General features: G+C 38.7%; 1 pseudogene across 1 annotated transcript; it reads left to right on the forward strand.

Annotated features, from left to right (window-relative positions):
• The first annotated feature begins 1,325 nt into the window (after positions 1–1,325).
• LOC307105726 (proliferating cell nuclear antigen-like) lies at positions 1,326–41,206 on the forward strand (annotated as a pseudogene). The gene is made up of 4 exons: positions 1,326–1,417; positions 2,160–2,304; positions 8,628–8,745; positions 40,492–41,206. The product of its transcript is annotated as a proliferating cell nuclear antigen-like (transcript).
• Positions 41,207–72,089: the final 30,883 nt, after the last annotated feature.

A 72,089-nucleotide genomic window follows, 5' to 3' on the forward strand; every position in this document is an offset into this window, starting at 1 on the left:
TTTGGGCTCACCTGAAATCTAACATGATCTCCTCTCGAGACCTTTAATTTAATTACATCAACAAAGATCCTTTTTACAAATAAAATCATAATCACAGGTTCCAGGAGTCAGGACGTAAACCCATCTCTGGAGGAAGGGCGCATGGTTTAACCACAGCAAGGCGCCAGAGTAGGATTCTCACATGGGCTGAATCTCTGTTCGACCTGACCTGGTGCGCTTTAAAGGATCGCTTTGTCCAAGGTGTAGAGTAGCCTGGCAGGGACAAGGTGAAAGTATGGAGAGGACATACACTTTCCCATGGGTCCCACAGCTTTCCATTTGCCCTTTTGTCTTAAGGTAGCAAGGGATCAGGGACGTTTAATTGCAGTATTAAAGCAAGAAGAAAGAACATATATCCTCTTGTATGTGAAAAAGAAAGTGACCCTCCTGTCATTAATGCTCTAAAATAACAGTCTAAATAGTAAATCCACCAAAGGTTCAGTTACAAAAGGTCCAGGTTAATCACCTACATAGCATACTGTTCATGCGCTCATGTAAAACACTATCTTTACAACTACCAATAAGAATGACTATTTATGAAGTGCTTACTAAGTGCCACAGACTGATGTAATTAACCATACATATATAATATCTCACTGAATTTTTGCAATATTAGATTTCATTAGTTCTCTTTTGTTACTAAGGTTATATAATTTAAAGTATTCAAATATAGAGTCATCATAAGCTATAGCCTGGGTTCTAACACACTAATTTTTATCATGATTATTAATGATTCCTTTAAAAATTTTGAATTTAGTCTCATTGAATGAAATGTTTCAAATATTGGATTTCACCTGACTCTGTTCAGCTCAAAATCCAACTCGCTTATCTAAACAGTGTAATGTAGATGCCACTGTTTACTACCGCTACAGTACGGGACCTGAGGGGAAAGTATTGCCCACTCTGCTTCCCAATGGTCCGCCTTATTTAAGATGTGAGTGATGCTCTCCAACATGGGAGGGTGCTTGGTGTGCCATGTATACATTTGGCTTAAAGCCCAGAACTAACCTGAGAATCCATTCTTCCTAAATCGTACCAAGTTCTGCCTTCTTTTAACATTGCTTCTCCTTTGGTGAATATGGGTTAATGAGAATTCTCTGCTATATTTTTTTTATTTAAAAATATCTATAATATCATACTTAGCAACACCAAGTGAATTGATAATCATTAATAGCTGATAATATCCCCAAAATGATGCAACCAGGCTATGTATCTCCTCATGGAAATACACCACATCACACATGAAGTAGTGTTGTTCTCCCACTTCCCCAAAAATCACGTCTAAAATGATCAAGATTTTAGATCTAACTATCAATGCACAGGAAATACAAGACATGGTCAACAACATCAAGGGGGTACAATCAGCAAGTTCCAAAAGGTGGGAAACTACAAGGACAATTGATTGGATTTTATTTAAAATATAAAAAATAAAGAAGGAATTTATAGATAAAAAGAGATTGAAGAAAAATATCAACTAACCCCAATGTATGGCAAGCAAACAAACCTCTAATGAAATGTATTACATAATACTAAATTTACAGAAAATACAAGAGATAGAAGACATGGCCAACAGCAGCATAACTGGATATAAATGAAAATAAAAAATGTATTGTTAATCATTTCAGGTGTGACAATAGCATCGGGATCAGTCATTTTTAGTGCTTATCTTTTAGAAATATGCATATATAGAAATATAGATAAAACAATAAGACACTATTGTTTCAAAATAATCTAAAGGCAGAGGTATTCCTGAAATAAGGTGAGCTATAAACTTATGGAGGTAAATAATGGGTACATCAGTATCATAATACTGTTCTATTTTTATGCATGTTGAATATTTCCAACATTAAAGTTAAAAAAGCTGAAGAAGTCCAAAGCTAACATAAAATATAAAATAAATGCTATACATACTCATTGTAGAAATTCTGGAAAGCACAGACAAATATTAAAATAACTTTACATAATTACTCCTAATGCTGCCCCGTTAGATTAACTGCAAAGTTCTCTGGAGGCCAGCTGCATGCTCTTCAGGGCTGTGTTCTAATCTCAGTGCCCCAAATAGACAGGAGAGTTTCTGTGAAGTTTGAAGAAGTTAATCTTTGAAAACCTTTTTTCCTTAGGTCCCTGCATGTGTCCACATCTCCAGGTCAAAACAGAAGCGCTACGCAAGAAATACATTCTCCTTGTGTATTAGTGAACTTCAGTAGGGAGCTGCAGAGGAGGAAATCTGGGACGAGGTTTGCAAAGCAAATGTTTCAGTGCAAGGTGAGCTTCCAAATAAACACCCAGATTGAAGCTCTAATGCTTTCACTGCAGGGTCCCTGCTTCACTTGGATTTTGTCCCCTCCATCTCTGTTCCCTCCTACCAGATACACTAATGCCATAATGAAGAGTCTCTTTTAGTGACTTAGAGTTTACTCCCTTCTGGAGAAGATACCAAGCAAACAACACATTGAGACAGGTTCAGAGGGCTTTACCATAGTCACTGCCACTTAGGATTGTGATCCCAAATGGGCTGGGGACTCAGCTACAGCGATTGGGAGCTCTGCCCAGTTTCCACCCTGAGTGCCCTCTCCCTCCCCAGTTAAATCCTGTCATAATGAGCTCACAGTGCATGCTGGGTTCCTTCCTGTGGCCCTTGTCTTTCTGGCCGCTGCTTCTGCATCAAACAGCTGTGGCACTTGTCACTTGGATTGTTGAGACGATTTCCCCATTCTAACAAGATTTTACTCTTGAGTAAAATAATTTTTCTCAGTATAGCTTTAGATTTTTCTTTTTTACACCCTCAATCAGTTTTCAATGAAGGGGGAATTTCCCTTTATTTTATTTTTATTTTTTGCACATTCGGAAGTGATTTATATTAGGCATTAAAGACAAACATGGACATTTTATATTTATTTATTTATTTATTTATTTATTTATTTATTTATTTATGTGAGCAAGCAAGAGAAATTCAACAACTTGGAGTAGATTTACAGTTGTTTTTTTCCATCCTTTCTCTTGCCCTGGAGCCTGATGGGACTTCAGTGTCCTTGGAGGAATGGCAGAGGGAAATGCTAGGGGCCAATTGCTGATTTTATCATTCAAACACAAAATTTGTTACACCACTTTATCGGTCACAGGGAAAGCAATTATATTGTGGTTCAATTTTCCACTCAATGGCTGTACTGGGGATCAAAGTCTGTTTTTATGATGGAAAAAATGCTTTGCTATTTTATTTGTTACTTAAAATAAAGAAGTACCGTTATTATAATGCTTTTTGAGGTTTTGCTACCCCCAACCCCTACTCCTTCACCAGATACAGTGAATTATGTTGGCCTTCTTCGTCCCTTTGATTAAATAATCACTTTTCTTCCCATCCTCTAAAGCGTATTTTACTGTAGAAATGAAATTGGCATGGTTTAAGGCAACACAGCATTAGGACTCTAATCATCGCCACGAAGGGCAAAACCTGCCCTTCACTATTTATTCTTTTCTAGACTGGTACTTTTTCAAAAGAAGCAAGCAAGCCTTGTAATGGCTTCTGTGAGCATGTCTGTATTATTATGTGTTGTTGTGATCCATGCTTACTCTCACCCATCTTCCAGGTGAAATAATTAACACGTTTCACCTGCATTGATAAGTCCTTTTTTGCTATAGAAAAGAAATAGTTAAGTGACATTAGGTGTAGAGAAAGATTCATACAGAATTTTAAATAGAAGTCATATGTTTGAATTCAAAATAAGATTATAATCCTTTTCTCTTATTGCCTATCTGCTTTTCATGGAGAGAATTAAAATAAGTAAAAGAGTAAAACTAACAACAATTTTAAAACTTATTATTATTATCCTAAAGATCCACATTCAGGACTAGCTGATGACTTACACTTTTTGTTTAAAAAGTTCCAATTTTAAACCCAGAAATCCAGTGATGGGAGCCTCAAACAATTGTGCTATGGGGCTACACAGTTTGTAAGAGGACTGAATAGCTGAGTGAAAAGTAATACTTTTTATTGCACACTTTTTCATATTTGCTAAGAAAACAGAGATAAGTGAGAGTGATTTTTCTCTTTCAAACTATATCAAGTGTACCTTTACATTTCTGGTTAGTTTCAGCTTTTACAATTTGATTGCGATCATCCTCATTTTTTCTGGTCTCCTGCTAATTGCCTCCAGGCTCAGAGTCTTGCAACATAGCCCCTGAGTCCAGGAGCGAGAATTCTGGAATCTGCTGGAGGTGAATAATTACGGCAGTAGCTGAGTGATGGTCTAGCTACCACGGGACACTTTTGTCCTCACCGAGAAGCTTCAGGCGATGGCAGGAGAGATGAGTGTGAGGCCCCATAAAGGTTTGCACGGGGAGGCGGGCAAGTGTGCCCTGAGGGGAGCAGCTCCCCAGGCTGGCTGGTGTCTGCCTCCCTCTCTCCATCTCTGTCCATCCTCAGTGCTTGTGTCTGGATTTTTATGAGGATTAGGTAAGGCAACTGCTAGCTTTGAGAGTAGGAGAGTCTCCCTCTAAGCGGTTCCCATATAGGCTTTGCCCTCTCATATGAGTATAAAGTGGTTTTTATATAACATTGAGTTTTATGATTTGGGACAAGACATGAGTCCTCTGAAAAAAAGCACATATGTGCACTAAGAAACATATTTCTGATAATTCCAGCTACTTTTTATTGAGAGTTTATTATGTGCTAGATTCTGTTTATACTTTATACATTATATCCTTGGAGCAATCCTAATTTTTTAAGATGAGAAAGCTTAGACCCTGAAACCTATTTAAACTACTCTTTAAGGCGTCTCCCAAACTACCTTTAGAACAGTTACTTACTATATGGTAAAGGACATATAGATAATATTAATCAGCCCAAATATAATAATATACCTCTTCTAATCTTTAACAGCATATTCCAAAGCTTTAAGATTATTTTTTATCTTTACATACTCCAAATGCTCTTAATTACAAAGACCTCTGATTAAATAATTTAACTAAAAATTTAACTTACTTTGGCAAAGCAGACTAATGCAAGTTTCACTTTTCTAAAAAAGTCTGCTGCTTAGTGTTCTGAAAATGTGAAAGTATCGCCTTTGCTATCTACATATCTAAAGCTATATGTAGATATAGTTTTATTCTAGCAAACATAATACAAGTTTTTCAGTTTAGTGACTGGTGTAATGACTAAATACTATTCATTAAAATACCATTTTAATTTAGATGCTGAGATGTCAATAACTAGACCAACTGTTTTTTCCTTTCCATTCTTTTTAATGAACTTAATGCTGAGTCCTATTCATCTTGTGATAATCAAGTCAATCAATTAATAATTTACCTACAAATGGTCAGCTCCAGCCAGAGGCAAAACAACCTGATTTTGCTTGGGACATTGCAAAAAAGTAATTGGAGTGGGATTAGGTGTCTTAACCATCTAGCCTTTAAAAACAGGATTATCTAAATGGAATATAGTGAAAATAATCCTGAACTTTCCCCCATGCTCCCAATGGGTTGTCTCTACATATAGATCAGTTGGTTGTCATGACACCACATTCTTCATTTGATGCAATATGAAACTACAAATGAGACTAATGCTCTGTACTACGGTTCTATGCTGCATTTTAGGTAACATTTTAAAACTTTCTCTGAATTGGAAACAAAATTTATGTGGTCTATTTCAGATGTTCCTCCCATTTCACGTAAGTTTACATTAACTTTGATGTATAAAAGCTCCAGTTCTAATAAGAATACAAAACTAAATACCTTGTAAATCATGTAATTACCCTTCCCCTTTAAGAAGATCTAATATGTAAATATCCAAATTTAGAAAGTAGACAGGGGACTATTTCTTTGGAATTTTTTTCCTTTACCTACTGGATAATGGATTTTTTTAAATTCCAAGTTGTCCTTGCTCATTTGTTTTAGTACTTATTACATTTGCATTTTTATTATCTGTTTACCTGTTTTCATTCCTTACTATGCAATGCCCTTCTGAAGGGCAGGATCCCTGACTTTTTCATTGTTTCTTACTCCAATACTTAAAACTTATAAGAAACTCAAATATTATTGTATTAATGAAGCAATGAATAAAATCAATATGATTTGAAACCTAACTTTAAAGAAATATGTGTATTTTTTTTCTTTTTTCTTAATCCCTACACCTCTCAGATGCACCAAGCTCTGTTTATAAATTAGTTCTAACCTTTTCTAAAGGGTTTTTTCAGTTCTTATAGGAAACATATAGACTCTTTTTTTTTTTTTACAAAGAAATACTATGGAGTTAGATTCTTCCCCTCTGAGAAAATTCCCACAGATTTTCAGAAAGAATGAACTGAGCCAAACACTTTCTTCTGCAGTTTTCAGAGAAAATACTTTTTTTCTGCCCTTTTTCCTTTGGTAGCACAAAGAAGTAAATGAAAATAAATAAGTAAATAAACTGTTTCACCCCCAATGCTTCAAGTCCTACAATCTGAAACTTCTATTTACAAACACTGGATTTCAAATAGCGTCATCGGTAAATAAGGCTGCCATTTCCAGCTTAAAAGCGTAGCTGATGAGAGACACGATGATTGCCTAAAATATCCTAAGGGTATGAAAACTAAAGTGGAGAAAGAATTATTTAAGCATAACTAAAGCATAACTAAAGGGAGATACAACTGGATGGAGAAATACTGTTAAGATTTTTTTTTTTAAAGAATAATTTCAGGGAGAGTCAGTATATATATATAAAAAAAATCCCTTGAACTTTCTTCATAGTCTATTGGGCTGTGGAATTGGTTCTAATAGAAAGTAGGAGGAAAAAGCCACCCGTGCTTAAAACTAGACCAAAAACTAACCAAGGACGAAAGAAAGATGAGGACGGCCTCACACAGGTAAGAGGTGTGTATAAGCGATGAAATACAGTCCTATTTTTGAGCATCTTGATTTCAACAAATGAAATCCTGATGTTTTCCTAATTTGATTTTCCAAGAAAATATGCTAAGCAGAGTACCTCTGAATAATTTCTAACAGCCCTTCAAGTAAAATTCTTCTTTTCATTCCCCAAAGTTAGTGATTGTACACACACACACACACCCTTCTAAAATTGATATCTATTTTATCTTGAAAATAACTAAATAAGTAAAAGTGATGGTCTTTGGATATTCTGTCCCCCAAATTTATAGAACCCTACTTAGAGTAGCAGAAAAATAAAGACCCATTGTTTTTCCTCCCCAGCTACAAAAGCACTCTGATTTTTCAGCCTGAAATGAGTTTAAATGAGTTGAAGACATCTCCCATGGGGGAATCTGTAGTGCTGGATCCTGGTCAGAGACACGTTTTTCAGTAAACCTGCACCTAGGGTGAGAAATCGAAATCTCCCTGACTTTCCCTTTTTCTTTATCTTTTCTTTCAATTGCAGAATGAATAAGCAAGAATATTCCTTTCTCTCTTTTTCCTCTCCATTTTCAAGAGACAGTGATGTCAGTCAAAACCAAGGCGATTTGATATGGTCCAGAAATTTCTGAATATAAGCAAAGAATTGTTATTCTTCAATATGCCAACCAGGTTGCTCCCTGATTGTAATCAGGACCAATTACGATCAGAAGGCCTAGGGAGTGTGCTCCATGAAATAGTTAGATTAATGCTGGGCCTCGTTCTTCCCAGAGTTCAGTCCTCTTTACTTGGATGATGGTGGGTGCGGGCTATTTTGCCACTCTTTGACCCTCTGCTATTTGGGTTTTTACTGCCCTGCCAGTACTTCCTAGTTTCATTACATTTTTACCCCTGCTCCGTTCCTTAATGAACAACAATGGATTTCAACTGCAGTAAATAATTCAAAATAAAGGTTGGGGTGTGTCTTGGGCCAAAATTGGCTTATTTGTTTTGACTGATCTGATTAATTTACGAATTCGATAGAGTAGTTGACTAAATCAATTAGTATTCAGTCAAAGCTATGATATGAATGGGGTATGAAGATCTGAAGCTCAAGAGTGTTGGGTGGCATGTAAACTCCTCAAAAAATTCTAGGCTTAAAATTAAGTCTAAATTGGGAATTTTCAAAATTAATGTTGCCTACACAATTATTATCTATGTGACCTTGGGCCAATTATTTAGCCTTACTAATCAATCCTCAATTTCTTCATCCATAGGGTACCTGTGTGTGGCGAGAGTATGCATTCAAATGAGTAAGGAAGCCTAAGAATAAGTATTTGCTTATATTATACTAGAGGCCCGATGCACAAAATTCGTGCAAGGGACTCAACCCTCCCAACCCTGGCTGCCTCAGCCGGCCCTTGCAGCCCCGGCTTCATCTGGAAGGTCATCCAGATGGTTGTCCAGAAGGTCGTCCAGATGGTCGTTCTGCTGTTCAGTCTAATTAGCATATTAGCTCTTTATTATATAGGATTTGCTTAAGGAATGACATTATGCTTTATATACTGTATATTCAGTGGAATTTGTCAATTTACTATATTAAAAACTTTTTAATGAAACATTTACTATCTGCTGAACCGTGATTCTCCAAGTGCTATCCAGGGACCCTTAGGTGTCCCAAAGACCATTTTAGAGTATTGGCAGTGCCAAACTTATTTTCTTAATAATGTTAGTTGTTTATTTCCTCTTATTCTCTCACACCCATATAGTGGCGTTTTCCAGATTTCACACAGCAATTAAATGCAAAAGCAGGCATGAGAAGCGATGTGCAAGATTGCAAAGGGGCCCTGAGAGAACACAACTTTGAGAACGTCTGTGCTGAACTATGTTAGTTGACTTTAGGTAGGTGTGTCCTCAGATGAACCTGGGCATGGTGGTTAGAGCTACTCAGCTGCATACCTCAGCTGTGTACTTCACAGAGGTGAAGCCACAGCCTTTAGTTCATGCTCTTCAGTGACTTTGAGCTAGAGTCAGGGAATTGAAGATTTCATTATACTGGATGCTGTTATTAGTCTAAAAAGTGTAACCTGGGGAAGGATCTGTATCATGGTTATATCGATGACTAATCTACAAAACTGTGAGTTTAGCATCTTTATTTTCAGCAATTGCTTAGCATCTATACTGTACCAAGTACTGCGATGGAATCAGCACAACGGTCCCTTATTTAATCCTCAAAACCCTGTGAGGTTACTGTGATGATCACTCTGCTTTTGGTGTATATGACCTACTGGAAAAGCAGCAGAATGTAGTAGGGAAGGTATGAATTACGGAGCTCCACCACCTGCATACAAATCCCAGCTCTGTCATTCACTATCTGTGTGACAATAAGCAGGGAACTTAACTTCTCTGTGCTTCATTTTCCTCATCTATAAAATTGGTATAATAATAGCCCCTACATCATGAGGTTGTTAAAAGTGTTAAACAAGTCAAAATATGCAGTGCTAAGAAAAATGCCCAAAGTTAGTAATCACCATATAACTGCCATTATTATATATATTATCAACCCAAATAATATTCTTGATTATAGAGTTAAATCTACATTTAACACACTCATGGTTATCATCATACCCATGAGCCAATTGGAAGATGTTATTAAGTATATAATGAGGCCAGAGTCATCATGGACTCAAACCCTGTGTAGCCCAACCATCTTTCTCATTCATTCCTTGTTCTGGCAAATCCATTCAGAAATGCCTACCTTTGATATAGAAGAAGACCAAGTAACAGAGCTGAATTTATTCCAATAATATTTTGGGCATGGGTGGTCCTGTAAGGAAACTCTCAAGGATATCCAGAGTTAGAGCTTAGAGTGTGAGGAGAAGTAAGAAGACAGTCTCATTCACCAAGCTAAAGGGCTTGAATTCGTTTTGAAGACAAACAAGAATCACTTGTGTTTGGGGCTGCAGAATTACATGGTCAGGCCTAGACTTTAAACTTATTTTGGCTGTAAGCATGCAAGATGGATTGTAGGGGACCAAAGTGGAGGCGGGGGTGGGGGGGAGGGGATGTTAATAAGGAGATTATTAACATATTTAAAGTGAGAGGTTATGAGGGCTTGAACTTAGAAGTAACAATGCAAATAAAGAAGATAGTGTATTTATGAGAAATGTGTGTGCAACGTATGTGTGTGTGTTGCATGTTTATGTTGCAGTGGGAAACACTGAGTTGTTGAATTATAAACTACATTATAAATCATCTAATCCCATCGTCAACTTTATACATTGAAAAACTTTTAAGAAATGTCTTAAAAAGCCTCAAAGGTACAGAAAGGGTTTAATAGATGCTGAAAAAGAAAGTTTAATCACTTGACCTGGTTTCTAATTCAACCTCTCTCCCTCACCTCTTTAAGATTCAGCTACTTATGTTCTGAATGTAAATGAAACTACCCTGTCCTACCTGCCTCCCAGAATTGTTGAAGCAATCTACCTACTGAGAAGTGTGTTTGTAAGCACTGGTAACCTGTAAAACATGCAATACCTATAAATTATTATAAATTCTAGGTCATCTGATGCATCTTCCATTCCTTGCATTGTGAAAAGAGGAAACAGCATTAGTGCTGCCAGGAGAGAGGGGAATTCCATTCTCTGATGACCAGATCTCTCACCCTGCCAGAGAAATGGAGCAGGGCTAGTCTCCAGAACCTGGGAAATGAGCTTCCCACTGCGTGGAAATTGAGAGACAATGTCTCCCTTTGTCTGTTCATGGACCAAGGGTGAAGAGACATAGATAGATAAAGGTAGATAAAAATGAGTGACAGTCCTGGCTGGGTGGCTCAGTTGGTTGGAGCATCACCCCATACACCAAAAAGGTCACAAACCTAGTTGCAGGTTCACTTGAGTGTGGGAGGCAACCAATTGATGTTTCTCTCTTACATCAAGGAATCTCTCTCTCTCTCTCTCTCTCTCTCTCTCTCTCTCTCTCTCTCTCCCTCGCTCCCTTCATCTTTCTCTAAAAATCAATAAAAAACATATCCTCAGGTTAGGATTAAACAAATTATTATCATGAAATATTTATTTTATTTTTAAATATTTATTATTGAAAGTATTATACATATGTCCCCTTTTTTCTCCCATTGATCCGTTTTAACCCACCATTCCCTGCCCCCCAACCCTGCAACCAGGTCTCCACCACCCTATTGTCTGTGTCCATGGGTTATGCATAGATGCATACAAGTTCTTTGGTTGATCTCTTCCCACCCATCCACCTCTGCAAACGAGTGATAAAAATGAGTGTCCCCCAGTACATGTATATGTAACAAAGCTTGCTAACAAACACCTAGAACTATTTATATGTATCACACAGAGAAGCAATTCACATTAAAACTGGTACATTGGTCCCAGATTACTAGAAAGATGAGTAGTCAAAAAAATTTTATGTTATATTATACTAGAGGCCTGGTGCACAAAATTTGTGCACAGGGAGGGGGTGTCCCTCAGCCCAGCCTGCACCCTCTCCAATCTGGGACATCCCTCTCACAATCCAGGACTGCTGGCTCCTAACTGCTCACCTGCCTGCCTTCCTGATTGCCCCTAACTGCTTCTGCCTGCCAGCCTGATCACCCCCTAACCACTCCCCTGCCAGCCTGATTGATGTCTAACTGCTCCCCTGCCAGCCTGTTTGCCCCCAACTTCCTTCCTCTGCCGGCCTGGTCACCCCTAACTGCTCTCCCCTGCAGGCGTGATCTCCCCCAACTGCCCTCCCTTGAAGGCCTGGTCCTTCCCAACTGCCCTCCCCTGCTGGCCTAATCACCCACAACTGCCTCCCTTGCAGGCCTGGTCCCTCCCAACTGCCCTCCCCTGCTGGCCATCTTGTGGCGGCCATCTTGTGTCCACATGGGGCCAGGATCTTTGACCACATGGGGGCAGCCATCTTGTGTGTTGGAGTGATGGTCAATTTGCATATTGCTCTTTTATTAGCTAGGATAGAGGCCTGGTGCATGGGTGGGGGCTTGCTGCTTTGCCCTGAAGGGTGTCCCGGATCAGGGTGGGGGTTCCTTTGGGGCCTTGGGCGGCCTGGGTGAGGGGCCTGTGGTGGTTTGCAGGCCGGCCACACCCCCTGGCGACCCAAGTGGAGGCCCTGGTATCTGGGGTTTATTTATCTTCTACAATTGAAACTGTGTAGCCTGGAGTGGAACCAAGCCTTCTGCTTGCTCCCTGGAGGCAGCCATTTCTGTTGGGACTTAAGTATCTTCTATAATTGAAACTTTGTAACCTTAAGTGGAGGCCTGGGCCGGCCAGGGTGTACGGAAAGCTTGGCTTCCTCCATTGCCAGGGAAACCCAAGCCTCCCTCCTGCTCTCAGTGGCCGCAGCCATCTTGGTTGGGGTTAATTTGCATACTCGCTTCTGATTGGCTAGTGGGTGTGGCTGGTGGGTATAGCGGAGTGATAGTTAATTTGCATATTACTCTTTTATTAGATAAGATTTTAAACACCTTTGCTTATCTGTATCTTTCTGTCTCATTGTGTAGAATGTTATATGGCAAAGCATTACCATTTGAGTTAATACATTGAGCCCTGGGTTAATTTAATGACAATAACCTTGAAGATTTATAAAATAAAATTCTCTGAGTGCTCCAATCTGAGAAAATAAATTCCTTGGCAAGAGGCAAAACAAAAATAGTGTTCTCATATTTATTTAATATTTTAAAGTTAAGATTGACTATACCTCTTTGCTCCATAAAATTTCCCTGGATCAACTACAGGCTCCTGTAGAAAAATACAGCACTTTGTAAAAGCATGCATGAAAAGTACAGCTGACTATAGGAAAAAATGAGATTGGGGTAGATTATTCAAAGCTATAGAACTCTTTTAATAGAGTCCAAACAACAACAATAACAATCTGAATAAAAATACTAGCACAAGAAAATCATAAAATAATAATCCATAGATCCTGAAGATTTTGACAAGATTCATTTTATATATATATATATATATATATATATATATATATATATATATATATATATCCAGAGATCACATTCCTAAAGCTAGCAGCTAGTATCTTAATTAATGGGAAATATTATAGTCATTTCCATTGAAATTATGAACAAGGCAAGGATGCCCACCATCTTTACTACTGTTTAATGTGCAGAAGGCATTTTTCAATGCATTTAGACAACAGACTCAACTAGAGACATACAAAGGGAGGGGGGAGAGTGTTGCTTTTTTGAGGATGATATTATAGTAACTGGAAAAACCTAGAGCAGCAATTTTCAACCCTTGTGCTACAACACAATGGTGTGCTGCAAGAATTTTTAAAACATGCAATATCTATTTAGTCAGGGGCACTGACCCCTTTTCCCTTAGATGGTCAAATAAAAAAATGACAACAGCCAACACAATAGCCGTTGGATGTGAATGCCTTGACCTAAACAAACAATATATAGGTCACATAGGGAGCTGCATCTTATTGGTCAAGTTGCATAATAAGATTGCATCTGATTGGTTTATTCTTGGTACCAGAAATCTTTCTATAAAGTATAGGCAACTGATTCTTTAAAAAGTTACTTTGTAGCACTCTGATCAGGTGGCTCAGTTGGTTGAAGCATCCTCCCATACACCAAATATTGAGATATATATATAGTATATGACATATATATTATATATATATATATATATATACATATATATGTATATATATACATATATATATGTGTGTGTATATATATATATATATATATATATATATATATATATATATATATATATTATATATGTCATATACTAGTGGCCTGGTGCACAAAATTCATGCGGGGGGGGGGGGCGGTGTCCCTCAGCCCAGCCTGCACCCTCTCCAATCTGGGATCCCTTGGGGGATGTCTGACTGCCGGATGTCCTAACCGGCAGTCGGACATCCCTCTCGCAATTCAGGACTGTTGGCTCCTAACCGCTCACCTGCCTACCTACCTGATCTGCCCTAACCACTCTGCCTGCTGGCCTTCTCGCCCCCAACTTCCCCCCCCCCCACTGGTCTGCTTGCCCCCAACTGCCTCCCTGACAGCCTGCTTGCCCCAACTGCCCCCCTGCCAGCCTGCTTTCCCCCAACTGCCCCTCTTGTGAGCCTGCTAGCCCCCAATGGCCCCCTGCCATCCTGACCACCCCCAACTGCCCTCCCCTCCTGGCCTAATTGCCCCTAACAACCTCTGCCTCGGCCCTGACACTATGGCTTTGTCCAGAAGGTCTCCTGGTCTAATTAGCATATTACACTTTTATTAGTATAGATGTGTATATCATATGTATGTATATATATATATATATCCCATATGTTTGTGTGTGTATCTCTATCTATATCAATATCTATTTGTGTAATGTTAAAAACTGAGAGAACAAATGATAGGCAAAAGACATCTATACTAATAAGAGAGAAATATGGTAACTGACCATCACTCCATGACACCCACAGCCAATCAGGAGAGAATATGTAAATTAACAGGACAAAGATGGCAGCAGCCACGGAGCCAGCTGGAGCGGGCGGGAGGCTTGGGTTGCCCCCGGCAATGGAGGAAGCAGGGATTGGGCCTAAACTGGCAGTCGGACATCCCCCGAGGGGTCCCAGATTGGAGATAGTGTAGGCCGGGCTGAGGGACCGGGCCACAAGTTGATGAATAATTCACCAAAAAATTATATCTTAAACATATGAAAAATATGTTCAACTACATTTTTGGTAAGGTAAATGCAACATAAAGCTACTTTGAGTTACTATTTATCACCATTAGACTAGCAAAATTTTTAAAAACATGACAGCACATTCTATTGACAGTTTAGGGAATAAGGCACAGTTATACATGGGGATAAGTAAAAATGCAACTTAGTACAGCACTGTGGAGAAGAAATTGGTAGGTCTAACAAAACTAGGATATTACACTAATGATACTCTTAAAAATAAAATAATATGTCATGGTTATTCGTGTCATCATTTTAAATGACATGATAGGAATACAAGCAACTATAATACATTCATACAATGGAGCACTATACAACTGATATTTTAAAAATGAACTGATATGTTATTTCAAAAATATATGGTAAAGTGAAAAAATCAAGTACAAAAGCGTATCTACAGTATGCTATCTTTTATTTCAGATGGTTTAACTTAGTAAAAACTGAAGTTGTTCTCGAACCCACTATGCCAGACACCTGTTGCACTCAAGGAAGGCACATTTGCAGGATTTTTATTTCATTTTTTCTCAAGTCTTAAATAGCTAATGCTTTCTCTTTAAACGTTTAAATATATTTTTTATTGATTTCAGAGAAAAAAGGGAGAGGTAGAGAGAGAGAGAAACATCAATGATGAGAATCACTGATCAGCTGCCTCCTGCATACCTCCCACTGGGGATCGAGCCCTTAAATGGGGTTCAATGCCCTGACCAGGAATTGAACCATGACCTCCAGGTTGTCCTAACCACTAAGCAACACCAACTGGGCTTTAATTTTTCAATCCTCACCCAAGGACATTATTTTATTGATTTTTAGAAAAAGAGGAAGGGATTGAGAGAGAGAGAGAGAGAGAAAGAGAGAGAGAGAGAGCGAGCGAGAGAGAGAGAGATTTCAATGTGAGAGTGAAACATTGGAAACATTGATAGGTTGCCTCCCTCATGAGCCCCAATTGGGTATGTACCCTGACTGGGAATTGAACCCGCGATCTTTAGGTGTACAGGATGATGCTCCAACCAACTGAGCCACATTATCCAGGGCAATGTTTTCTCTTTAATTATGAGAAAGCTTGCCCCTAATTGCTACAAACAGTGAACATATTGGGGAAAATTATGTAAGAACCAACATGATATAGTCAGTATATTGATATTGTTCCCTTATACCAAGATCATATAACAAAAGAGGAAAAACCTGCAGTTCAGCAGAACAGACTTGATTGCTAATAATTTACACTATTTTGAGGAAATGGGTTCCCCTAAGCCAATAAAGTAAATTAGAAAGCCATCTTTGTTACTTGCTAGTTGTGCAGCCATGAACTCAAAACAGAATTTTTTCAAGCCTCAACTTTTAAATCTGCAAAACCAAGATATTAATAATGCTTACTTCATATGGCCGTTGTGAGGATTAATTATGCATGCAAATGCCTATCCCACACTCAATAAATGTACCTATTATTGCTCTTTGGTGGCATTGTGCCCTTTCCTTGACTCTGCCATAGACAGAGCTCTGTGTATATGTCACACAGACACACACACACACACATGAACAGAGGCACAAATAAATATGCCCAAATGCTGTCCAGTCTTCTATTTCATGGCTGCTTCTTCCTTTTTTAAGCTTGATAATCTTAATATATTTTTGACAATACATTTTTATCCTGATCTTAGGAACTTTACTCATAACATTCCTTCCACCTTGAATGTCCTGCTCCCCATGTTTCAAGTCCTAGCTCGAATCCCTAAACATCCCTTCAGCCCTCACCTCACCACTCATAACCCACAGAGCTTTCATAGTTCATTGGTCTATAGCAGGCTTGAGTATATTGACTTGTAAGGTTCTTCAGTTATTTTCTGTGTTTACATCGTCACAGCAACAAGCTTTTTAAAGGTCTTTGAGAGTGGGAGCCATCTTTCATTCCTCTAACGTAGCCACTGCAGCATCAAGCGGAGTGTGCCATGTATTGTCAATTACTTACAAACCCTTAATCAAACTGAATTGACTGGAAATGCATCTCACTATGTTTTGTAAATATGTTTCAAGTATAAAGGACCAGGTATCACATAGTAGTGCAGCAAAACTGGCTACATATTTATAAAATCCCACCCCTGAGACTTTATGAGGAGGAATTTATGAATTATATTACACAAATTATGCCATCATATAATTTTGTCTATTAACCTCAAGGGGATGTTATATTGTGGGATTTTTTTGACAGGTTGTCATATTTCAATCCAAGTTATAACAGATTCTGACACTCTAAAAATCTTGACTTAATATACCAGAAATAGACAGTGACTGTCACTGATGGTCTTGTCTGTTCAAAAGTAAATTCATTCCTCAGGGTCTTAGCATCACATCTCAGCAATGAGATTTCAACACTGGTTTTGATCCAGGTCAATGAATAAGATATCATGCATTCAGGCTTTCCATAGAAATAATAAATGCATCGATCAGGGTTTTCTCCTCTGGCTACCGGGTTCTTTTTCACTTCCAGCTCCCAATAGTTTGAGGGAAAAAACAACAGTAAAATTCTAAGTAGAATTAGGATGGAATTGTTTCTTAATCAAAATCAAATTCTGGAAGTCAGATTTAAGACAGGTGTAAAACAAAACAATAACAATGTCATAAATTGTGTTGCGTGTTTTGGGTTATATTAATATAAAATGAAGAACAAGTGGTAATTTAGAATATTTCTATATATTTTATGTGGTAAGCAATAAAATGCCCAACGCCCCCCCCCCCCAAAAAAAAAAAAATTCCACCTCCTAAGCCCCAGACCTGTGAATTAACAGATATAAACTTAAGGTCCTTGAGATGGCAAGTCTCCTGGGTTGGCCATGTGCTCTCAATGTACTTACAAAAAGTGGAAGAGGGAGGCAGAAGAATCAAGGAGAGATGTGACTGTGGAAGATGGTCACAGAGATGCTACTTTTGAAGACAGATAAAGGAGGCCATGAGCCAAGGAATGCAGAAGGCTTTCTAACATGAAGAACTGTAAGATGATGCATTTATATTGTTTCAAGCAACAAAGTTTGTGGTAATATGTTATGGCAGCAAAAGACAACTAGTATACTTTACCTGAAAAATCATGTAATCTCTAAGAGAGCGTGACCTTTGATCTGTATGCTGAGCATTTCCAACGCCTAGAATAATGCAGAAGTGTGTGGTCCACAATACACACTTAGTACACAACCTCTGAATAAAATATCCTTTTCTATTTTACCAAAACAGTCCCTATATATTATCTACACTCACAACACTTTTGTTCCTTATATTGAAATGGCATAAGCATCTCTTGACTTTTATAGGTAGAGAAATATTTGATAACTTCCTCAAGATGATCTGGCTCTTTAGAGGTGTGGTGAAAGCTTGAGACAAGTTCATCTGACTTTTAATCCAGTGACCTTTTCACTGCATGATAATATGACTACCCAATTGCAGTTTCTAAAAGAAAGAAAATGGATTGACTGATAAAACCCTGATTTTAGCACAATATGTTTCAAGGAATGTGTCTATAAGACAATCTAACACTCAAATTCCATTTGACATTGAAGATCATTCAAATTAGGAATAAAATGACAACATCAGAACTTAAACAAAATGTGTTGCCATTCTACTTAGAATTCTCATCAAAGGGAGTAAAACCCCAGGTTCTTTCTCCAGAGCACAAGCATTATTTATTGTGGTGGCTCCTAGAACCAGGCACTAGGGGAAAAGCAGCCACAGCTCTGCTGAAGAACTACCACAGAAGCTAGAAGTCCACAGCAGAGGGAGACAGGCTTATTGTCCCAGAATCATGCCTCCACAGGCACTTTATGCACAGGAATCCTACTTGGGTCTTCTTTGATTCTACTGTAAGCTGCTTTTGTGGCTGCTTTAGTCTACTGCAGCATAACAATGTCCAAAAACAGTGATTTCAAACAATAATCCGTATTGCTCATTATTTCTGTAGGTCATTAATTTATAAAGGGCATGGCTTGTTTCTGTTCCACAATATCTGGAAACTCAGCTGGACAATTCAAAAGACTGTGGGCTGCAGTCATCTGAAGGCTTGACTGGGGCTACAGGATCTTCTAACATGGTTCACTCACATGGCTAGAAAGTTGGTGCTAGATATTGACAGAAGACCTCAGTTCCTTTCCATATGGGCCTCTCCTTGGATTGCTTACTATCTTCATGGATGACATCGGCTTCTTCCAGAGTGAGTAATCAAAGAAACCAGAATATAAGCTGAAATATATTTTATTTCCTGAAGCCACATGCCATCATTTCCACAATATTACATTGGTCACAAAAATTGCCCTAAATCAACTCAAAGAAGACTTCACAGATGCATGAACACGAGGAAGCAAATATTATTGGGGGCCATTTTGGAAGCTGGCTATCACATTGATAGAATCAGGCCACTTTGCTCTTAAGAAACATCTTAAGTCTTAGAGCCAACATGATTGTCTGCTCTGCTAAAATAGAGTGACGAAAATTGTTTGCCTTGTGAAACTTAGGTTTCTAAGGGAAACAGTCCTTTCCCATTTCCCATCTTTATTGCTCATGCACTCCATAGGAAGTACTTGCCCTCCTATGAGGAGAATATTAATTAGTAAAGGTAGGCTAGAAAGGAAAAGGATTGACCATAACAAATAAAACTCCAGATTTCAGTGGCTTAATGATAAAAGTTTTTCTTCTTTTAATTAATTTGTGTGGAGCAAGGTTGGTAGTTCTGCTGGGCATCACTTAAGTGATAAATCAAGGATCCAACTTCTGTAAATGACCACATTGTCATGTAAAAAAAGGTAACAAGAATGTGGAGGCTTGTCCAGGGTGATTTATAGTCAGACCTTGGATAAGTGTATATAATTTTTACTGGAGCTCAGTCATGTGGACCCAACATAACTGCAAGGAAAGTTGGGAAATGTAGTCCTTCATAGCACCCAGGATAAGTAAATGTGATTAGTGGGAATCTAGACAGTCCACTAATGTTTCTATGCTGATCTACCTAAGTCAACCCATGACCTTGATATCAGAGAGATATTTTTAAAATGTCTTAGTTGATCATGTTAATTCTCTGTTTTCCAACTATTACTCAGAGTAAAGACTAAACTCCATATCAAGGCTTTCAGTTTTCTAATGCCTTTAAGCAAGTGCTTTAACCTCTCTAAGCCTCCAGTTCATCATTTATAAAATGATGAATAATATTCACCTCACAGTTATGTAAAGCACAACACCTGGAGCATAGAAGTGACTCAATAAATTCTGGTTGTTTAGTTAATGATTTTCTTTTCCATTTTTGTTATGGGATGAGACCAATGTGCTTGAAGAATAATACTATATCACATTAATTGTTATTATTAATACACATTTCCTATTTGGAGAAGAAGTTTGACAGAGTGCTTGAAACTTGGATTTATGTTCAGTCATACTTAGATCTAATCCCAGGCTTTCCCACTTTCTTGCTTTGTGAGTTTGGAAAAGTTATTTAGCCTTTTGGAATCTTAGTTTCCAGACCTGTTAAATCTTTTAAGGAAAAGATAATTATACTCATTTCATAGTATTTTTGTGAGGATCAATTGAAATTATAAATGTAAAATATTTTTTGGTTTCTGGCTTATAGTATATTGCTTAGTAAATAGTAGCCATTATTATTTTCACTACCACATTTAATAAATTCCTATCATTTAGCATAGTATTATGCTAAATGCTTTAACCTTAAAATAGTCTCTTTTTTTCAATGAAAATAAGAATGTGAACTACCAAAAGTTAAGTAACTTTCTCAAGATCATACCACTATTACATTGGAGACATAAAGAGTCTGACCCTGGTATCTGTGAATTTTCCATTATATCACTCTGTCTCCCAAATTCAATGCACATTTCTCCAAAAGTAGGTGTCCTCAGTGGGGTATTGAAACATAACGAAGGCATACATCCCTGCTATGACTTTAACATAACTGGAGCCTTGATTTCCACAATTAGAGTGAGTACAAAATCTAGAGTCCAAACACACTCCACTGTAGTATAACTTCCAAGGGACCCACCCTGACATATCCGTGGAGACACTGTCCCTGGATGCCAGGCCAGCTTTCTAGAAGAGGTATCATGGGCCCTTTCCAGTTTGGTTGGTATTAGAACTGCTTTAAGAAGTAATCCAAGTTTCTTCTAAACGTGCTATTCAAGGAAACTGAACTTGTCCTGCCATGAGCTTTGTTTTGTCAGGACCTGTCCACTGAAGCATTTCAAGTAAGGCCTATAGTACTTTCAGCATTCTCATGTGCAATCTTAATCACTAGTAGTTCAAGCCCTTGAAAGAGTATGTATTTAAGGCATTAGGTGTTTCTGAGTATTCGTTTTACTTTGTTTTGTTCACCTGCATGTTTTGGCCTGAACTGGTCAAAAAAGATGCTAAGATGTAAAACACTTAAAAAGGTAGTCTATGGCATACCTAAGGATTTATCATTCCAACAATGATCCATGACTTCAGATTATTGATCTCTTGTTGGAGGTAAATTGATAGGTAAAAGGTTACCTATTCATCCTTCCATCCAACTTCAAGTATAACTCCCTCCTTAAGGTCTCCTCTGGGAATCCCAAGTGCACAGTGAATGCCTGTGGGCGAGCAATGCTTATTCCACACTTAGTTCCATAGTGGCTTTTGATATTATTCATTCAATCAATATTTATTGAACACTTATTCTATTCTAGGCAGTATACTAGATGTTAAAGATATATCAATAAATAAGACAACATCCCCTACCTTTCTGGAACTTAGATTCTAGTAAATGATGCAGACACTAATTACATAGATATGTATAAGTGCCAGTAAAAAAAAAAAAAAAAAACTGGGTAAAGGCAAATAGATTTATGGAGGAAGGAAGGGAGTGAGGGAGAGGGAGAGGGAGAGGGAGAGAGAGAGAATGAATCACCATTTTAGTAGAGAATTATCAGGAAAGCCTCTATAATGAAGCATCATTTGAGCCAAGACCAAAATAGAGTTAAGCTGTGAGAGTACGTGGGTGCAGAATGTTCAAAGCAGTGAGAAGAGCCCTTTGTTTGCATGCACAGTGTGCTCAAGAGACATAAAAGAAGTGAGTGTGGCTGAGACCAGTGAATGATGGGAAGATGAGTAGAAGATAAAGTCAGAAAAAGGAGCAAAGGTGAAAGCAGGTACAAGTGTTGGATGTTATTCTATAACTAGTAGCCCGTTTGCACGAAGATTCGTGCAATAGACCTTCATTCACCTGGCTGCCTGCACCAGTTTTCTGCTGGCACCGGGGACCCAGGCCTTGGCTGTGGCCACCGCCTTCTGCCTTTTTCAGGGTCAGGGCTTGGCCCCGGGCAGTGGCCTTGGGCTCGGCCGCACCCAACATCCCTGCTAAGGATCGCAGGAGCCGACCCCCAGTGGTTTCCTGCGATCCTTGCAGGCTCCCCGCTGGTGCCCAAGGCTGGGAAAGCCTCCGCCCCAGGCTTTTCTGGCCTTGGGCTCGGCGGCACCCAGCGTCCCTGCTACCAATCACAGGAGCCGACCCCCAGTGGTTTCCTGCGATTGGTGCAGGCTCCCCTCTGGTGCCCAAGGCCGGGAAAGCCTCGGGCGGCTTTCCCGGCCTTGGGCTCAGCCGCACCCAGCGTCCCTGCTATGGATCGTAGGAGCCGACCCCCTGGTCGTTGCCTGCGATCTGTGCAGGCTCCCTGCTGGTGCCCAAGGCCGGGAAAGCCTTCGCCCCGAAGCTTTCCCGGCCTTGGGCTCCGCCACACTCCAATGTCCCTGCAACAGTTTCCTGGTGGGCGTGGTTGGTGGGTGTGGCTCGGTTGGTGGGCGTGGCTTGGGCGTAGCGAAGGTGCGGTCAATTTGCATATTTGTCTATTATAAGGTAAGATTAAAGGAAACCCATTGGAGAGTTGAAATCAGGGAAGGGAAATTAAGTAATATACATTTTTGAAGAATCACTCTGATGAGTGTGAAAAAAAGAAAACAGAAAACTGGGGTGAAAGGACATTGGCCACACTGGAAGCTGGAGACAGGTTAGGCAGTATTCCAGTGGTCAGGTGAGAAGTGCTGGTGGAGATCACAGGTGGGAATAAATCCTTTTAAGACACCCCTTGGCACGTCACTTGCCTGCGTTTCTCCCAAGCTACTGATTTCTGAGCACAAAAGGGAAAATTAAGCAGTGTTTCTGTCCTGAGTATCTGCTCTCTTAGACTTTGATCATAGTCATTTTCAGTTTCTAATTGTCATTTCAATTTCATGTATCATGTGTGGTCTCTGTGTTTTCACACAGGTGGTTCTCAGGGAATTATGCCAAATGGGATTTTGGGACATTTTTATTTAAAGATTTATTGTGGGGCCAAAACAAGTAGGAACACATATACCAATATTAATAATATTTCCATGGTAAAAAATTAAAATATTCACTACAGAATTTCCTATATATGTAAGACTAACTTTAATGGTAAAAATAAAAATTAACTCATTAGCTATGATTCTAAATTCCCGTGCATAAATGTGTTTTGTTTTTTATTTGTTAGGCACCTGTGCTAATAAAAACCTTGGATTCTGAATTTGATAGCAGTGTTAATAAAAGTAAGATTATAGAAGCAGCAATAAAACTTATCATGCATGATTAAGTATGGAGGGGCAAATTAATTTGGCACTGCTTTGACAGGAAATTTCCCTTTGTTGTGCTTATATGCCTGTATTTTGTACCAATGGCTGTTTTGATTCCCTAGTTTAATCATGCCTTTAAGCTGATGAGCTACATGCTGATGATAGAACATCAAACTCTAGATGTTTACTGAGGAAATACATAGAGGTCGGAGCAGGCACATGGTCCCATGCTGCCTATGGCATTTACACAAAAGGGAAGGCCTAATGTTTTGCAAAGCAATAGATTATTTTATGTTTGGAATATCTTTTAAAGAAAATTCTAATGTTAGTATGTCTTTAGCAGAAGATAATATATTTTTACATCTAAATTTTTACATCTAATATTTTACATCTAAAATTAAGATTGAGAAAATAAAGTTGATTAAGGTTTAAAGAAAGCTGATAACAAACTATACATCCCATGGTCTCCCCCAAATATCCATCTTTTACTCAATGAATAGATTTTGAGGAACATGAAAATTTGGAGACAAAGAGATGAGTCTTCTATGAGAGATGGTAAGAAATTCAGAACAAGGGTAGAATTTAACTTCCCTCTTTATGAGATGATTAAGATGCTTATTAGCAGCATTAAATGGGCTGTTAAATTATTTTTTGGAATATAATAATTTTCCAAGTTTATATGTATTCTCTTACATAATAAAAGGGTAATATGTAAATTACCATCACTCCTCTATGCCCACAATTGGGCCAGCAGGAGGCGCAGGGGGCGGGACTCGGGGTGGCCGGGGTGGCCAATTGGGCCTGCGGGACGCTGAGCTTGCGAGCTCAGCGTCTGCGCCATGGCTGTGCTGTGGCACAGAAGGGGCCTCTGGGGCAGCAAGCCCACGTCCTGCTGCGGACCATCAAAAGCGGGGAGCGAAAGCAGGGGAGCTGGCTGTCTGTCCGCTCCGGCACCAGGCCTTTGCCTCCGCTGCGCCGGAGGCTTTCGAAAGGCCTGGTGCACCAGCGGACAGACAGCCAGCTCCCCCACGATTGAAAGCGGGGAGCTGTGTGTCCGCTCCAGCACCAGCGGACCCCCTGCCATCAAAAGCAGGGAGCAGGCTGCTAGCAGTGTCCGCAGAGCGTGCTAGGCTTTGCGGGGCAATGGATATGGCCTGGATGGCAGGTTAGGCCTAGGGGACCCTACACGTGCAAGATTTAATCATGCACTGGGCCTCTAGTGATATAATAATGATAAAACGTAATTAATGAGATGATATTAAACTTACATATAATGCAGCTACCTAAAGATGAATTGATAGAACTACTAGTTACCTGCTTCAGTGTTTTGGCAGTTATGTTATATTCTGTTATATAAAATAAACAATGTCCATATAGACTTTTGTCTTAGTCACATGTGTTTTTTCTAGTTCCTTTCCTATATGCACTGATCAAAGAAACATTAGTCAATGTGAGCTCTCAGGAAATGTAGGAGACAATCTAGGTTAATGCATGGCCAGTTTCAGGCCAATTTATTCATGGGAAAAACAAATCCCTTCCTTTGCATTTACATAAGCAAGAATACTTTAAATTTACTTTTATTTGCTCTCTGACATGTTCTACATGGCCAAACACTAAATTCTATCCAGCCATCCAAAACTCATGACTGGACGGCAGAATTCACATGGAAGTCCGTCCAGAACCAGAAATGTCTTTTAAAAAGAGAAGCATCAAGCAAAGTTCTTCTGACTCAAAACCTCAGTAAGAACAATCAGGACACTTTTGAGAGTGAAAAGGGGAATATTATAATTACATCAGGCAAATCCAGAATGTCCCAGACAAGACAAGCCTATCCATCATGTCAGTATCATCAAAAGGGAAACTTTTGCCTGAGTGGATCTGCTTTTACCAAGCTGCCCTGAATCTTTCTTTGGTACAAGAAATCTTCCTTTTAAATGATTAACTCAGTGGTCTTGTGTGCCTCTATATGATAATAGGTAACATTTATTAAGTTACTTACCCTGTGCTCTTAGCACACATACATTTTAACAGTGGGCTAAGAATTTTCACGTGCACTATCTCATTTAATCCTCACTTTCTACTTTTTTCCTTATTTTACAGGTGAGAATACAAAAGCAAAATTAAAATGCCAATGACTACAACCTTATTAAGTGGCAAAGCCCAGATAGGTGGTTTGACTCTGTAATCTATACTCTTAAATAATTTTATTCTTTCATCATAGTTGCTTTTAAACATTAGAATCACAATTGTGCATAATTTCTCCTTCCTGTACCCACAGCAGACCCTGTTAATCTACCCCTGTAGTGCCTCCTTTTGAGGCCAGCGATGGCCACAGAATGCTTCTCAACACAATGCTGTAGGAGCAGCTATCAGTGCTTATATCTTCCCACAGACCTAGAACTAGTCCAGGTCCTGTTTTTACAAATGGGAAACAAAGTCACGATGTTCTTGCTGAGGCTGACATTATTGTCCACTCAACATTGTTACCTACCCCCTTTTTCTTAACACCAAAATCCTAGTTTTTCTCAGCTCCTAAGTGGTCACATATAACAGAGAGGCTGGGTTTTCTCTAGTCCCGGGAGCATGAATCTGGATTAGCCAAAGCTGGTCATGTTTTCAGCATTCCTCTTACCAGTGGCCAATTTAGCAATGAGTATGAGGTGCAATTCTGGCCAGTGCAATGGGAGTCTATTGGCCAGGGAGATGGACCTCTGAAAAAAACTATTCTTAATAAAACAAACATGCGAGAAGATTCAGTCCATCCTCTTCTTTTTGCTTTGGGGAAGAGTATCTTTTAGGATGTTATTAGCTATAAAACACAAGTCTAAGACACCAATTTCTATATCATGTGGATGATTAAAAAGTGCTGCATGAGTTTTCCATTGCTTTATAACAAATTCTCCAAAATTTAGCAGCTTCAAAGAGCACACATTTATTATCTGTTTCTATGGGTCGAGACTCCAGGTATGTGTCAGCTGAGTCTTCTGCTCCAGGTGTCACAAATTTGTAGTGAAGGTGTTGCTCAGGATGCATTTTCATCTGGGGGCTCAACTGGGGAAGAACCCAGTTGCAAGCTCATTCATGATGTTGGCAGAATTCATTTCCTTGCCCTTATTTGACTGAGGGTCCCAATTTTTTTTTCCGGTTGTTGGATCGAGGCCACCCTTGGGTTTTATAGGCTTTGCACAGATCCTTAGAGGGCATCTGCAATTCCCTGACACATGGGCTTCTCCAACGTGGCCACTTACTTGATTAAGGCCTCAAGGAGAGCTTCACTCTGTTTTCTGGATCTATTTGAGGGAAAGAGAAGGAGCATACTTATTTTCTACAAGTGAAAAACTTAGAGGAGTCTGGCTTCAAAAGTGCCTGGATGGCTTCTCAGTGGTGTACAAGTTATCTGGGACAAACTGGGCAATGACTGTAAATAAAATGTTCTCCCTTCCTCTGTGGTCAACTGTAAAGAGAAGAAAGGGAGAATTGGATCCAGAGTAGGTATAGGATAAACATTCACACATTCATTTGTTTTTGCATTCATTCATTCCTAAATTTATCTGACCGACATTAAGTGAGCACAGAATATAGGATAGGAGCTCTGGCAGATGCAAAGATGAATCATACACAATCTAATGGGAGCAGAGAGAAGCAAAAATATGCCAGTAAGTATAAAATAATACAGAAACTATTACGTGTCTTAAAGGATGAACATGCCTTGGCAAGGACCAATATCTGTTTTCACTACCACTAAACGCTAAGCTTGCCTAGAGGAGAAAGAGCTTTTGTCCAGCAAGAACCCAAATGTAAATTAGAACATTCAAAAACAGGGAAGGAGAGCTTCCTGTCTAGAGAGAGAATACATGTGTGCAAATGGAAGAAGGAAAGTGTTTGGTATATGAGTATATGAGCAGCAAAGAGCTTTCAGGACAAAGTGACAGGAGAACAGCACAAAAAGCTCACTTGATCAAAATTAGAAAGATTGCAAAGGGAGGGACTAGAAAGAGGATGTGCCAGAATCCATTACATTGAAATTAGACATTTTTTCATAAATCTTCAACTCACACATGGCAATTCAAGTTGATTTATAGGAGTTAGTGCAACGAGAGGTTTCTGTATCCAGTATGAGTTTAAATAAAAATAATAAATTATTAGAATTTGCATGATCACAATTACCAAAGAATAAAAGAAATATAAAAGTTACTTTCAAGAAAACCATCTTAGATGTAATGAGGTAATATATTGTATTTCTCCATGGGAAAGAAAAACTAGCCTTGTAAATTGAATCCTTTTCCTCTTTCTCCCACTTTCCTCCCTTTCCTTGCCTCTCTCCTAAACTTTACTCATCTGATAGATTCATGAGCACTTTGAGTCCTTCAATCTCTCCTTTAGAAGCATCTCATCCCAGTAAAAGATAGATTTCTCATGGTAACTTTTCTTTTAAATGGGTAAAACCTTAAGACATAGTAAAATGCTAATTGAGGTAATTCCAGACATAAACCATGAGCCAAAGCTTCACCCCATCAGGGCACCTCTAAGATCGGGATCCTAAAACCACTTGGATAGTGCCCAGCAGAGTGTCAGCATTCAGATGTGCAACTTGCTTGGCAGTTAAAATGCATTCACTTCCTCCCGAGACTCCTCCCTCCCACCCCCTCAAGTTTATTCAAGAGTCACAAACTCAGATCCTGTGGCCTTAGGGGGCTTTTAAAATGGAAGACCTTTGAGGGCATGTGTATATGTGTGTGCTTGTGTGTGTGTGTGTGTATGTGTATGTATGTGTAACAAATTATGCTATAATACCATAGTCAAACAAATTATGTGGGAAGCATATAAGTCAACAGACTTTTAGCAAAGCAAATTATTGGATTTGTGAGCACGTATCTTGATGCTTCTGATAGTTTAAGTGTGTGTTTTTTTGGATATATTTTTCCTGGTCTTTTGTTTCTTGCTGAAAACTCATTCCCACATTCTCATGGGTCCCCATTCTAGAACAGAATTCAACCCTTACAGAGATTATCATTAATGTCTGAGGCAGCAATAAACATTATTCTACTGATACCCTATGTGGAACCCAGTAATAAAGAGATGAGTTTTATTCTCATGTCATTTTTGAAAAATATAGATAGTTCATGCTAGGCTAAATGAAAATGCAAACATTTTGCAGCTCTACTTTTAATCCCTAGCACAGAAGATAGATATTATATCCTAGTGTTTGACAAACAGTGGAGAATAAATAAGTAAATAAATAAATAAATAAATAAATAAAGTTTATATTTATTTTCTGGCTTTTAACAGTTATTATCTTCAAGCATATTCTCAGGATACTACCACCATTGCACTAATGAAGTCTTAAGTGGGCAAAACGTGGTGCTAGTTCCATTCTGAAGAACACAACTGCCCATCTTCACCTTCAATCCCAAGACAACTGGACACTAAGCCCACACATTGAATGAATGCCTGCTTTGCACCAGGTACTGAAAATATAGAGCTGAATGAGATTTTGCAAGTCTTCTGCCCTTAATGGCAGTTTCAGAGGTAGTTGGGGACAGAAGATGGCAAAGGGTGGGGTGTACAACACATACTCCAAGCATTCAAAAGATAAACCAACACTCAAAAGAAGATTGCAACAACCAAGGTAGCAAACACTGCATATGTATAAGAATGGCTAAAACTTTTTAAAATGACAATACCAATTGCTGGTGAGGATGCGGAGCAAAAGGAACCCTCATTCATTGCTGGTGGAAATGCAGAAGGGTACAGACACACTGGACAATAGTTTGGCATTTCTTAAGGAACTCACTAGCCTTATCCAGCAACGGCACTTCTAGATTTTTACTCCAATTGGTTTCAAAACATAGGTCTTACCACACATGAATGTTTATAGCAGGTTATTCATAATGGCCAAAATCTGGAAGCAACTGAGATGCCCTCCAACAGGTGAAGTGTAAGTAAACTGTGGTACACCCACACAATGCAAGATTTAGTCAAAAACAGTGAGTTAACAAGCCATGCAAAAACATGCACTCATGTCCCTAAGTGCATATCACTAAGTAAAAGAAGCCAGCCTGAAAAAAACAGTTTGTTACATGATTCTATTTATATAATATCCTGGAAGAGGCAAAACTATAGAGATGGTATTCAGTTCAATGGCTCTGAAAATCTAAAGCTATTCTTAAACAAAAAGCTTATGGGGGGAATCCCTTAAAGCAGGGAAGGATAAGTTTGGGGAAAAGATAAGAGTTTATTAGACTAGTTATGATTGAAGTATTATGAAACATTATATGGAGATATTTAAGGTCTGATCAAGCTAGAGCAAGGCCTTCAAAGTCAGGGTGTCAATTTCAAAAAAAAATATATATATACATAAGCAGAATTCAATGACTTAATTTAGCTGATATTGAACCAAACGTGGTCATACCATTGTGAAGAATTTTCTAACATCTTGATTCAGTGATATCCCCACTCGGAATACTTGGCATTTAATAATGTAAACTTCAAATGACATATGGCATCTCTGTAAGTTCAGTTTACCTCAGTTTTCACATGCTATGCCTTGTCTTACCATCTACAGTATACTTCCCTGAAAGCAAAAACTATGGAAGCTTGCCAGTGTATGCCTCTATACTCTAGTGCCGTGGTTGGCAAACTGCGGCTCTCAAGCCACATGCGGCTCTTTGGCCCCTTGAGTGTGGCTCTTTCACAAAATACCATGGCCTGGGCGAGTCTATTTTGAAGAAGTGGTGTTAGAAGAAGTTTAAGTTTAAAAAATGTGGCTCTCAAAAGAAATTTCAATCGTTGTACTATTGATATTTGGCTCTGTTGACTAATGAGTTTGCCAACCACTGCTCTAGTGCATTGCAAAACATTAAATCCATAGTAGGCACCCAATAATTTCTATGCAAATAATAAGTCAAGGTTTGAATAGGTGGATAGATTCGTGGAGATGGATGGATGGATGGATGGATGGATGAATAGAGAAATATATTCCATAGAATTCCTTCATTTCTTTTTCAAGGATAGCTGTGTCAATCTATAAGATAATTATGAACAATAATTTTATGTAGTTACAGTTCATGTGAATTTGCAGACCCTGTTATGATGAACAATCAGATCAAATTTTTCCAACACATTTGAGATCCCTATCCCTAGAGGTGGGTCAAAATGAAAACCAGATTTTGAATTGTGGTTTCCACGAGCTGAATTGTGGCCCCCAAATAAGATACGTTGAAATCCTAACTCCTAGTATCTCAGAATATAATCTTATTTGGAAATAGGTTCTTTACAGAAGTAATCAAGTTAAAATGAGCTCATTAGGGTGAGCCCTAATGCAACATGATTGGTGTCCTTATTTTTTTTTTAAAGAAAATTTGGATACAGACATGTGAAGAGGCACAGGAAGAAGACAGCCATCTACAAGATAAAAAAATGTCTGAGGCTACAAGAATTTAGAAGAGTGGCATAGGATAGATCCTTCCGTGTATCCCAGAGAAGCAGGACTGCAGATTTGGGGTTTCTAGCCTTCAGAATTGTGAGACAATACATTTCTTTGTCAAAGCCACTGAGTTTGTGGTACTTGGTTACGTTACAGCAACGCTTCCAAACTAATACAATCACGAACAAGATATTTTTAGTGGGGGAGAGGAATGTTGAAATGCACATGTGTGCCTGTTTTCCTTACTATGAGAAAGACTCCTGATCTTATCCTTTTTATAGAAAACTGAAAATTTCCTCAGAAGCTTTTGACAAACTCACAACACATAGAACTCACCAGTTCTGAGGAGAGGAATTTGAGACATCAAGTAGATAACCCTTTCATGGCATTTTACTGTCAAGAGAAGAAAAGGGGTGGCAGACAGAAGTCAAAATGAGTTCCTGAGAGGGTTTTTAAAAAAATATTCCTGAAGGCTAATAAGACTATCCAGTAGACAGGAAAATAAGAGAATTGTGAGTGACATCTTTGCATAGGTGAGATGGACTAGGGCCCTGGGCAGAGGTGGCATCCTAGACCGTATACATATAGTAATCGTTTTCCTTTTCTCTCTTCTCCGCACTTCTGAAACATTTTTTTTAAACTACAAAAATCCTATCATAAAACTTTCCAGCCGAAACCGGTTTGGCTCAGTGGATAGAGCGTCGGTCTGCGGACTGAAGGGTCCCAGGTTCGATTCCGGTCAAGGGCATGTACATTGGTTGCGGGCAAATCCCCAGTAGGGGGTGTGCAGGAGGCAGCTGGTCGATGTTTCTCTCTCATTGATGTTTCTAACTCTCTATCCTTCTCCCTTCCTCTCCGTAAAAAAATCAATAAAATATATTTTTTTAAAAACTTTCCAAAGAGAGGAATTAGACGTGAATAATCTTATTATAAAAGAACCTTTTTAAAGAGCTAGTTGCCTTAGTGCATTTAAAGGATTTTTAATATTGAATTTGTGCTCTACCTTTTAAGGAGCAAGTCTGTTGCATAACACTGGGTACATCTGTATACAATTATACAGCACAGAGGTAAAGAGACATGTGGCTACACAGTTATGCCTATAGTTTGGTAATTTAAGGTATAATGTAGGGCATTCTCCTAAAGACTTAGACTTTAATAATTTGGGGAGATTGTTTTGTTTAATTTTATCCTGGCAGGACTGTGAGCTGGAGGTTGCTGACATGTTAGAATATGTTCGTTTGAGTTGATGTTGCAGCTGTCTGAGAATATTTTGGTGTTTTTTTTTTCATAAATTAATAAGCTCAAATGTAATTTTGGTCTCCTTCACTGCCTCTGTGCTTTTATGTATTCTGCACAAGTGCCTCAATGTTCCATTCTATTTAACTATAAAATATAATAATGCATTAAAGGGGGGTGGTAACATTTACCATAAAGTTATAGTTTTTTCCACTTTGCTTTCCAAATCCATTTAAGTTAGCAGCACAAAGCATAGTTCCTTTATAAGACTTATGTTCATAGCAAAAGCACATAAATATTTCATCCACCAAACTGGTTCATAAAGAGAACGTAATAGGAAGGGATATTTTAGGTAACATCAGGACATATGTGTAAACCTTATATAACTTAGGCCATAAATTACAGGATGTCAAACTCCTTGTGCTGAGAAGTTCACACAAACTTCTTAGATCAGAAGAAAAGCACCTGTTGGCAACCCCCTCCCCTGTAATTATGATATTGGTGGAATTCCTGCTTTATCTACAAAAAATGGAGTTTAATGAAATTATGGCTCTGTATAATACTAAGAAAAAATTCAGTGTGAAAAATGTAGCCCATCATCTAAATCTTTACTATTCAACAATAGCCATAGTCCAAATGTGACTACTGAACACTTGATATCTTAATTGAGATGTGATTTAAGTGTAAAATAGACATTGAATTCCCAAGGTATAGAATGCAAAATATCTCATTAAAACTTTTGTATACTCATTAGATGTTGTAATAATATTTTGGATATATTGGATTAAATAATATTTTTATTGAAATTAATCCCATCTGTTTCTTTTTACCCTTTTAAATGGGGCTATGAGAGAATTTAAATTACATATGTGGCTTGTAAGTATATCTATAGGATAATGCTGCTCTAGATGTTTCCAAATGTTACATGCTTTCTAATCCATGGGGGGAAAATATCTGGTTGCTTACCTGTCATATATAATTTGCATGATATTGTGACAATGGTCACAGATTATAAAAACAGAGTGCCTGTCTCCACAAACTCTGCTTCTTAATAGAGTTGTTGAGCCTTAGTTTTCTCAGCAAGAGGAAGTTCTTTGTTGAGCCTTAGTTTTCTCAGCAAGAAAAATGAAGGTGATGGGGAACCTACTGCATACAATGTGTTATGAGTAATTAATGAGATAACGTGCATGATGATCTTAGCAGAGTGCCAGCCTTGTGCAGCACTCAAGAACTAACAGAAATGTTTAGTTTAGCCAGTGCATCATTTTTAAAAAATTTGAATGTGATTGCCTGTAGGTAAGGCATATGTGCTCCAGTTTAGCCAGAGACCCTGCCATTCTCTGTTGTTCATACACAATTTGAATTTTCCTTGTCCTAGGGACATTTGAACTTATGAAAGTGCCATGGAATTATTCAAAACAACCCCTTTCATCACCAGATCATAGGAATATCAGGCTAATTCAAGATTCTAACCAACCAAAAATGCGCTTGGTTCAGTTATTTAATCTTCCTTCCTTTCTTTCTTTCTTTCTTTCTTTCTTTCTACACTGCTGGTGAGAGCATAACTTAGTACAATTTCTATGGAGGGAAGCTTGGCAATGTCTAAAACTATCACCAATGAACATGTCACGTGACCCATAATTCAACTCTGAGGCATCTATGCTGCAGATACACTTGATATGTCTAGAATGGTCAACATGAAAAGTTATTCATTATAGCATTCCTTGCAATAGCAAAATATTGGAAAGAATTCCAAAATATGGTATGGATAAATATATTAAGGGACAGCCATACACTGCAAAGCTATGTCTGATCTCTCCACCATCAGATCTGAGGTGTCTAGCATAGCATCTGGCACTAAGTAGGCACTCGATAATAATTTTATTTAATGAATGAATGAACAAGTAAAATAGTATGCAAAAGTTTATATGCAATGATGTTCAGTGTTTTTATAAATCATGAATAATGTTCATCTGCAGAAGATTGTTTAAATCTGTCCATTCCACTTAAAACAGAAGCCATGCATCTTTCCATCAGCTATAGAAGTTATAGGACCAGACTCCAAGTCCATAGTCCATGCTCAGTTCTCATCTCCCTCCCTTTTCCTCTTGTGCACTCCATTCCAAACACACTGTTCTCCTTGCTATTTCCCTAACATGCATAACCTGACTTCAGAACCTTTGAAGTAGCCATTTCTTCTGCCCAGACACTCTACCTTTGACATGCACATGGATTTCCATGTCAAAGCTCAATGTCAGCTACTCAAGGCCACCCCATCTAATATCTCAATCCCAACCTTTTAACGCTGCCACATTACCTTGTTAGATTGCTTTCTTTACTTCTAGAGCAAGGCCTGGTAAGAATTGCCTTGGCCAGTGTAGCTCAGTTGGTTGAGTAACATCCCATTCACCATGCACCCAAAAGCCAACATTTCTCTTCCAGTCAGGGCACATACCCGGGTTACAGGCTAGATCCCCAGTGAGGGGCATGCAGGAGGCAATGGATCCATGTTTCTTTCTCATTGATGTTTCTCTCTCTTCTTCTCCCTTCTTCTCTCTCTAAAAAAAATCCTATCGAATAAAGAGGGAATATGCTCATTGACCATCAAGTCCTCACAAAGATGGCGGCACCCACAGCCAATAAGGAGGGAATATGCTAATTGACTGCCATGCCCTCAAAGATGGCGGTACCCAGTCCCCTCAGCCCCACCGGGGCGGCAGGCGCCCGGCATGGCCAGGCCCACCCCCAGGCGGGTTCAGCCGCTCCATGCCCTGCCTCCGGAGTCCCCCAGTCCCCTCAGCCCCACAGCTGCCCAGTGCTGGTCCAAGGCATAGGCAAGCCTCAGATGGCGGCTGCCCAGCCTCCTAGGGCTGGCCCAAGGTGCAGGCAAACCTCAGATGGCAGCTGCCCAGCTGCCCAAGGCTCAGGCAACCAGGGCCGGCCAAGGCTTGAGCTGCCGGCAGTGGCAGCAGCAGAGGTGTGATGGGGGTGTCGCCTTCCCCTGATCGCCGGGTCACCTCCTGCCCTTGAGTGCTCCCAAACTGTGAGAGGGGGGCAGGCTGGGCTGAGGGACCACCCCCCCTCCAGTGCATGAATTTTCATGCACCAGGCCTCTAGTCAATAATAAATAAAAAAACCTGGTAAGAATCACTGAAACTCTTTGAAGAATGATCTAATGTCAAAAAAAAAAAATAGACTTTGCTTCTCATAATGTGAACATGAGCCAAAATGCCAGGGAAGCCACTGAGCTCTGCAGTGAGGCTGGTTACTTACCTCTCAATATAAACTTACCTGGGGGGAGAGACAGACTTTCAGGTTTGAAAAAAAATATGGCTAGGACCTACTGATGTCTGGCAACTGGCCTGCAGAAGCACCCAGTTTTACATCTTTTTTGAGCTACAGACATGGAAAGATAAATGATGTAAACTTCTATTTTTTATTCAGAAAGACAGTTCTCTAAATAAATACACAGAACCCACATATACATAACTTGTATATTTAAAAAAAATAAAATGCGTACTAACTAAATGTAGTAGAAACAATGAAAGATATGAAGAAGCTAATATTTGATAGGAAACAGGATATAATCAAGCCACCTTTGAATTGTGTTTCCTAGAGAAGCTCCAGCAAGACCTCCAGCCAAGTGGGTTTCATTTGCTCTATTTACCTTTTCTTCAATTAAGATGAAGAGAAGTGATTTAAAACATGAATCCCAGGAAATCCTTCCCCTTCATAAATATTAAAATGCCAGCAATATTGGAATAATTAAGGCTGAACGGAAAACACAAATGGCTTTCAGGTTGCAGTTCTTCCAGTGGCAAAACCTTGATGTTCCCTTATCAGGTCAGAAGAACATCCCTGCAGAAATTGGGTTCAAATTACTACAAAAATGTCCATGGCATCAATAGAAAATCAAGGTCATGCCAGAGCTTCAGTGGTCCCCTTCTCAAAGGAAAATAAGTATGTTCCCACAATCCCTGAGCTCACAAGTAATCCCATAACTAATGCTGAATAAACTAATCTTCAAGGGGAATATTATTCCCGGAGTTAAACTTTGCTGCCCCCCCCCCCCCCCCGCATTGTTCTTTACATGAGAATTAAATGAAAATTCTACTTGGAGCTCCAGCCAAAAGTTCCCACCTTGAAGGCTTTTGAAAAGAACTCTAGAGAGACCATGAGTCACAGCCTCATTTCCCACTCTGGGACAGCTCCAAGCGAGGTCGGAGGAGGTGGATGGAGGAGATTCCCAGAATGAGGTCTCAGCCCTCAGAGGATTGGCCCTAAGTAATGACACATGATACACATAATGAATCTCTCTCTCTCTCTCTCTCTCTCTCTCTCTCTCTCTCTCACACACACACACACACACACACACTTAACACCACTTTTGAGAGCCACCACATGAACCTTGCCCTTCTCTCTTAAAATAAAAGACTCTTTTAGCCCGGAAGCCTGCCAGACCTAAACACCAGCTAAGGAACGGGAATAAGGATTGGGATTCATCGGAACTGGGGTGGTTCCCTGAACACTATATATCGCTTTCATTATGATAATAAAACATCCCAGGAAGTAAGTTGCCAGGGAGAGAAAAGGAGAAGCAACTCGCCCCCCACCACCCTCCCCTCTCTCTCTTCTGAAGGAAGAGGCAGCGTCTCCTTGCAGAACGACAACCCTGAGGATACAGCAGTTGTCTTCAAATCTGTGACCATAAAAAATCATTATCTCTGTGAAATACAGCAATTTGGGAGATAATCAAACGGTGACCAGGGGGCAGAGCTGCCAATCTGAAGGATTATGCTCCCGCGCACCCGCCTGCGCCTGACCTTCCTGGGAGCCAGCTGTCGGCGCTGCGAAGCCGCCCATCCACTCAGGGCACATTCATTAGGCTGCCTTCCGTGCGTGGGCCATTTGCATAACACCCCGGCTTTCTTAATTAGTACTTCATTTCTCCCTTGACTTATTTTGTGGCGAAGTTCACTGTCCCCCCTCCTGGATTCTCTCTTCCCTTGCTGAAATCTAGGAAAGGGTAGAGGAGGTGGGCGGGAAGGCTGAGAAGGAAAAACGAATAAGACTTGCAAATGAAGGCACTGGTAATTAGTCTATTAATATTTTCAGGTTTGCGTGAGGTTTCTCCGTGGAAAAACTAGGAAGAGAGACTGCTTGGGGAGACATTGATCCTGGCAACTTCTCTTCCCACTCTGCACCAAGGGGATGTGGGAGGGATGGCGGGGCACAGGCTTTTGCCTCCTTCTCTGCCCGCTTACTTTGAATACACTCCACCAGGGGTTGAAAAGTCTGGTTTGAGATGTCCAGAATTAGCATTAATTCCATCAGAAGGAGGGATTGTGTCAATCCACTAACCAGTTGAGCTAGTTTCAAATTCTAATGGGGCGGCTGGGCGAATCTTTTCCTGGAAGTTCCATACATTTCTAATGTCTTACTCCAACCTCTCTCTTGCTGGACTGTTCTATACAAGTGAAATGAAAATAAGAGCAAGGATATTCAACATGTAATTATTATAGTCCGCCAGTACGAACAATTCAGATCAGAACAAAAGCAAACTATTCTTTTCTTAAAGCTGGGGTTTATTTGACCTGATCCGAGGAGTAGAAATGCCTCAACTTCCCCAGGTGATAGCCAGAGCCTGTGAGGTTAGTGAATCTTGGTTCTGCTCATGAAGAGAAGACAGATTCTGTTACCTTGGCTCAGGAGGCCTCCTACAAGAAAATAGAATGTGACTTATTAAAAGCCACAAAAGTGATACTTAAGTTAGTCCTGAGATGTATGAATTTCACCAATAGAAATCAATAATCATTTCTACAAAGTCTCACTTACTTCCACATCTACGACTTTCCTGTCATTTCTTTAACTATTTTAACTCTACAAAGTAAATCATTCTATTTGCACTATAATACACATAGGAATTATTTTCAACCAAATACCTAATAAACCTTGATCCTTATCAAAAGTATAATGTTAGACAGAGTGAGCTAGGGAGGTAATAGGAAAGCATACATCCTCATGAAGTTGCAGTCTAATTGAAGAGAAAAGACTAACACATAAGCAGGTTAACTATCATTGGCAATAACTAGGTTAACATCATGAATAAGATGTCTCGGCCAGGGGTTTTGTAGACTTCCTGGAGATGGGAGGTCATCTGTTGGTTGCTGTTGGTTTGTGAGTCCCCGGATTATTAAATAGATTATCTTTATGACCACATACGGTCTCTGCACATATAGGTAGCAAAATATCTCCTTTCTGTGTCTTAGTTTCTCATCAATATACAGTAAACCCAATCTACTACCAGTAGATTTTAGAGAATGTACCTGATGCTTCTCAATATCAATATAAATAATAATTGTCAATGTCACATGATATAAATTACCCAAGTTCTTATTATTTCCATGGTGGAGAAAGCTCCAATGAAAAGCCAAAACCTAAACACAAGAACCTTGATGTATAGCTGCCTAAGGGAGAAAGTGTTTAAGGCAGACTTTTTTATTGTTTTAGCCATTGGAAAAAAAGATTACATTTCTACTACATTTGTGGTAAACATGTTAATTTAAGTCATGATCACTTTGAAAGTTCTTAACTTATTTTCTTTAAACATGGCTTGATTTTCCTCCTTCAGTGGGCTCCGTAACTAGTCATATAGTTTATAGCTTCAGTGCAAACAGTATCTTGACAACACAGAGGGAGTGCTTTTTTAAAAGTCTCTTATAACCCTAAACCAGCTGAATCTATTTTGCTATGACTATTAAGAACACACACACATACATACAAATAGAAATAAATAAAATAAAAAGAGATTTTGAACATTAATTCAAGAAAGGAAACCATTCTTTTGAAGAATGCTCTAAGCAGACCAAGGAAATAGTTTTTTAAAAGAAACTTATACTTATAAAAATTGCTAATACACATTCAGAATTTTTCTTTCCAGATGATTTTTTCTTAAAATGTAAAATTTATAAATTACAATTATGTGAAAAATATATATTTTTGTATATATTCATATATGCTTACATTTAGAAAAAACCACATTTATATATGGAACAATATGCAAATGGTAATTTTTATGACTAACAGATTCTCTTTAATATGCAATCATGCATGCATGCATAATTTATAAGTAACATACCTATTCACAATACCAAATGCATTTCCTTTTTATTATTTTTAAAAAATTCATTCTTTATTTTCAACTGAAATCAAATCATTCTTTCACCAGGGATATTTTCCTCTCTCTTAAAATATAAGAATGCAGTGTTGAAGTCCTACAATTAGCTCTAACAATTCCTTTGGAAGAGTTAAAAATGCAGGGCAAAGGAGAGGCCAAGAAGTTATGTTGGACGTGATATATATTACTTATGAGCAATAAGAGAGAGTAAAATAGTATGTGAAGTGATCATTTGAAATGTTAAGCTTTGAAATATTTGCCCATAATGTTATTTTAACATAGTTGGTTGCACTGAATGGATGTGACTCTCTGTCCCAAGTGATACTTCCTGTGAACATAAAGTGTCTGCAGGTGTTTGCCTCCAGGTAGGTCACTGAAAGACAATGCAAATGAGGACAATTTCCCCAGTAGCAGCAACCGTAGAAATTAACAAGCAGAAACCTGGTAGACATTGGCATCCTTCTCTCTAGCAAGATAAGTTTCGGGGCATTTTAGAATTTGCCCTCCATTAAGTCCTGGATTACCCCATCCCTCAGGTGTGCCACCAGTTCATAAGCAAAAAAACGAAATATAAGAAATTCTCAATTATCCACCTTTAGAAATCCACTTTCTATTTTATTCAGGGCATACTGACTACCATCAACTGTGTGTTTGCTTCTGCAGCACACTCCTCCCTGTCACCTGGCCAGCCCTTTGGCAAATAATTTTAATATAGCTTAAAGTAGGCAAACCTCTGTCCCCTCCTCCAAATCATTTACATTTCTGGTTTAAAAATAATCTTTTTGCAACAAATCTTGTGTTAGATTATTTAAAATATTAAAATAATATTTTCGTAGCAAATCTTGTTTTTGATGATTACTACATATACTACTTCACTTTAAGCACGTTGTCAGTACAGATCATTGGGAAGAGGTAAAAGGGAGAAAGAAAATAATTTATGCAATAAGTCAGACTTTTTATTTATATTACTCATTTAATTCTCTTCAAGGTTCCATGAGATACATATGAATGATCCCGTTTCACAGATGAGGAAACTAAGGCCCACAGGGATTGAATAATTCCCTGAATATCACAGAGCTAGAAAACTGATATCAATACTTGATGCCAGGTTTATCTGACTGTAATGCACTTGTCCCCCTCCCCCCCAATAAAATGTGGCCTTGGCCTTGCTTGCATATGAAAAGTTTGCAACTGGTTTGGGAAATCACAAAAGGAAAAGCGTGCATTCACAGTGCCTGTGGAACTCATTTAATGAAGTAGCTCAGATGAACAGATGCTTCTAGATTTGCGTTGGGGTTAAGACCCAAGAAACCCATGTCAGTTGAAAATATCGCAAGTCAAAAATGCATTTAATAGATCTTCCTTGATCTCAGGCTCTCATCGCTGCTCAGCCTGCTCACTCTCATTCTGTGAAGTCTGGGCTGGTTACACCTCCTACTTCCCTTTGCTTTTAGCCTCATCTTTGTGACTCCCCACCGTGTCTGAAGTACACCTGGTCCAGGGCTCCATCCTGAAAAAAATATGCAGGACCTCATCAGTGAGGCCTGCTGGGATATCTCTTTGGTGCACCTCACCCTGTGCTCCCAGGGCTCCCATACCTACCGCTGCAACCACAACCTGCCCATGGGCATGAACCCCACCAACATGTCCAAAGTACAAAAATGCGCTGGCAACGAAGATATCCCTACCCCAAGAGCTGAAGCTAATGTGGACACCTTGGCACTAGAATTTGAAGTTCCAAGTAAAGAAACCGTTTCAGACTATGAAATGAAGTTAATGGGTTTGGATGTTGAACAACTTGGGATTCCAGAACAAGTGTATAGCTGTGCAGTAAAGATGCCTTCTGGTGAATTTGCGCATATATGCCGAGATCTCAGTCATATCAGAGATGCTGTTGTAATTTCCTGTGCAAAAGACAGAGCGAAATTTTCTGCAAGTGGGGAACTTGGAAATGAAAATATTAAGTTGTCACAAACAAGTAATGTCAATAAAGAAGAAGATGCTGTTACCATAGAAATGAATGAGCCAGTTCAGCTAATTTTTCACCGAGGTATCTCAACTTCTTTACAAACCTACTCCACTCTCCCACAGTAATACTCAGTATGGTTTCAGACGTACCTCTTGTGTAGAGTATAAAATTGCTGATATGGGACATTTAATGTATTATCTGACTCCCAAGACCAGGATGAAGAAGGATCTTAGGCATTTTTAATATCCAAGAAAATAAAACTTTAAGAACTGCTTCTGAGATCCCAACATGCCCTTAAAAGTCTCTCCTGTCACCAAATGTGTACCTCTGAGTACATATGGTGATCACGTTTCCTGCAAATAACCTACCTTTTTTTCCATTTTCTACAATTTAAAACATAAAGTCTGAAGTCAAAGCTGGTCTTATTAACCTAGAACTACTTCTGCCTTATCTACAAATACTCTATAGAATTTTTATAGCAAAAGGGTTTTTTGACTATTAATAAGCGTGTTTTTAAGAAGCGTGTTTTCAATTTAAATAAAGTTATTTGAATTTCAAACATCAAAAAGAAAAAAAATGCATTTAATACCCTAACCTACCAATCATCATAGCTTAGCCTAGCCTACCTTAAACATGCTCAGGATACAATAGGCAAAAAACACTGGCAGCAAAGAACACTAGAGGATTGGCTGTTTACCTCGTGGGTGCCTGCCTGGGAGCCATGGCTCACTGCCTCTGCTCAGCATCAACCTGGGGAGAGATCAAAGTTCAAAATTCGAGGTATAGCTTCTCCTGAATGCATATCATCCTCGCACCATCTTTTTCAAAGTCTAAAAACTATAAGTCAGGGACCATCTATATACAATACAACATATATAATAAAATCACTCCAATTTAACAACTACCTAGAAATGATATGACCTGTTCATCTACAGCATGCCTGTCAGTCAAGTCCGGGTGATGCAGAGAGAATAGAGGACATATCTTTCCTGAACATGCTCCCAGCTTTCTGATCATGCTTTTTCATACATTTCCTCCTAACATATGCCATCACAGGTAATAAAACAGGAACTAGAATTCTACAACACTGAGCAAGGAAATGTCCTGCTTCGGGACTGCATAGCAACCAGATGTCCACAGAGGAAGGTCTGGGAAAGACAATTAAATACAGTACTTTCCCTCCAGGGCAGTATTGATCAAAGGAGTAACACATATACATGTTTCATCATTCAAATGCTAATGAATCTATAAACCTCATTATTTCTTATCTATCTTTGAGTTTCCACAGCAGTTTTTGATGACATGCTGTATTTCTGACAGTAATGTTTGCACTTGTTATTCGAATTTTCTAGCCCAATAACAGACAGGAAACTTTTAGTAAAAAAATTTTTTTTTAAATTCTCTGAATATGGTACCAGAGCATGCATTATCTGCAGACTGAGAATAGATACTAACTTTTCAACTCTGCTTGAAGTGTAACTGGTTTCAAACAAGGCTTATTACTAGGAACAACAACAATAACAACAAAACATTTATGGAGACACCAAAAGACATTTCCTATGAGAATTTTGAAATTCTCAGAAGGTAAATATTATGAAAACGTAGTGTCAGAGGGCTTAGTCAGAACAGCTAACCAGCTCAGATATCAATGCAGAAACAGAATGCTCTTCTTGTTAATGTCCTTCTCTTTATTACACTTTTTAAAGTGTTTTTGTTGTCATTGTCAATGTTTGTTTTCAGAGAAACAGTGGGATATGTTGGAAACACCAAGACATTTGAAGTCAGAAATGTCTGGGTTCAAATGTGTCCTGCTACTTAACTTGTAAAATGACCTTGAGCAAGGTAATTAATCTCTCTGAGCCTCAGTGTTTTCACCTGTAAAATGGGGTTACTAATTATTAGTGCTACCCGTGTGACCTAATGAAATTTGCTCAGAATTTCTGAGATGTGGGTTTCTTCTATGTGGAATAAAATTAATATCTACTTTATAGGGTATGCCAAGGATTAAATGTGATAATAGCTATACACACTTAGCTCCATACCAAGTGCCAAGCAGGTTCTGAATAAAATGGCTGTCAGGAATTTTTGCTAGAACTACATGCACATGGCAGAATATTTATAAAATATCCCAACCGTTAGGAATAATCTTGGTATATTTTGGTATACTATCTTCCAGCCTTTTTTCTATGTATATATACTTTTGTATGTAGCTGAGATTATATTATCCATAGTTTCATGGTTGCTATAACTTATTATATGGTAAACATTTCCCCCATCATTATAAATTCTTTATAATCATTATTTCAATAGCATCATAATATTACATTTTGGGATATAATACAATCTGATTAATTAAATTAGGATTTTGCTATTATAAATACTATACTATATCATTAGCCACATTTCTGAATATTTCTGCTTAGTTCTATTTTCTAAAGGGCTTCTCGATAACCCTGTGCCAAGGGATACACTGAGTTGGGTGAGTTTGGGGAAAGAAATATAAAGAAAGATAAATTTCTCCAGCAACAATGAAAGAGAGTAAAGGAAAGCACAATATTGTTATAGTGATGTGTAAAGGAGAAACTAGAAAAATGCAACACAGAGACCTTCTTTCCAAAGGCCTATAGGTTAACAAATGTATAATTTAAAAAAGTACTGACTGGAGAATTTCTGGTGTCCCAAGGAGTCTCTACATATTAAAAAGAAAAATCCTTGAGACAGATCTACAAGCCATTGCATCATTAGCTCAAATGCTGGAATTTGGTACCCATTCATGGGGGTCTAGAGAACTTTAGACATTTATAGACCTGAAAATTAGGCATGGTCCTAAAGTCCTTCGGAGGTGCAGGGGAGACCTTTCACGGATGTCCCCACTTTTTGATTTTTTAATGCAGAATTAGTAGTTTAAAAGCCCCAAACGGTTTGTTTTTCTGATATTGATGTAAATTAGCTAGATTCTTGTATACAAATATCTATTATATTTGTTAAAGTGTAAATAAAACAAAAAGACATTGAAATTACATTTTGATAGAAAATGCGAATGAGTTACCAACCACCATACATACCTCTGCTTCCCCCTTTGATGAAAGAGGTCTTTTACTTCTAAACCCAAATTGAACAAACTTGTTTAAAAAAAAAGGAGAGAGCAAAGTGGAGATCAAGGACCTTGGATCACAAGTTGTGAACTCTTATTTAAATCATCATCTGAGTGGAAATGCATTTCTACTAACTCAGACTTGGTGACTGGGGTTGGGGTAATGGAGGTAAAGGGTTAGGCAATCCATTTTCTTGGATAGTGTGGGAGGAAGGATTTTGACAAACCTGTGTATTTGAAGAGAAGTAAAATTTCTCTCTTCCTCAGGAGAGCTTTTTTCCATGTTCATCAAATTTGTTTGTTTTGTCATCATAAGAAACCAGGTAAAATTTTCTTCTCCTCTAGTCTTTCCCTCGCATACATTCCTCCTTACTGGCCCTGGGGTTTTGTCAAAACAAAATTATCATGGAGCCAGGGATAGGACTCGATTTTTAATCCTATTGATCTTTATATCTGGTAGTTGCAGTTGTAGCAGTGAATTTCTATTCATTGGAAGTCTCCTGGGCTTGCGGCTTCACACCAGACATGTGTGGAGGGGAGTGGAGAGAGACCTCCTACTTGGACCACATGCTTTCAGAGCTTCCCATCTGACACAGACCAAAGCACAGTAGGATGCCCAAGGAAAAAACAGAAATAAAGGAATGGAAAAAGCTTTCATTTCTATCCATACCTTCAGATATATCTCTAGCTTTACTTATAAGGTTACAATGTAAATAGCATATGTGTTATACCAGGAGTGTCGGAGTATGATTCAAGTCAAATAAGTCCATGTGAATATTTGTTATGAAACTGTTTTCTATTTATAAACAGTTTACTCCCAGCTATCTAAAACCCTAAACTTACAAGACGTAGGAAAGGCACACAATCAGAAATGATTTCAAATGCTAACTCAAGTAGGCAATTATCTCACAAACTCTGTACTTGGGCCATATTCGTAAAAATCCTAAATGTCTCAACACTGAATATCTTGACAATTCTGTCAATTGCCTGACAGTTGTGTCTCCCAATTCAGAAACTCACAATCCTATTCTATAGCCAAATTTGAAAGATTCATTGATATAGAAAAAGGGACATATATCTGAGAACATATTTGACACGTGTAAAATAAAGTCTACTTAGTTCATGTATGAAATTCCCCTAGAATGTGAAATCCCTTGTATCTTTTGGCAGAACATTCCTTTCTTTTGCCTACATAGCTTCTGCCATTGTGTCATTTTAGTGTTTTCCACAGTCACCCCACTTATTATATTCTCTCTGCCCTTGTGACAATTATGAACTATTTTTGTTATAAATTATCTTCTAAAATTAAACTGCTGAAACCAATATCATTTTTAGCAAAAGACCTTAAGTTAGGAGTAGAGTACAGTCTCAGAATTTTATTTATATTTTTAGTCTATTCATAGGTTTTTATTGGCATTGAAATGACATTTGGGCAAGATTATATTCCATATTTGTAATACAACTGTTTAAAGGTTCACAATTATAAAACTACTATTAGTACCATTTGTACAAATGAATACTAGACACATTAATAACACTGATTTCCACAATTGAGAAAATATTTTTGTAAGTGAAGGGAAAATTTTTTTCTCTATGTGTAGAACTATACTATCACAGCCAAAGAATTATTTAGATATATGTTCTACTCAGCTTTAGAGATATGAATGAATGGAAAAGGAAGAGCAGGGAGGTGAAAGGAGAGAAGAGAAAGGTAAGAGTGACAGAACATGAAAAAATATTTTTGCTCTTTTCAAATATTCAGGACTTTTTATTATGTGACATTTCTCAGTGGTAAATATTAAACATAGTGGTCAATTTTCAAGATTAACACACTTTAAGTATATCTATGTTAATAAATTTACATAAATTTTTGTGTTTTTTTTGCTATTTTCTGTCTGGTCCATCTATTCCCTTTATGCCTTTATCATTTTGTCCTGCTGTGGCCTATGAGAAGACACTCCAATCTTGGGTCTAATTAGAAGACCAGCTGACTAGTTGACCATCATTTCAACAAGACTCATTCACTGGGGCTCCCTTTGCACACATATCTCATTATAGATTTACCCTGAGTACATTCCAAATGATTAAATCATGTTAAGTTTACTGGCTCCTATAAAATAAGGTTATTTTTCTCCAAGAATTTGAAATCATCATCCATTTAAAAAGAGATGTTGATTATCAATCCAAAACAGAATTGCAGTTACAAAGCAAAGATTAAATAACTGTGGGCATTCACCAATGATTTCCAGAATACAAATGATCATGTGAAATATAGTTTATTATACTAAGTCATTTTTATCCAACTTTATCAAGTGTTCATTTTAATAACTTTCACTACCTTATTTCCACCATTTACATTTAAAATACAAAACTTATTTTTGTGATTCTACTACAGATCTCATATAGAACCAAGGAAAACTACTATACAAATGCCATTATCTAGAATTTTGAAATTCTAAGACTACAAAAGGGTTAATTAATTACATTATCTGTAGCATTACCCAGGCTACATTCTGCCTGCGAGGCATATGGATCCACTCAGCTGCTGAATTTGAAAGAGCTGTGTCCTTTTCATGCAGAAGAAAAATCATCGACATAACCCTCTTCCACCCCTACCATAAGCACTAGATGTTTCTTTTTTTACCTGATTATTTTGCTTCTGGTGAGATAATTGAAAGAACCAACATTAAATAAGTACCAAACTATTTCATATAACCCTGGAAATCTGAATACTGCATCATGTATTCCAACCAGTGCCCATTTACTGAGATTCTATTATGTTCTAGACAAAATGCTAGACATGGGGGTGGGCTGGGAGATTCAAAGATGAATGAGACTCCAAGCCTATTCACCAGAAACTCATATCAGAGTAAGTTCATAACAAGTTAAGCAAAAAATAAAACATTGACAAAAGCATTCCAAGATTTTATTTATTAAGAAATTAGTGGTGGCCCTGGCTGGTGTGGCTGTTTGTTGGAGCTTTGTCACATACACCAAAGGGTCTCAGGTTCGATTCCCAGTCAGGGCACATACCTAGGTTATAGGTTTGGTCCCCCATTGGGGCTTGGTTCATAGAAAAGGCAACCAATCAATGTTTCTCTCTCACATCTAGGTTTCTCTCTCTTTCTCCTTCTCACTCTCTCTCTCCCTCTCCCTATCCTTTCCTCTCTCTAAAATCAATAAATTTATCCTTAGGTGGGGATTTAAAAAGAAGAAAGAAAAAAGGAAAAAACTTAGTGGTGTTGTGTGAGTTATTTCCTTAACTAATTTATATGGTATAAATTAATTCTACAATTGTTTGGTTCATTTTATTTTATTTTTCATTTTTTCTTTCTAGTTTTACCCCTTCTGTAGTTTCTTTTCTTTTTTTTTTTTTAAATATATTTTATTGATTTTTACAGGGAGGCAGGGAGAGGGATAGAGAGCTAGAAACGTCGATGAGAGAGAAACATCGACCAGCTGCCTCCTGCACACCCCCCACTGGGGATGTGCCCGCAACCAACGTATATGCCCTTGAGCGGAATCGAACCTGGGACCTTCCAGTCCGCAGGCCGACGCTCTATCCACTGAGCCAAACCGGTTTTGGCTGTAGTTTCTTTTTACTTTTAATCCCTAAAAAAAAAAAAAAAAAAAAAAAAAAAAGTCCTCTAAAATGCATATATTATCATAGAAAAAAAAAAAAAGCCAAAAAGCAAAGGGAAATTCAGGGTAGACCAGCAAATGGGACACATTAGTATACCAAAGTGCACACCAGAAACTCCTGAATAAATGTATAGATGGCAAATGGGCTGTGAGCTCTCTAGTGGCCAAAGGTAAAGGAGGCATAATTCAAAGTTTCCAAAATATTGGCAGCATTTCCGCAGCTCCTAAGGATCAGCACAACTTCTCTGAGAGGTAAGTTGAAGGTAACATTAAACTTGAATCTACAACAAGGGGCTGTCCTGGAGTAGCAGACAATATTCCCATAAATAACCAATTTCTTGGCAGAGTGCAGGTTTTGAATATGAAATGTCAAAGTTTGTGTTGCTATACAACTTTTTATTAGACAAGCAATATTTAATTTAATAGATCAGATGTTATTTTACTTTCTATTTTCAAGATACATTTTTTTAAGTTGGGGTTTAGTTTATTTCTACATAATGATTTATTTTTATTACTATTTAACCATATTTTTGTCAAAATTATTATGGTTTTAATATTTAAATTTGTATAAATTTCTGTTTTTACTTGGCATTCTACAGTAGGCATATACTTTTTTTAATTGTTTGTTTTGAGGGTTTAGTATCACTTTTAAGAACACTAAATTTAAAAAAATACTATTATTATTACCAATGTTTCTATATTTCATATTATAAATATTAAAAATGTTCTTGTCCTTTTTTATCCCAGTGTTCCAGTCATCACACAACCTGAAATTTGCTCTGTTGCCTCCACTGTCAACTCTAACTCTGTCTCAACCATGCACACCATTTTCACCAACCATCTGAGTAGAGACTGCAAACTCCCCAAATTTAAAACACACACACACACACACACACACACACACACACACACACACACACACACAAAATACTTTACAAATTTACTAAATAAAACCTGTTCTGCCCACTTGCTCACCACAATAGGATGATTGCCAACTATGTGATTATGTGACAGGTTCACAGACTCAGAATTCCATGGACATTTAGCACAGACACAAGGATAAAAGTGTAATAATGATAACTATTGTTGGTAAATATGGAATTCAACTTAAAAAACAAACACACAATTGTATTGTTTGTTCACTTGCAAATTTACCTTTGACCATTAGGCAAGTCACCAAAATTCTTTGTTTTTTAATTTCTCCATTTTGTATATGGATCTGCTGAAATAACATTTTCTGGTTTTCATGGATGTTTTGTAGAATAACCTATTCATGATTATTAAGTGACTATGAAATTAAATGACAAGCATTTCTTGTTTCCAGAAGCCATATTGTTTTTAAACCTCAACTTCTGGTAGTTCAATAAGAGGATCTATGTGGATAAATTAGGTTAAAGTAATATAGGCTAAGTAGCAGGTTACACAGCACTGAAACACCTAGATTTGGTCAAAATTGATCGTTTTCCAGATGTTTGGTCTACGTGAGACCCAATAACTACTTGTGTTATATATTTTATTGCACTGATGAGAGATCTTTTGTTGTCATATAATAGCAGCCGATATGTTCATGTCAGGGATTCAGGCATTCAGAACATGGCTATATACCAAAAGTACAAAAAACCCTGCACAAAATGTCATTTCAAAACTGAAAAACAAATCAGCCAGTTTGGTAGAAAGTTCAGTCAACCAGCTTGGAGTCTTATAGGTAAGACAATTTACCAAAGGACTGAACTTCCCCTATATGTTTCAGGAATCTCTTTTGGCTCCATACAGGGAGTCAGAGAGAGGAGAGAGGGAGGGTTTGGTGAAATGTGTACTTTGAGTCTAACCCAATAAATAAGTCAGATAGAATACATTTTCTGTGAGCCCGGGTCATTTTCTACACTCTTTTGAGTTGAGCATGACCTAGAGATAAATCACTTTATCACCTCTTAGGTAAACTTCTCCGGTCTGCTATTTCTTAATTTATAAAATGGGAAGGCTGCCTGGAGGAATTATGGCCTGTCACCTAGAAAATGTTTGAGCTCCCTTACAGTCACTAGGCAGCATTTATTGAGCGCCCACTGTGTGCTTAGCACTGTGTAAATACAAGGTGTCAGGTTAACAAATCGCAATCCTTCTGGCTGCAAAATAATTTTTAAAAGCCTCAGCTCCATTAATATTCTGTGCCATATGGTGGAGAAAGGTCTAAATTCTATTGCTTTTGCTTTTACAGATAATTTATGAAAAAAATGAAATATTAACTAGGAATGTGGTAGAATGGCTTTCCGTTTCGCTAGGAGATGACAAATGAAGCCGCATAGGCACACATTTGAATAAGGAATTATCAATCAACCTCAAACTTGACCCACAGCTGTCATCCCTATAAATTAATGTTTACCATTTTTAAGTATGTGCAGGACATCTGGAAACACACAGGCTGTGGCTGGTGAGAAATTTCCAAGAAATAGTATATCAAAAGCTAATTATAGCAGCAGCGAGCCCAAGTGTCATTTTGTTATGGTGAATTATAGACGGGGAGTTCTGTCACCGCAAACTGTTATTCATAACTAAATCATAATGCTTTTAAGTTTTAATTAATCGGCTTAGCTTTAGTTGCAAGGGAGAAGCTTGCTTAACTGTTAAGCCACCGAGGCTCTCTCGGGCTACCCAGAAACTGCATCTGAGCACCTGAGGGAGCGAGACCACATTATCAGGCTGACACTGCGTCTATTAAAGAGAATTTCTTTTAATATGCCAGAGCCTGAATATTTCTTTCTATTTCATTATCCCAAAACCAATTAATTTTCCATAAGAGCACCAAATTAATTACAAAATACTATGGAAATCAGAGATGTCTCTCCTTCCCCACCATTATGGAAATGCCAAGCCCCTTGGCAGCGAAGTCTTTCGAAGGTACTGGTTTTTCTCCTTAGTTTAACATTTTATTTGTGATGTCAGGAAAACCCGAAGAGCTGGCATTTTTATTTCCCCTTCACATTTTTTTTCTTCCCATTGCTTACTCATTCCACACGCCTTCTGTTTAATCATCCTTACCCCGTGAAGGTGAGCTGGAGAAAGCATATTTTTCCACAAAGAAATCCGTCTTATTCAATGTGACTTCTTGGATTTTTATCTTCTCTGCCCATCCATACTATTTAAAATTCTGTTATAAAAGGGGAACAGTAAAAGAAATGCAAAAAAAATATATGTACATAAGATGATAATATTTGATCATAAATTTTAATTTTACCACCTCTTAAATAAAGGCATTAGCTGATCTTCTAACTTTTATTTAAAGCAGTAGAACCTTGTTCATATGAAATTGTGGGAGGAACTTCTCTTCCCCCAAAAGTTGCTTGGATTGTAGCAGGTCCTGGTCCTGTGTTGCCTTCTTAGATTTCCCTTGGCCCAGAGGTGACTCCCCCACCATCTGCAAAAAAAAGTCTTGGTCTCTGAAAACCCGTATGAATATGACTGGGAAAGTCTTTCTGGGGACAAACCTACATCATACCACCTCTGTTTCTCTGAAACACCCACTACGATGACCCAGCAGGCATTTCATATACCTTGTCTTGATTTAGCATCACGGTCAGTGTCTTTCAACGCTTTCTATCTTGAATTGGTGATTTATCTCTTAGGATTATATGCCTCTATTAGATGAACTGCAATTTACAAGTACAATAAGTATTTTTTTGCTCATGGTTTTGTCACCATTTACCTAATTTAGCTTCTAGATGAGTTTATGGTATAAAAAAAACATACTGTAATTTGTGCAGCAGTAAACAATCATTTAAACAAGAGCTCTTCTTCAACCAGTTTTTAAAGAAACATATGATCTCAAAGTTGAGAAAGACACAGGTGAGGCCAACTTGGCCTTTTTCCCCAGAACCTCGGGTCAATTTCACTTTATTTAAATGGAAAGCCCCAAAAGTGTACTGCCTGGCTTCTAAGGCCTCTTCCAAACTTCAGAGTCTGCAGTTCTCTGGCAATGAAGGTAGTCTCCTACTCTACATATCAAATAATGCAGCCACTTCTATATCTGCTTCCTCAAGAGAGGTAGGGAATTAAAGAAGGAAGAGGGTGTGTACATATTTAATCCTAAATCAAACACAGGAAGGCAAAAGATTTAATTAACTTCTCTTTAGCAGGTTATTTTGTCTGGTACTTTTAAACATTATTATGGTTTAGTGCAGTCCCATCAAAGTGCCAACCATACTTTGAAGCCTCAAAACATAGTCATTTAAATCAAATTAAATTGATTAGGTAAGGGGCAACAGGATTCTGTGTACCCTATTTCTAATAAGGAAACTGCAGCATCGCTTTAGAGACTTACAATATAAGGCCACTCTTTGTGTCGGGAATTCTTTCGCCCTCCAAAATAGGTTTTGTGACTATTTTGACTATGGGATGCAAATATATATATTCCACAATTCAGATGACATGGATGTTTATGACTTTCTGATCTCTTTTAGGCTCTAATGCTACCTCAACAATGCCTATCATCAAACAACAAAAAATTAAAAAAACAAGAAAAAATACATGTTTTTTTTTTTTTAATATGTTTATACTAGTAGCCCTGCGCACGAATCCGTGTGCCAGTAGCTCTCTGCGGGGCCTGGCCACTCCGCGCCCGCTGCCCAGAGGCTCTCCGCGGCCCAGAGGCCCATCTGCGGCTGGGTGCGGAATGCTTGCCTCATCGCCGGGGCGATGATGCAAGTATTCCATGCCCTGGCCTGGCCAGAGGCCCATCCGCAGCTGGGCGCCGAACACTTGCCTCGTCACCAGGGTGACGAGGCAAGTGTTCCCTTCCCCCCCCAGCTGCTCCGTGCCCACTGCCCAGAGGCCCTCCGCAGCTGGGGTGGAATGCTCATGCTGCCCTCTCTCAGCAGCCGCACCCCTGGGACTGGGGGACTCCAGCAGGGCTGAGAGGACTGGGGGCCACCATCTTGTGGCTATGGGCACCGCCATCTTTGTGACAGGGTGACAGTTAATTTGCATACTACCCTTTTATTAGATAGGATTGATTTCAGAGAGGAAGGGGAAGAGAGAAAGAGAGATAGAAACATCAGTGATGACAGAGAATCATCCATTGGCTGCCTCCTGCATGCCTCCTGTTGGGGATTGAGCCCACAACCTGGGCATGTAACCTGATCAGGAATGGAACCATGACCTCTTAGTACATAGGTTGAAGCTTAACCACTGAGCAACCCCAGCTGAGCAGAAAAATACTGTATTTTTCTGTGTATAAGACGCCCCCATGTATAAGATGCCCCCCCCCACTTTTCCAATCCAAAATTAAGAAATCAATATTTTAAATATAAAACAGAACACATTTTTATTTAGTAATTATTTCAGGTAATATTCACATACCAGTACTATGATATTATGCAGCATATCACTTTATTCAGCCTATGTTGCATCACTGCTCTCTTCTTCATCACTATTAGTTCCAGACATATCAATTTCTTCAACTTCTATTGTATCACTGCTTTCTTCTGAGTCACTGTGTATATATATATGAGATCATCCTCAGTTCTGTCCATGACATTGCTAATTCCACATTTATTGAAGGACTTCACAATCACCTCTTGTTTGACACCATACCATGAGTTTAAGACCCAATTGCAGACCTCAGTAATGGTTGCTTTTTACACTCTTCCTGTCGGTGTCAAGTTATCACCTGCTTTTTTGCATCCATCTACTCCATTCTTCTCTCATCGGGGCTTTAAATGGCTTGTTGATGAAAACATCTAGTGGTTGTAGCTGACCTGTAAGCCCACCAGGAATAACTGCTAGGTGTGTTTGCAAAACTGATGCAGCCCTTTTTGACTTTTCTGTTAAATGTGCTCAGAACTGATCAAAGACAAGTAGAGCTGGCTTCTTTAAGAGCCCCCCCCCCCCCCCCAGGTCTTCTGGACCAAACCTTTGCAAACCAAATGGCTTAATGTCTTTATTCATCCATCCCTTCTCTTGAACTTGCACAATAATGCCAGGTGGTATGGTCTCTTTAGGATATTTTTTTCCTCTTAAAAATAAGCATAGGAAGCATCTGCACAGCATGAAAGCACAGCAGCACAGTGCATCTTTTCATGGCCACCTGTTTTGATTGCCACTGTTTTGATTCCTTTCACATCCACAGGTCTGTTGGAAGGCACATCAAAATTGAGAGGCATCTCATCCATGTTTGCAATCTGACTTGGTTCAAAATCATATTTTTTTCTAAAGTTATATGACATAGGAGTGAAACTGTTGGATTTTATCCTCATAAAATCGTAGCATTTTCTGAGCTAACTTTGTTCGTGTTCTCATGGCCAACCCTTCTCTCCTCATGAAATTGAAGCACCATTTTGCCTTTCCTGTAAAATCAACAATGTTCATTTCACTTGCAAACATTCTTGCCTGCCATTGAATAAGCTTGGTTGACACACATAAGCCACTCTGGCGCTGCTCCATAATCCAAGTTTTAAGTCTCTGTTCCAAGTTTGCCCATTTTGCTGGCTTTCCTCTTAAGGCCTTCTTCTTTCTTGGCATCTTAAGGAGCTGTTCTTCCTGTTTTCTCCACTGTCTGATCATGCGCTCAGTGGGAGGAGGTCCAAATTGTCTCTCTGCAGCTCTATTTTCATGCTCTTTTGCATAGTTGATTACATTCAGTTTGAATTTTGCAGAGTAAGACAATTGCTTACTGGTATTTATCTTTTTATTTTTTGACATCTTTATGGGCTCGGAATGCTCTGGTCCCTCTTGCCATCTTCACACTCTCCACCTCTACCTCCAATTATGGCATCAGCTGATATCAGTAACAATAAGGCTCATGATTGGAGGAAGCCTGTTTGACAGGGCTTGGGCAGCTACACACCCACACGGCTCCCTCCTCGGCTGACTTCCGTGTATAAGATGGAAAAAATAGTGTCTTATACACAGAAAAATACAGTAAGCCTTTTGATTTGATTTCTAATACAAAAGAAGAGTTGATTCTGGCATAACAATGGCTAAAACACTGCTTAAATCTGCATCTGCCTCACAGCCAACAGCAGAGGACAAGTAGCAACAGTGGTGGATAAAGAATTAAAACATTTGGAGACATTAGGTTCATATTCTCTCTTAATAAAATTACATATTTGAGCCTACAATGATAAGCCTCAGTCAGAGCTTCTCTGAGTTAGCCACTCCCTTAGAATCTACCTTCCTTTAATTTAAAAACAGGAGCTGACAGGAGCAGTTTAGTGCAGTTCTTGCCTTTGTGTCAGCTTGTGGCTCAGAGAGAGAAAGGGTTTTTCCCAGGAATCCAGCAGATTGCTTCACCTGTGGAAAGAGAAATAGGGGAGACATAGCAAGTGAGACCTGCTGTAGATAGCAGCCCCCATTTATGTCATGTCCAAGAGCGACCATGACACCAAACCTGAAAGACTTCCTGAAGGTCATTGCCAGCAACTTGAAGTCATCTTTTAAGAGGAGGGAGGAAAGAACACCTGGCCATAAATTACATTTCAATGGCCTCACATTCCAGAGTACCTGATTTGAGCAAACAAGACCACAGATTTCCTTTTAAAATATATGTATATTTATTGACTTCAGAGAGGAAAAGAGAAGGAGAGATAGACACATCAATGATGACAGAGAATCATTGTCTGCCTCCTGCACGCCCCCCACTTGAGGTCATCCCCACTGGCAATCCAGGTGTGTGCCCTGACCAGGAATTGAACTGTGACCTCCTGGTTCATAGGCTGACGCTCAACTACTGAGCCATGCCAGCTGGGCAAGACCACAGATTTCAACCACTTCTTACAGGCTGATTACCAGACTGTTACAGGGAAATCCCTGGTTGGGCTCCAATCCGGACTGCCTGTTGCTGTGTCCAATAACGAAGGCAGGGTTGAATCATATATGGCATTTATTGAGAAGGCTAGCCAACCAAGAAGACAGGGTGCTTACAAGCATTCAAATCCTGTCTTAACAGCAAAGTGCAGGGTACAGGATTATAAAGGGGAATGGGCTTGGGTGAGGTAGGGAACGAAATGCAACTACATGCAGTCCTGGAGGTCCACAGACATCAGCTATTGCCTTTGATGAGATGATGTTGATGAGATGATGCTTTGACTCCTGGTGGGTTGATCTGACCATGCTTATCGGTTCTGCTTGCTGCATTCACAGCTGAGTCACCTCCTTAATAGCTTCGCACAGTGCTTGAAAAGGAAACTTAAGAAAAACTTAACCCCCTATTCACATATAAGAAACTTAATCCCTTATTCACATAAGTATATGTGTTCTAAGATTTAAAATAACATGATTTTTTTCAGATTAATTCAGGTGCTCTATCTATCAGATTATAAGTCCTCCTATCAAAACCTATTATAAAATAAGGAAACCAGCAGAACAAAGTTAAATAACTCACCTGGAGTCACACAGCTAGAAAGTGAGGGACTCAGATACAACATGTTCTTCCAATGAATTGAGACTACAAAAATCAGATTACTAGATCAAGTTTAGTTTGCCAGGTAAGTGAGCTTTGAGGGTTAAACAAGATATCCCATGATATCTTGGGATATCAGCACAGTTTGTTGCCCGAAAAGAAAACTAACATTTATTAACATTCGCTCTAGCCTCCCTTTCTTCCTCATTTCCTACTCTCCGTACTCCTTGTGGTTATGCCTCCAATCTGCAGCTTTTCTTTGGATTTTCTCTAACTTTAACATGCTTCTCTGGAGATTCTGACACCTGCAAGTGCAGGGAGTGCCAGATGCTGAGACCTGACACAGTTAGACAAAGGGAAGATAATGCTGTCTCTTTTGTTTGAACTGCCCCTTTTGCCTGCCAACTTTTGGGTGGTCCTCTTTGCCATAGAAAGATGTGTATAGTCAGACTAGATTTTGTAACTAATAGCACCAGATCACCAATGTCTGCTTTACACAGCCTTTCTTCCCTTCCGGTCATGTCTCACATATGTGCACAAATCCACAGGCTTCTTCAGCTGAACGCTACAGTTAGCCACTGGGACATCTAGGGCAGTTCCCTGTAGAATTCTAGGCAGAGGGTCCTCTGTGGGTCATACACTGTTATGCGTTTGTTTAATCTCTGAATTTATTCCTCTTCTCAACCCTACTTAAATACTTAGAAGTCCTGACAACAATCAGATCGGCTCCTTCCCTTTACGGAAAGTTTTCTTTAATTGGTTTTGGACTCAGTTATGATTACTGCCTTCTGAATCATGATGAGTGGATTGAAAAACTGTGGTGCATCTACACAATGGAATACTACGCTGTGGTAATTAAAAAAAAAAAAAAAAGGAATTCTTACCATTTGCAACAGCATGGATGGACCTGGAGAGCATTATGCTAAGTGAAATAAGCCAGTCAGAGAAAGATGAATATCACATGATCTCACTCATTTATGGAATATAATGAACAACATAAACTGATGAAAAAAATAGATCCAGAGACAGAGAAGCATCGATCAGACCATCAAACCTCAGAGGGAAGGTAGGGGAGGGGAGGGGTAAGGGGGAGAGATCAACCAAAGGACTTGTATGCATGCATATAAGCCTAACCAATGGGCACAGACAACAGGGGGGTGAGGGCATGAGTAGAGGGTTGGGGGGTAATGGGGGGATAAGGACACATATGTAATACCTTAATCAATAAAGAAAATAAAAATTAAAAATAAAGAATCAGCTCTTTAAAGCAAAGAGAGTGTGTTTCTTTTGTTTGTGAACTGCATGTTCTAGGACACAGTCCTTGTCCTTTGTGAAAAGTCTCATCTCCAATTCTTAGCACTCGTGTAATACTCTGTCCATCTAAGTTTGAGTAACTAAAGACATTCATTATTATTTCTTGGCCTAATTTTACTACTTCCCCAGAAACTTTAAATGCTTCTTTCTCAGATTCATCAGTCTATTACACACTCCTCTTGTTAATTATTTATTACAGTGGCATAAAATTATCTTCACTGTCTTATAGACTTTCTTTTTTCTAAGATTACTCATATTTAAAAATAGCTTATTTTGTTAAAAAACACAAAACAGTACACAGTATCAAATGAAAAAGTACAAACATGAAGACAAAATTTTTAATTCAGATTCCTCCCTGCAAGCACCTATTTAATGTCCACATACAAAATATATGTTTTCTTTTTTATGTAATACAATTTTGTGGCATGCCCTATTTTCATGTTAATAAATACATTCACATACAATTTTAATGATGGCATAATATTCTATTATGTGGACATGGCATACTTTATTTAACCCATTCCCATTGTTAAACATTTAGGCTGGTACCCACATATATTATGAAAATAGTATAGTAGTAAGCATTTCTCACTGCTAAACATTTACCTTTAACTAATTATCCCTTATGACAATCTCAGATAAGTGGGTCACTAGGCTGTACACTTTTAGGGCTTTCCTTATAGACTTTCTCACTTATATTTCAGAAAAGTACATCAGCTTGTATTCTCATATGCACTGTGTCATATTTATCCACACTCTAGGTAAATTGGATATTATTTTCACTTTCGCCAGTGCTATGTCATTTTAAATTGCATTTTCTGAATTACTGAAGAGAATCAACACATTTTCTGTGTTTTAACTCTATTATTGCTACTAAGTGATTCATGACAAAGGTGGCCTCTTCTGCTGTCACTTCATTCTCCTAAGTCCTAGAGAATTTTTAGATTTGAATCACTGTTTCAAATCTAACAATTTGTGTTTACACTGCTAACTATGCCATGACCTTTTTTTTTTTTTTTTTTTTTTTTTTTTTTGCCAAGTATTTAATCTGCAAATCTGATTGCTATTGCTGCCTTTCTCATGGAGTATTTCTACTTTCGCATTCTAGCTTGCCTTTTGGGAGACTTCCCTTTCCCAGCTGATACCCTGCAGTAAACTGAGTTTCCTGCCAGTCCCGTTTTTCTAATAGTGGCCAAAGCCTTGCTTGTGGCTAATGTTGCAGGAAGAGTGTCATCCCGAGGCTGAGACCCTTCTACACACCGAGACGTCCTCCTTTCTGTAGAGTAAATGCATTTCACTTCTGTATTCCTTGTAGTACTAGCTTCCGTGTTCAGGTCAAGCTCGTCTTCAGGATATTTGTCGCCAAGATCAAGATTTTTAACCTCAGCTCCCTTCAGGACTAGGTAATTATTTTTGTGAGCACTGTCCTGTGCATTGGAGGATCATTCTAGGTCTTTACCCATAGGATGCCTCCAGTACCCTACAGGTATGACAACCAAAAATGTCTCCAGACATTGCCAAATGTCCCTTGGGGCAAACCTCCCAGGTGACAACCTCTAGTCTAGGGGATATAAAGCTTTTAGCAAGTTAATATCATCTTGGGTTCTATTAAAATAAGACATGGTGTCCTTCTCAAGGTAAGCAGGTGTCTTGAGCTCTTATCAGAAAATACCTGCAGTATTGGCTCTAAGTTTTAGTTGTACATTTTAAGATACATAACACATAGGCTTCAAAACTAGAGTAACCCAGAAGGTGAGAAAGACTGGAGGTTGCTCATAGAAGGTGTTGTCAGTGTTCTGAGTTCACTCTATCCACATTATTTGGGCTTCTGTCTAAATCAATGTTTCCCAAATAGCTATTCCTCTTTTTCTTTTTCTTTTTTCAAACAAATACCTTTTGCCTCTCACTTAGAAAGACCTTTCATTTTTAGGTTAACAAGTTTATAGAAGACTCAGCAAGAACTATTTATTTTGTGATGTTTTAAAAGGAAGAGCCAGGTAAAAATTATAGAAAGACACATTTCAGCTTCCTTTAACGAATGGGGTGCTCAAAAGTCATTAAATTTCACATCACTGTAAGTTTAAGCAGATAGGAGATCACAGTGTTGTTGGAAGGAATCTCTGTAGTGGAAGGATCTAGATTCAGATGCCTTCTAGGGTTCTTGAAATTATAAAACCCAGAACGTCTCCTTTATTGAAACCAGACATGTACCCTCTTTTTCAGTGGTATACTGTTTTGGCATATACAGTCAATGCAATAGTAACCCGGGTGGCCTCACCCAGCCCTGGCATCTTCCTGAATGGTGCTGAACATCCAAGGCTCCCTGAACAGCAAGTGCCCCCCCCCACCATGTTGCTAAAGGCAGCCACAGTTTTTGATTCACAGCTCCATTAAGGTCCAGGCATCAAATAGCCCCAAGTTTTCAACACACATAGAAAAAAAAGCCCAAGTAGAAAGGTAGGTAGACTAGCAGGGGTTTCCTAGACACACTGGACAAGGAGATATATCCATTCCTCCCTAGCCCACTATTGGCAGGTCACCTCGACAACTTTATTATACAGAAGATGGCATCTACAGCCATAAACTAATTACACATTCCTTACTCTCAGTCCAAATAGGCTTTAAAAAATTCTTAAGACAACACAAATGGAGACAACATTAAATCTATTGAGTTTTTCTCATTAGTAGTTTCACTCCTACACAATTATGTACCCATAGAACCTGGGTTTATGGTCTTATATTTTTCTCTAGCTTTTTTATAAATTTACATCATATTATTTCCAATGCAAGTATAAGCTCCCTGTAAATAGCAACTTTCTTTCTCTCTTTCCTAATATCATGAAACTTTCCTTCACAGTATATTTTTTACTACTAGATGTGTCCACATTTATTTGTGGATGGAGTTTGTCAGCTCCTCTGAACAGTATTCTCAAGTAACTGAATGCTAGAAGGCACAAGATCAATCTGCAATCTGATAGATAGCTCATCAGCCACTAACTAATCTGCTTCCAATAGTCTTTATAGTCACAGCGCTGGGCTGCAAGCAAGTCCTCAAAAAAGTACTGTTGATCCATATTGATTCCCTTTCACTCTAACATTTTCTAAATTCAACAATGAGGTCAGTTAATTCCTTTTTTAAGGATCAAAAGTTGCATCGAGTTGTTAGATGAAATAATCAGTTGGTTGATCTTTTAAAAAAAAAAAATCACCAGGTAGGCACATCCTGAAATAAAGAAAACTCCATTAACTTTTGAGTCCCATTTGTTCCGTGTCTTGGCTTCCTAGTCGACTGTAAGATTCCTAAGTTCAAAACTGTTTCTTGGTTTAATTGCACACAGTACCTAGTAGAGCATGATGTACGCATAAGCCCTCAGTGAGTGCCAAACCTTCACATCCCAGGTATGGCAAGTCCACAAAAGAGAATGGTTCTTTGCTCAGTCACCTGGGAGGACTGGCTCTTCAGGTGCCATTTCCAGAGAAATGCGACCCTTAGGTGGAACTGGTAGGGGAAATCTGGAACAAGGTGTCAGGACACAAGTCTTTTCACCCAGCTTTTATATTTTGGACAATAAAGAGGTGTCTCTAAGCCCTTGGTCTCTCACTGTATCTTGTGGCTGATGTACCTACCTCTCATGTGAAGCAGGGTAGTTAAAATCAAACATTCTGAGGCCAGATGAGCTCAATCCTGGCTCAGCTCCTTACTAGTTTTGTGACTTATACAAGTTACTCAATTTCTCAAAGCCTTAGTATAGACATTATAAAAAATAATTACAATAATAATACTTTTTTTCATTAGATTTTTATAAGGATTAAATGAGTGAATAGGTGTTGAGCACTTAAACTAGTGTCTACCACATAATAAGCTCTTCACCATAGCTACCTTTGATAATGTACATGAGAGAATTAAAAGTGCTCTGTAATGTAAGATGTTATGACCGAATCATCTCTTATGCCATAGATCTAACAAAATCTGACTTCAGAAATCACTTCCCCCATCTTCAGAGTGATTGTCATGTTACTAGACTTTTCTTAGGTAACATAATAAAACAGGCTGCCTCAGTCTTCTCCCTTCACTGTACACAAATATTGAAATTCTCCAACTTCTCAGGTAGGAAGGGAACTAATGATCTGAAAATCAAGTATAGAAATACAGCTAACCACCAATTAACTGACAACAAGCTAAAATCCCTAACAAAATTAATGAAGAAATGCTAAGACATGATACTAGATGTGCTTGATCTTTCATCCGGTGTCCAGACCACAATGGCATTCTCAGAATCGCGACCCTCCCAATCCACTCTTTTAAGGAGAATGACAAGGTAATGACAATGGTCTCTGCTCCCCGCCTCCCATCTCTGTCTAGTCTCTTTTATTTGGGGAAAGGAAGCTCATAGGCTGGTTGCCTTTTTTCTTTAAGGTTGAGTTCTTCCCTTCATTTTTTTCTGATAGAGGGCAGAGTTTCTTCCCAAGTCAATGGGGGTCCTCAGACCCGCTGGGAGGGGGAGGAGAAGAAGGACTGAGGACTGTGAAAAGCTACCCTTAAAATCAAATGAAATTTCAATTGAATGACCTGAACTCGCAATTTTAAGGAGCAAATGATGAGGTTCTGTATGGAGGTTGAGAAATGCAATCATCACTGATGGATTAAAGTAAATAGTGCAATGAACCTTCGTCCTCCTCCTCCCGTGCCTGAACCCCTCTCCCCTTGATAAATACACAAATCTACATGGGTGCACACCATTTCAGAGGGTAATTATCCAAACGATCTAGAACAAACAAAACAAGTGCAAATGTTATGCCTATGTTTAATGAAGACTTTGGAGTGGCTCAGTGAAGTGAAACTCATTCTGCTCCCGTCACGCTTCCCCATCCCCTGACCCCTCACACATGCAGCCAATAAGGGGCCTCATTTGAAATTCAGAGGCTCCGAGGCTGGGATTTAATAACAAAACTGGCACCTGTCACTTTTTCTATATCTCGGCTGCACTCTACTGCTTTAAGCATTAAAAACAACTCATCTGGGGGAAAATATAAAACGACTGCCAAGAAATATTTACTCTTCGGACCTACAATGACCCCTCAAGGAGTCGTGAGGTGTGTGCTTTTAATTGCAAGGAGAAAACAACTTCCAAGAAGTCATTCATGCGATTTCATTTCCATTGCCCCTGTCTATGTTTATTTGACTACCTTAATCACATGGTAACTTGGCATTCATGCCCTTGCACACACAAACAGCTCTCTTCTTATGATGGAGATAAAACTATAAAATAGGTATATGTGAGTGTGTATGTGCATGTATGTATATATTCCTACATATCTGGCTTTAAGGTAATATAAGGTAGAGTTTCATCCAAAATTACTTTTTTGTTTCTTTGATGTAAACAGGCAAAATGGTGTAAAGTAAAAATCTGTATTGGAGTCTGACTTAGATATCTAGATGTAGCTACATATTCCTGAAATAGATTAAACACAAAACAGTTCCAGAAAGGCAAATTATTGCATTTTTTTAGGGTCACAAAGACTTTTTGAGCATTTCTAAATGGGAAAAACAAAGAATCCCTCCCACCCCCATAAAGTCCCCACTGCTTAGAATATAACAGAACAAAAAAGCAGTATCCTCACCAGTAAAAGCAGCTGTTGCCAGGCCCTCGCCAGGTAACTCAGTTGGTTAGAGTATTGTCCCAATACACTAAGGTTATGGGTTTGCTCTCTGGTCAGGGCACATCCAAGAACCAATCAATGAATGTATACATAAGTGGAACAACAAATCAATCTCTCTCTCTCAAAAAGCGTCAATAAATAAAATTTAAAAAAATAAAAGTATCTGTTTTCAAGATACCCTACTTTGTCCTTTTCCCCTAGCAAAACAAATTTGAAAAAAAAAAAAAAAGGGCGGGGGGGCAGATTAGCCCCACTGAACTCAGTGAACATTGGTAGGTCAGTTTCTGAGCTACCTGTCATCTATACATCTGTACAACTCATCATATACAGTGTATATATACATATTTGAAAGCTACAACAGGATATTCTTATTCTGTTGTAGTTGTCAACTTCTGGCCCCTTATATGTTGGAAACTGATTTATCAACACTGGAATTCATGAACTAACAGATTTTATAAAATGTCTAAAATTCAGGATCATGAGTAAATATGGTGAAATGTCTTGCATAGAACACTTGTATTGGAATTATTGCCTCCTGAAGATCTGTGAGTGAGTCAGTGAGAAAAACAATTTGGTAATCTCTTTCATAGCAGAATCAAGTAAGGGTAAAGATCAACCTATGAAATCAATGAGAAATAATTTTACTTATGCTTATAATCAAGAGATGGACGCTGGCCAGTGTGACTCAGTTAGTTGAGCATCATCCCATGCACCAAGAAGTCACTGGTTCAATTCCCAGTCAGGGCACATGCCCAGGTTGTGGGCTCGATCCCCAATTGAGGGCCCGCAGGAGACAGCCGATCAATGTTTCTCTTTCTTTCTCTCTCTCTCAAAACAATAAAAAAAATGTATTTTTAACAAGAGTTGGAATTACTATTTTTGCCTTTTCTCTTTTCTTGACATTTATATTAGTTTCAAAGTGACCACTTCACTGTAAGACCAGTCTAAAAATATTTGTGATTGATCCTTTATATAAGTAGAATTATGAAAATAAGAAAATTAATTTAAAGTTCATAATGATTCTTTTGTGATGTGAATTATCTTACAATATTTTTTACCCATCCTTTAGAAGTGCTGCTAGGAATCATGTTGAGATTATTACGTTACAGTAATAGGGAAGGTATCAGAAAAGCCCAACTCATACCTTGGCCTGTTATGACTTCTATACTTTATGGCCAAGAAATGTGGCTTTTCAAGTGAATAGCTGCCTGGGTTTTTTTTTGTGTTTTTTGTTTGTTTGTTTGTTTTAATCAGTCTAAGCTTGTTGTTTGAGGTGGGGGAAAGGAGTTTCAGGTGAGCCTTTATGCAGATAGAGGACAGCCCTTCCATCTGGGCAAAGATAAGAGTTATGCTCTTATATTTTCATAACAGAATGTCAACTCCTGCTTGCACATATGGTACCTCAAGCATATGGACCTTTGTTTAATCAATGACCCAGAATATAGACACTTCAGGCAGTTTTCAAGAAATTCAGTCTTTAATTGCCTTTGTTTCTGTACTTGCTATAATCGTGTTTGGAGATATCCAATATTTGGGAAAGACAGTGTAAATAACATGTCAACACTCTCTTCCTTTAGGATCTCTGAGCTCCATACCTGCAATAGCTAAATCATCAGAAACAATGCTATTCAGCTCTATTATCTTAGGTGTTTGCAGAAAGGATTTCAATAACCTAAGCTGTAATGTTATGTTTTCTATTGTTATAGAAATCTTAGAACCAAGGACAATTTCTGAAGATTCAAAAAATGTCAAAAATGTACTCAGATGCCCACAATTGTGCCCACCCCAAACCCCAAGATATGGCCCAAAAGACATAGAAATTTGCATAATAATAGGGGTTTATTTATTGAAATGGTTATGGGTGTAGATGTTATGGATATGAGGATAAAGCTAGAGATTAAAACAGAAATAGAGAGCTAGAGATATCTATTCATCTATAACAATAAGGGAAATAAGAAGGCAATCTATGTATATAAAAGCCTAAGCGATCAGATGACAGGATGACTGGACGACCGGAAGACTGGCTGGTAGCTACGATGTGCACTGACCACCAGGGGACAGATGCTCAATGCAGAAGCTTCCCCCTGGTGGTCAGTGCGCTCCCACAGTGGGAGTGCCGCTCAGCTGACAGATGGGCGCCAGACACCAGGCTGACGGCTGGCAAACACAGCTGCAGTGGTACGAGCCTCTCCTGTGGACACTCCCCCTTCATGTCCCCAGTGGCGGCAGCGGCAGGTGCAGTGGGGCCAGGATGAGTGGGAGAGGCACAGAGCCCAGCCCAGGCTTGGGCTCCTTCCCGGCCACCTGCCGCTTCCTGCACTACTTCATGCTGTGCAGGATTGATGCGGATAGCAAGCTGGAGCCTGACGAACTGGTGGGTAAGGCCAGGCTACGGTGGCTCGGAGGTCCACTGATCCCCGCAGGCCAGGCCGAGGGACAAATCCGTGCACCGGGCCTCAAGTCTATATACGACCGAATAACCAAACGACCGTACGACCAGTTGACTGGTCACTATGATGCGCACTGACCATCAGGGGGCAGGTGCTCAACACAGGTGCTGCCCCCTGGTGGTCAGTGCACTTCCCACAGCCAATCTCCCCCTAGCCAGCCAACCTTCCACAGTCCCTTCCTCTACACCCTCCACCCCCCCTGACCAACCTCCCGCGGCCCATTCCCCCGGCCGGCCAACCTCCCGTGCCCCCGCTGGCTGGCCTCCATCAGACCTGATCACTGGCCAGGCCGAGGAACCCCACCTGTGCACGAAATCGTGCACTGAGCCTCCAGTTTTGTAATAAGAGATTTTGAAGAATTATTGAAAGATTGAAAGATGGGATTGAGTTACTAAAAGAAAAAAAAAAAAAAGCAACTAAAATATCCACAAGAACATGTCCCCTGAAGTGGAAGTGGCTCTGGGGATGCTTCATTTTAAGGTGACAGAGACCAGAGTGGAAAAGAGCCCATGGCCATATCAGAGCCATTTTTGAGAAATCCATTCAGAGCAGCTGGGCATCCTGGCTCTCATCCCTCCACAGCTTGTCCTAAGTAGGTTGCAGCAGGGCATTTAGCTCCAGGCTAAAGCAGTTGTTCTGGATACTCAGGGCAGGAAGGGAGAGGCACCATAGGAGTTAATGACATCTAGAAGGAAGAAAAGCTGCTAGGACACTTGTCCCAATCCTATGTCTTGCCCCTCCCCAACAATCATCCAAAGTAAAGTCTTGAATAAGAATTAACATACATTAATAGACAAAGATAAATTCAGCAACACAACACAAACACAAAGACGAGAGCAAACAAGGAAAAATCACCAGATACTTGAGTTCAATTAACATCATAAAAGAGAAACACCAAACTAAATCAACCAAAGAACTAACAATAACACATGAGAAAAGAGAGTTAATACTGTAAACTGATTTAAAAAATGTCTAAATGACTTTCATAGAGATAAAAAAAAAAAATAACATCATCCATTACAGAAAACACAACTAGTAATCTTGGGATAAATGATTCTCAAATATTTAAACATACTAAAATGTATGGACACTACAAATTCTGGAAGAAGTAAAATAATAAGTGAAGAGAGTCAAAGAATTATCCCAGAATTATTACTAAAAGACAGAGATGCAAATCATTATCCTATATAATAAAGAACTAATATGCAAATGGTTGTCATGCCACCACCCTGGAACTGCTCAGACACTCAACACTGGGGAGGGAGAAATGGGGACCAGTCAGGCACAAATGAGCTGGTGAGAGAGGAATGGGGACCAGCCAGGCTGCAGCCTGGGAGAGGGACAAGCTGCATGCCCCACAGTCCCGGGCGCCTGCGGCTGCGGCTCAGGTGAAGCTGCCCGCCCATGGTCCCCTGTGGCTGTGGCTGGCCCAGGCGAAGCCGGCCCAGGTCCTGGGTGCCTGCGGCTGGCCAGAGGGAGAAAAGCCTGGGTCCCGGGTGCCTGCAACCAGCCAGAGGAGGGAATCCTGGGTCCTGGGTGCGGGGCGAGGCAGAGGCGGTTAGGGGCAATCAGGTCAGCAGGGGAGCAGTTAGGGGTGATCAGTCAGGCAGGCAGGCAGAGGTGGTTAGGGGCAATCAGGCAGGCAGGCAGAGGGGTTAGGGGTGATCAGGCAGGCAGGCAGGCAGGCAAGTGGTTAAGAGCCAATGGTCCCGGATTGTGAGAGGCAGTCGGACATCCCTCAAGGGGTCCTGGATTGGAGAGGGTGCAGGCTGGGCTGAGGGAGCCCCTGCCCCCCCCCCCGCATGAATTTCACGCACTGGGCCTCTAGTATAAAAATAAAGACACATTGAGACCACATTCAGAATGACAGCATCCACTTAAGAGTTCTAAAGAGACCAGAAAGAATAGAAAGAGCGAATAAGGAAAAACTAATAAGCAATAGTAGAAAATTTTCCAAAGCTAAAGATAAATAAGACTGCACATTAATTCAATATTGAGTGGACTCATTCTCCAAGGGAATGAGAAAATAGTTATCTTAAAATGTTTTGGTAAATTTCCAAAAGATAATTAGAAATCTCAAAATGTTTTCAAAAGAAGAGAATTGTCCACAAAGCCAAAAGAATGTTTGGCATCAGACTTTCCACTGGGTGCTAAAAGGCAATAAAGCAATATTCTCAAAGTTTAGAAATAACATTACTTGGACCAAAAATTTTATGCCCAAACTAGCATTCAAGTGCAAAAGCAAAACAACATTTTCTGCTGACAGAAGCTTTCCTTTTAAAAAAATTTACAGCCCTGGCTGTGTGGCTCAGTCATTTGGCGTGTCATTACATACACCAAAAGGTAGCAGGTTCAATTCTGGGTCAGGGCACATACCTGGGTTGTGGGTTTGATCTTGTCAGAGCCATGTGGAAAGTAACTGATCCATGTTTCTCTCTCTCTCTTTCTCCCTGCCTCTCTCTAAAATCAATAATAATAAAAAAAATTAAATGTTACAAAAATTACATTCCATTAAAACAAAAAGTACACATAGGAGAATATTTTAGATATAGAACATTTATAGTTAAGTCTGAATAATTACATATGCATAAATTAAAAATAATCAGTAATTAAAATCTCAAATAATCTCAATGTAGAGGACAGAGAGGAGGAGACAGATGAAAACATAAGTTTTTTGTCATCTTAAGAGGAACATACTAATTAAATCTAAACAATGCCTCCCCAAATTTAAGTATGTATCTTAAAATATTAGTCAGAATTTCAGCAATAGAAGAAAATTAAATGAAAACAATTCCTTTAGTCCCATATAAGAGAGAGTCAAGAGAGAAGGAGTGGGGAATAAGGAAGTAAGAAAATGGAAAAAAGAGAAGGAAAATCAGACCACTTGGCACATAAACACTGACCAACAAAAATGGCAAGGTCAAGTCCAAGCCCAGCAGTAATCACATACATCTAAGCTTATGTAATGCTTCTATTAAAACAGAAACTCAGGCTGGTTAGGGAAAAAAAAAAAATGACTTACAGAAGATACACTAAAACAAACATATAAAAAGTTTGGATATAAGTGCATAAAAATTAACTCAAAATTAGAACACAAGTGAGTAAGATTCAATGTCTGCAGTGCTTATAAAGAAAAAGTTTAATTATCCTTAGACCATGCTAATCAGAAAAGGAAAAAGAGAAAAGATAGAAAGAAACTACCTAATAGAAAATTGGCAAAGTATGTGAACAGTATGCCTGAAAGTAAGCATTGGGATCATGTGAGATTAAAAATGGGATACAATTTACATCCACCTAATTGTTAAAGTATAAGAGTTTACAAAAGAAAAATAGTAAACAACTTTATGCTCATCAAGTAGGGAGCTATTAATGAGATTACAGTACATCTATATGGCAAAAGACTGCAATAATAAAAATAATGTTGTACATTTCTAAGCAGTGATGTGGTTTTTAAAAAATCCTCAAAAATACCTGTTATGCCAAAACTCAAATTTTAGAAGGCAGTATTATCTCATTTATGTAAAGAAAAAAAAAAAGCTGTGTGTGCATAAATAAATAGGAAAAGGCCCATATGGAAACATGGTAACAACAGTTCCTTTTGTGTAAGGAAGTAGGAGATAGGGTGGAAGAGCTCAGAAAATAGAAGAGTTTTACTTTTTCTCTTATATCTCAGTATTATTTGATATTTGTTGACAAGAATGTATGTATTTATGCATGAACTTCTATAAGTACACATGGGTATATTACGTAAAAATCAGGATTAAAGACAGCTACAATTGCTTTTTCTTACTCGTCTAGCAAACATTTACTGAGCACTTAATATGTTTAAATGATGATGCAGTCATAAGGAGTGCAAAAATGAGTGAATTCCTGCCTCCAAATAAAGTAAAATTTGATTTTATATACATTAAAACAAGTTCATCAAGTTGCGGTTTGAAGGAAATTGATGCTGGAGCCAGTTATAGGTACGGGAAACTATAAGAATAAGAATATGAGGTTATAGGTGCAGTTGTTGGTGGGATTATTCCAATGCAAATTTTGAGTTAAAAATAGCTTATCTATCACAACAAACACATTCACAAATATATGTGTGTACACACACACAGAAAATATAGTGCTAAAACCCTCGATTCTGATGTTGCTTTGTTCTTTTACTCGAAGGACCATAAGTCAAAAGAGCTGGAAAAAATGCAATGCTTCTAACTTCTGATTGTGACAAAACTGTGCACATGTATAATATAAAGTTTCATTATTTTCTTCACTGAAACACATTTGTTTTGTGTGTGTGTGTGTGTGTGTGTGTGTGTGTGTGTGTTTTGTCTTCCCATACCTTAGCTTCTCCACTTAAAAATCTACATCCATGCTCACCCTTTGTACTGTGTTGTTTATTGTCATTTGGAGAAAAATAAGAGTAAATATAAGTGCCATACAACAGTTCATCCAGGGTTCTTAGTATCCAGTTGGTAGATCCGGGGAAAGTATAAAGTTACACTGGTAAGGCTAAAGAGTACTTAATTTATGGCAGTAGGAGCAGCTAAAGCCATGGAGAATACTGAAAATCAGAAACTAATACAGTAGAATACATACCTTTGTTTAGTTCCTAAGGCTGTGTTGAAGATACATGATCTTGTATTTATACACTATTTGGGTTTAAAGTTAGTATATTATAATGAATAATTTAATAAAGCTACAGCCTAAATGCAAAAGGGGAAAAAAAACACAAAATGTAATTATAACCTTGTGAAATGCCTTCCACAACAGCAAGAAGTCTTAAGGGCAAGTGGATTTAATAGATTCAATGACTAGCATATCATAATAATTCAAATTTGATTTTCTTTCTTCTGCTTTTCCAAGCTCAAAAATATTGCTTCTTGTTTCATTAAATATCAAAAATGCTGTGTTCTGATGGTAAAGTAATACCATAAATTTCAGTTGAAGATTTATTGTACTGCTAGTCTTTATATATCAACTCATAGTTTTTTCTCAACATTAAGATCTTCCATTATCTAAGGCTGACTATGTAAAAGGAGCCATTAAAAAACAAAAGTATAAATTTAATAAAAGTGTATTATAATTACTTGGTATGGTACAGCAACTGTTTTAGGTAGTTAATTTTGTTAAATAAGGAATTAAGCCCTGCTTGTTTCAACCTATTTGGAAAATCTTTTAAAAGTACACCCATTCATCCTCCTTCTTAAGAAGTAAAATTAAATTTCTTGCCAATTGAGAGCAATATTCTTTGAATGTACCATGGTAGGAAAAGCCATAGTTGGCAAGATCGGAGCTCATTAAAAAAAAAATAGGGAGTTAGGATTAAAATATTAAGGTTAACAGTGAGTGCATGTGCAATGTATTTTAAAAATAAAACCAATTCTTAAAAAATAAATGTATACAGCCCTAACTGGTTTGGCTCAGTGGAGAGCATCGGCTTGCGGACTGAAGGGTCCCAGGTTCAATTCTGGTCAAGGGCATATACCTTGGTTGCTGGCACATCCCCAGTAGGAGGTGTGCAGGAGGCAACTGATCAATGTTTCCCTCTCATCAATGTTTCTAACTCTCCATCCCTCTCTTTTCCTCTCTGTTAAAAAAAAAATCAATAAAATATTTTTTAAAAATAAATGTATACAAAAAATAGAATTGCCAGAAAACTCTTTTCATTAATTACTTTCTCATGTAATTTAAGAAACATTCCTGAAGAGCATATTCTCTCCTAATAACTATACTGCTTTTTAAAATCCATCCAGCCCCTAATGGCTGAAATTCCAGGTCTCTTGCACTTTCCACGCTTCTTTGTTTCGGTTTTTCAAATCTCAGCAACAGGTTTTGTAACCACTTAACTTTTTCAAAGATTATTAAAGTGTCCAAAGTATGTATAATCAGATGTACAAAAAAATTAAATTTATTTCTATATTTGACATTTACTTCTATTTCAAGTCCACACAGATGGGGACTCAATATCAGTCAGTTGGGGATTCCATTATCTTGTTGTCCTGGAGTCATATACAAGTTCAAAAGTGTTCAAAAGGGCATCTGGTCTCTGGTATATCCACACTCTGACACAGCCACATCTCCATTCCCCGTGATGCTATCAATACACACAGGTTCCCTACATCCTTCCTTGCTCTAGAAGTCATGGCTTCTTTAGGTGCTACTTGGGGGTACCTGGAAAATCTACAGCTTGGGATGTGGGAAACTCTTCTTGACCCTCCGAGGCACCTAGAAACTACCTGCTGCTCCAATGGGTGATACACCACAGGAAACTCAGAGACTTCCTCTGGATCATCTGCCTATAGTGACAACCATGTACATACTTCTGCTCTCTCATCATGCTGGGAATGGGGAAAGTGTAGTGTTTTTCCATCTTTGCAGAGTCTCCCAGGAACCTACTATCATCTCAACTCTCTTCACTTCCCCTCTGAGCCTGCCCCTCTTCTGCCCCAAGGGATCTTCTCTGGTCTTGAACTTGAAAAACCTTGCCTTCTGTCATCAGAAATTTCTCCAAATCCTTTGTCTTATATCCATGGAGCAAATAGGCAAAATGGTCTATTCATTCTTAGTTAATG

The sequence above is a fragment of the Cnephaeus nilssonii genome, assembly GCF_951640355.1.
Source record: "Cnephaeus nilssonii genome assembly, chromosome: 9".
Classification (NCBI taxonomy): Eukaryota; Metazoa; Chordata; class Mammalia; order Chiroptera; family Vespertilionidae; genus Cnephaeus; species Cnephaeus nilssonii.